Raw genomic sequence first — 72,089 nt, 5'->3', positions numbered from 1 at the left:
GTTTGGCGTCGCGGCGCCCACTTAATGCCCGCGGCGCGGTCTTTAAAAAAAATTGATCTTCTGCAAAAACTAGCAAACACGTGAAACAACCAAATCGAAAAAATAAAAATTAAAACTCAAAATAAGAACTATTGCAATGCGTGCAATATTGACACCAATCCCCGGCAACGGCGCCAATTTGTTGAAAGTATTTTTGGGTAACTATTTTCGGTAATATATCGTATCCACAGGGATTAGTTAATATCACTGCCGTTCTATAGTTAATTATTTTGAGTTAGAAAAAGTAATTGAGTTTGTTTTATGATTATGATACTATCACATTTAAACAATAATTTAAATGCAAATAATGAACTTTTGTTAACGATTAAGGAAATATGTTGAGCTTTTAGGGTTCATCAACCTATTCCTATACAACTTATGGATTAATTCACAATTGAACAATCATTTGAACTATTATCTTCACTTATCCTCAAATATGATTCCATGTCTGCAAACCAAATTAGATAACTTTTACCGGTATGAGATTCGATCTCTCCAAATATCAATAACGATAATAGTAATTAGGAACGATAATTATGAAAACCCAATCACAATTCCATCTCTGCCAATTGCAATTGAATCAATATAGTAACCTAGGGCAAAAGTAAAAATCCTCTCTTTCGATCAAGGATTCAACAATGATGTAAATTAAAAGCAAGGTTTCTTATTGATAATAAAATTCAAACAATTGTTCATAGGAAAGAATCAATGGTATTGTATATTCATAGGTTAACTACTACCTTAAACTCAACAAGAGGAATTTAGCTCTCCATAGACATGAAGAACACACAAGAATTAATGGAGGGATTCATCTTCATCAATGGAATGTCTTCGATTGGTAAAGAATTGGCCTTCAATTGTTGTTCTTGACTGCAAACTTAGAATGCTCTCCTAATTTCGCTCACAAAAGATCCCCCTTTCACTTGGAAGCTAGGGCTTTTATTTATAAGTTTTGGGCTTTTAACGCCGCGGCCGCGGCGCGGCAACGGATGCGCGCGGCGCGATCAAAAACAGAAACTTTGGCGCGGCGCTGGCTAGAACTCCCGCGGCGCGCCCTTGTCAAACTTCATCTTTTTGTTTTGCCTTTGAGACTTCCAGCTTTCTTTCCTCTTCATGTTTTCCTAAAGCTCCAGTTCAACTCTAAACCTGCATCAATACTACCCACAAGTGATTCGATTTGCTTTACACATGAACTAAACCTGTTCAGTTCAATTTCTCACTAAAAACCTATGGATCTATCACAATTTGCATTAGTTTAGAGAAGAAATTACTTATTTTAACACATGAATTTACCATTAATTCACTCCTAACAGCTGGCACGAGGAGACGTCCTCTTTCCACTTGCCGACTGGGGAGATGACGATCACCTTGCATGACGTGCAGTGTCTTCTCCACCTGCCGATTAGGGGGCCGCTGTTGACCCACTCCAAGATCCAGAGGGTCGAGGCCATTGAGTGGATGACGCTCTATTTGGGCATGGAGCACGAGGTTGCTCACTTTGAGTGCGCCACGACATCTGGGCCTCATGTCCGGTTCACCACACTGAGCACTTATTTTGAGCACCACCTGGACGCGGCTGCCGAGGCTGAGGATGAGGGTGACGAGCTATTCACACAGTATCACCGCGGCTGCGCTCTCCGGTGCTGGTACATGCATGTGGTAGGCGCTGCATGCTTTGTGGACAAGAGTGCCAGGTACGTCGATGTGACCTACCTCCGCTACTTCATGGACCTGGATACCGTTCACTAGTGGAACTGGGGGGCAGCTACTCTGGCATACCTCTACCAGAAGCTGAATGAGGCCTCCAACTGGAGGACGAGGCAGTTGGTCGGATCCTGCACACTACTTACGGTACGTTTTATTTTAACACATTATCGTATTTATTTATTTATTTACGTTTCGTATTTATTTTTAATACATTATCGTGTTTGTGTTTCAGAGCTAGATCATCTCCTACTTCTCCCGCATCCACGGCTTCCGCTAAGATCCTACATACGTGGACGCCATGCCCAGGGCCGCCAGATACGCTCTCTAGAGGGGGAACGATGCGGTGGGACCATACCGTTTGTACTTGGACCGCATGATGCACGACGATGTCACTTGGAGGCCGTTCGTCGACTACGCTCAGATTGTCCCCTTTGACGGCATTGCTTTATATTCAGGCTGGTTGGCATGCGGGACCGGCATCATGGTCCGGTATCTCCCTGAGCGGTGCATGCGTCAGTTCGGATTCGTGCAGTGGATACCCAGGTCACCCTTTGAGGCTGCTCCCGACAGAGTGACCCGAGTGCAGCTCACTGCCATATGGGCGGAGTGGCAGCAGCATGTGGTACCGCAGGAGTACCGTCTCACTCGGGTCACACAGGACTGGCACAGTGAGGAGGGGTACGTCACATGGTTCTACCGGGTGTCCCATCCTCTGCTGAGACTCGATGTTCCCGGCGCTCCTAGGCCAGCACACGAGGAGATCCTGGAGAACCAGCAGGCCGAGGATGACCACGCCATTGATCTCATGCCGATCTGCCAGCGGATAGAGATGCTTGGGCGGGACGCGTTGGATCGAGATGTCGTTCATCAGGGCGGTCCAGATGCAGTCGCCGTGATGGAGATGATCGTCATTGATGCGGGCCGTGCGGCGGGGTACAGGCGGCAGAGGAGGGCCCAGGGTGAGAGGGTTAGGCACACCCAGTAGTGGTCGGGTTTATTTATTTTTTGATTTTGGATTGTATCTTTCGCACAGTATTATTATTATTTTCGGTTTGTATATATTATTTTCATCGGATTTATCATATTAGTATTTTCAGTTTATCTGTTGCTTATTTTATTTGGCGTTTACGTTTAATTAAAATGCGAGACTGTTTAAGAAAAAAAAACACTCTCTTCTGCATAATTCGGAAGTTCATTTCCGAATTCACCCCCCATGTGTTTTCGGAAGTTCATCTCCGAAGTCACCCCTCATGAGGTGTTTTCGGAGATGCACTTCCGTATTGTGGAAATTTTTTTAAAAAAAAAGCGCTTCGGAAGTTCATTTCCGAAGCAGGGGTATTTTGGGATTTTCGCTGGGGGTGACCCCCATAGGGAGGTGGCTAAAGAAATTTTCTACAATATTCAGAGCGACGCTTGGAATCTAAAACAACAAACAAAAACCACATGGGCGAAAAAGGCCACTAATGCCCTCCTCAAAGATCTAGACAATCACCCGTTAAAGCTTCTTGGTTCCTACTTGAGTATTTGCATCACAAGGATCAAGACCACACAGAAATAAATAGGGAGTGAAAATACATTCATATAAATTAATGTCGCATAGACATTGAGAATAGTACAATCAAACATGAATATTCACTCATAATATTCATCCACAACTACATCATACACAAGAAATTATCACTCACAAATCATATAAATTCACATATGCAAGAATGAAGGCAACTGTACTTGTCACCTCTACTTTACTATGCATGTGTTGAAGTGGTAAAGCGGCAAGCAACAAAAGTTTTGAAAATATTTATCCGGGAATTCATCGTCTCCACAGGGGCTAGTGCATTGAACTGTAGTTCAACAGTTTCCAAAGTTATGTGTTTGGATTGAATTTGTTAAAGATAAAAACGGAAAAGTAAATATTAACACAAAAAGAGTTCATTCTTTAGAGAGAAGAAATTTATCAAGCATGCATATAATCTACTTATCACAAACTTAAACCTATCGACCAGTTGCACTCAACCTACAATACTCGTCAAAATCATCAAGCATCGCTCACACCCTAAGTCATTTCTACCCTAAGGTAGAGAGAACTACTATATCATCTCGGTGACGATATCTCAACCAACCAAAACAACACAACAAACATCCATATCAATCATATCGACGATCTCTCAACTGACGCAACCAACACAGAAGCATTAAGCTTCGACACCCATAAAGATTATTAGCTCTAAATATATCTCTAGAATCTAGAAACTAATAGATATCCATCCCTAATCAAGATTTGTGAGGTATATGTCTATAACAATCCAAATCCAAACATAAATGCAAAAAGATTAAGGAAGACATCAATAATGATTTGTAAAGCAAATATATTATACAACACCATGATCAATACATATACATATACATATGTTCAAAGTAAATAGACAAACATACCCAACAAAATAGAGTATAAAAAGAGAATAGAAGAAGAGGAACCAAACATTTTTTGTTTTGTCAACGCCAATCGATGAGAAATTCGACTCCGATCATCAAGATGCAACCCCATTTGATGTTTCTAAGCCTCTCTCTACCAAAAAATGAAGGTTGATGGAGTTGGGAACAAATACCCCAAAACCATAACCTAAAAATGTGTATTTTGCCCCTTTTAACGCATTTTTGACCAGCAAGATTCGCCAGGAAAGCCTGTCATTTGCCGGGCGAATGACACCAGTAGCGACCTGTAGAATTTTCACCCTGTTTAGGCCATAACTTGAGAACCGTAACTTCGATTTGCGCCCGGTTCGAAGAGTTGGAAATCTTATTCAATTTCCTATCTAACAATGTATAAATATCAACCAAATTGATGATTTATTATTCTTTGATTTTGGTTCTCATTCGTTAATGAGTTGCTCTAAATCGCACGTTTGAAGTGGTGTCTTCGACACTTTATTGCTCATGCTCCAAACACGCATCAATACCTACAAAATGAATAAAACTATCAAAAGGTACATAAATGAATCAAAAACTCGACTAAACACAAAGTATACGTATTTATGTAATATATACTAAAACGCGTAAATTGAGGAAAAAGAGAAGATAAGTATCGTAAAACTATATACAAAAATAATTACAATTTAGCACTTATCAATGTGGTACCAAATTTCTTGAAAGTCAAAGATATGTTATTGAATTGCCTATTCGTCATTGGACCGAAGTCTTACTCATCCCTGAACCGAAGTCCTACCTATCTCCACTCTACATGATGTATGAGTTCAAGACAAAACACACAATATACATCTCTACATGCATCAACATTACTCGTCACTGGTTCCTCTTGAACCTAAAACTCAGCATAATAGTCGCCTATGTAAGGTCACACATATGGTTCACCGAACCAAATAAATCTCAGCATAACTCGACACAATAATTATAATCATACAGTTTCTCAACAATACTCATCATTATAACATTCATATAACCATTCGGAGCATCCCAACATCTCAACTCAACACATAGCAACCATCAATTCATGATTACATAATTATTCAATAAATATCTCACAAGACTTATCACAAATAGCATGTGTCATACCCCAAATTTGTCCTACCCCTTTACTTCTAACTGGCTTAGGCTTTGCATTCATGTACATACATCACCTAGGTCATAATCCATACCCATGCATGCATATTATTGGTGATATTCAAAGGCTAGCAAGAAAAAGCTCTATTGCAAAGAAGTTTGATCAGAGAACAAGAAAACTGAGGTATAATCATGTGGCTCTATGTTCATTGAAGTCCTCCTGGATTGGGTGTCTCTCTGCTTCAAATCAGGGCATTGATTAGAGGGTACAAGCTTGCAAATCATTTGGTTCTTTAAATCAGGGTTTCTTTGACCAAAGTCAACCAGTTGACTTTCTGGTCAACATTTAATCAGAAGTGGCTTCTATGTGTGGAAAACTTCTCATAATGACTGTGTGGACGTGTTTGTTTGACTGGATGTGAGTGGAAGAGATTTAATCGGGAATTTCATCAATAGTCGGAAAAATCAGAACAGTTGACTTTTGGGTCAAAATCGGGAAAATTATTCAAATATTGACTTTTTGTGGAAAATTAATCAAGAAAAGTCGAAGAACGGATAAAATCGGGAGTTCGGCAAAAAGTTGGGAAAAATAGAAAAAAGGACATTCCAACACTTAGAAAAATTTTTGATGTCTTAAATCTTGTTGAGCAGTCCACTTCAGCACCAGATTACACGTGGCAAACGACATTTTCCGGAAAAGTTTCTAACATCAAAGTTGTTCCTCTCATGGAGGAGAACAACTTTGTAGTTTGACACTTTTTCATTTGAAGCTTGTATAAAGAGTTAGAGTGGTGTGAAGTTGCTGGAAACTCATTTGAATCAAGTCACATTCCAGGTCACCAGTCAGGTCATGATCTGGCATTTTCACAAACACATGGCATGCCAAATCTCCAGTCATTTTTAGAGCTGTACAGAAGTGATATGAACGCAAACTTGGTATCATTCTCTTCCTTGCCATCTCCTCTATCCATTGAAACAAGAATGGGTACAATTGGACAAATATTGAGTGAGATACAAGTCTTCAAAGTGGTGCCCCAACCCTGACCAAATTCTGCAGGCAGCCATGACACAGAATTCTGGGCACGCAACGCATTTCAGCAAACACATGGTGGACCAAATGTCAAAGCCTATTTCTTCCTCCACAAGTCTCTATCTTAAACAAGCCCAGTTCTAAGCTATTCCTTGCCATGTCCTCTATCCAATGAGACCAGTATCACTGATTTTGGACATGTATTGATCGAGATAGAGAGGCTCAAAGTACCACCCTCGCAGAGTCACGTTCTGGCCATACGCATGTGACAGCAAGCTGCTGGGCGTGTGCAGTGGTATTCGCATGAATTCAAGGCCATTTTTCTCATGCTTTTAGGCTTTATTTTGAGATATTTTCAACACCAATCTTGTTCTATCCCATGCCCTCTTTGATATGACACCATTCTTGCATCATTTAACAACCCATGGCTTGAGATATAAGTGTCCAAAGTAAGCACCACAGCATGAAAAAAAAAAAAAAAACACACAATTGCACTACACACACATTAAAGTCCCACATTGGAAAGATGAAAAAGTTGTGCTACAAGTCCCACATTGGAAAAATGAGAAAGAGGTATTGCAAACTATTCCAAGTCCCACATTCAAGGATTGAGAATCACAAACTAATGGTTGGCAATATAAATAGAAACTCATACATCAACCATTTCTCACCTCCACTCTTCACCATATCACTATACCTCTCTCTCTCTCTCCTCTCTCTCTCTCTCTCTCTCTCTCTCTCTCTCCTCTCTCTCTCTCTCCTCTCTCTCTCTCTCTCCTCTCTCTCTCCCCCTCCCTCTCTCTCTCTCTCCTCTCTCTCTCCCCCTCCCTCTCTCTCTCTCTCTCTCTCTCTCTACAACTCAATCCAAGATTCTCCCATAGGTAAATCTCACAAACCTCTTTGCATATCATGTAGCAAGTTTATGCATATTTTGTCCGACATTAGAAATCTTTTATTAAAAACAAATAAAAATAATTTTCTCCTTTATCTTTTTCTTTGCAATTTATTAATTGTTTCTTCTTAAATAAAAAACAACAAAAAAGATTTTCCACTAATTAGATTGTTAGTTTTTTTTTACTCTCTAGACTTTAATTGTTTTTTTAGAATTTAATAGACTTTTTACATAAAACCATAAAACAAAAATAATGGTTTTTATTTTATTTTATATATTTCAAATTAGTATCTCTTGCATGAAATAAAAATGAGATAGTTCATGAATATATTTTCACAAATAGTTTAGATTTAATTCTTTCTTTCTTTGTGAATATTTTCCATATATGTGAAATGTCTAAAATGCCCTTGATCCTTAGTATTGTCTTTTCCATTTAATTGCTTTTTCCTCCCTTATTTTCTTGTAGAATTAGAACAACATAGAATATAGAAAATAGGCTAGTCTCCCCCTTTTTGCATTCTTTTTTCTTTTACAACCATAAAACATTAATAAATACTTGAATAAAATCCCCTTAAAAAACACCAACCAAAAACACTTCAAAAAACCTAATAAATGTTCAGACTTAAAACAAAAGTGAGGAAGTGATGCGAGACCTTGTAGTAGGTTCTCGTCATCATGGAATTACCCTAAAAGACACAAACCAATCATTTCTTTTTCTTTCGCCTGCTTGGCACCTAAGGGCACCGTTATCTCCGCTCCATTGCATCCTAGGTCGATCCCTTATGCAAGAGCGTGAGCGTTAACTCCGCCCAACTAAAAAACACAAAAACAAACGGAAAATCGTTAGCCGAGCTACGGTAACTCTGATTCCTGAAAAGGATACGTAGGCAGCGGGGTAGGGCCCGTGCGAGTACAATTCTTTATTTTCCCTACATTTTGCATTCATTTCGCATTTAGACATAGACATAGTTATACACCCTTTAGATAGAAACAAACATAGGTGGATACCATCGAGTACGATGGGCGCGAGGGGTGCTAATACCTTCCCCTTGCGTAACCGACTCCCGTACCCTATTCTCTGGTCGCAAGACCCTGTTCCTTCCTTTGCTAGGTTTTCTGATATTCCTTTCCCTTATGGGATAAATATATTGGTGGCGACTCTGTTCATTTTTCGCGAGCGTGCGACAGCTGGCGACTCTGCTGGGGATGTTGCTAGACCTATTGCGGGTCCATTCTTAGCGAGTCGATCCTAGCCTGCGTTTGTTTGTTTATTTACTGGGTGTTTACTTGCTTTATGTATATATCTTGTATATATGTTTGCATGCTTATTCTTTGCCTGCATATCATGTTTATTTCTGTTTGCACATCATGCATATGGATTATATTCTGTGTTCCTTGGGGTCTTCTGTTCTGTTTTGCAGGTGGGGGGTTTTCGAGGTAAAAGGCCCACTACCCAGGCCAAGTGACACCTAGGATTAGCGTGGATGCTCATGTTGGCTCCCGTAGCTCTTGCTACGATCGAGTTGATGTGGGGTACCACAACTGGGCGAGGTTCTTTCATGGAACACTGTGTCTGGCACTCTTGTTGCCTCAAACACTTTGTACCCCATGGGAACTATAGACCCCAGTGACCATTAGGGACCACCTGTCCGTGTCTAGAATTCATACCCGTGAGTTTTGGGGAGGGACAGGATACCAGCCTTCATCATACCCGGATTTCCGTTTTGCAATCTGAAGTCAAAATTTTGAACCTGTTACAATCAGTATTACTCAGACGTTCAGAGCCGCGAGGGACATTCAGTCTCTCACTACATCACGCACATGACACATCATGCTATTGCATCCACCTCACTTCATTTGTGGGGGATCCTAAAGTCTATTTCCAAAAAAAAAAAAGAGAAGAAGAAAAAGGAAATAGAAAACCAGAAAAAGAAAGGAAAAGATATTCTATACAAAAAATGCTTTGATTTCAAAAAAAAAGGGAAAATAAAAGAAAAAAGAAAAAGTATGGAAAGACTTTAGGATTCTCCATAAACGAAAACATTGCATTCATACTATCATGCATTTTCTGGTTCTCTCATAAGCTTGTGGGGCCCTTTCTACTCAAGTTCTGACTTCAACAACTGATTTGACTTCTCACCGCCACAAGCTCTGAGATCAACTATGGAACAACTCCGTGAGGTTTTTGACTGAGATGAGACTAGAAATGGAGATTAACATGAATCAATCTATGGAGGATCTTCAAGTTTTTCTTTTAGACACGAAGAGTTAAGACAAGTTCCTCAAAGGCCAAATGCAAACGTTGATCTCACCCATGAGAAGGTCTTATGTATCAGAATGTTTGAATTGATGTTGAGATTCTTGTTCTTGGTAAGGAGAATTCGCATCATTGAAGTCTCCAAGTTTCCGAGTATTGAAATTGACAAAAGGTTCCACCTCTTGGAGAAAAGATTGAAATCCATAAAAGGTCGTGACTCCTTCAAGTTAGACATTATGTATTTGTGCCTATTGACTGGTATCAAGAGCTATAAAGGTCATTTACTCTCACTCTGATTGGTTTGGATATTGAAGCTAAAAAGGTAATCATCTCCTGTACGTGTGTGGAAGTTGCTTGGGGCTCCCGCACGAGGGATAAGCAAGACGCACTCTTATCTTGAGCATTGCATCATTCGCATTGCTCGAATCCCTAAAGCATTACAAATTCTTGGGTGACTTCGTCAGAATCTTCTTCCGTGTGATAATCAAGAGTGTTCTTCACAATACTTCTCATTCTCAAGGTTCTACTTCATATATCAATCGCCTTTTCTCAGGATCTCCTTCTCAGTGGCCTTGCTAGTTAACAGAGACAAGAAGAACATGAGAAACAGATTGATGTGATTCTATTGCCTTGTGCTCATTCGTTTCCTTGTTTGTTGGAATCACAATTGGTTAAGATTCTAGTATTGGGTCTTCCTCACCACAAGTAGCTCTCTTGAGTTGATGATCATACAAGATTCTTCCCATTTACGATGGCGATTACTACTCTAGCAACTATGCTTGGGGCTCCCGCACGAGGGATAAGCAAGACGTACTCTTATCTTGAGCATTGTATCACTCGCATTGCTCGAATCCCTAAAGCAAGGCAAAAGTTTACGACTCATGGGTGACTTCGTTGGAGTTCTCTTTTGGAGTAATCTGGAGTATTTGGAAAGAACTGCAAAAAGTATTCAAGATCAATAAGTCCAGACGGAGTCAAGTCTCCTCAACAATGGCAGTCATTTAGTTTCTTACTGCATTCTCATTGTAATTTTTCATTGTTTGTTTAAGCATTGCTAGCATGTAAAAACTTGTTAATTTCTGAATGAAAATAAAATACATTGTTTATGTTTGTCTTGAAGAAACCCATTCGTTTTCACTCATAAAATGTTTTTGGCATTACGATACCAACTTTACTTATCTCTTGCTTAGGCAAAAAGCGAGGGAGAATGATGAAAAATAAAAATGCAAAATCTCCAATTGTATGCTTTTGAATAAAATCCTACTGAGGATGTACAGGCATTGTTTCAAATCCCCAAACACCGGAGATATAAGGGAGATAGACCCTCGTTAACCCCTTTGAGCCTGGAAGTAGGAGTTTCTTTTATAATCATAAAAAACCCTTATTTTAACCTTGGGGCAGGGTAGTGTTCATTTAACTTGATCGAGCTTTCAAAACTCACCAAAAGGGTGTGCATCTAAGGATACAACAATGGTTATCCTTCCAGAGGTTGAGGAATGTCAAAACCGCAACGATTATCCTTATTCCATCAAGAGATCGAGAGATGACGATACCACAATGGTGATCCTTCATCAAATCAAAAAGTGAGGCGGTCGCAATCACCTCAAACGAATCAAAGACTATGCGAGGTCACACGACTTGTTCAAAAAAAAAAGAGCAAAAAAAAAAAAAATAAAGGCAAAAAAACAACGAAAATAAAAAAGGATGAAAAGAAAATGACAAAAGAAACAAAAGAAAAAAGACGATGAAATTGTCAAGCAAGAACAAAGTCGTGTGATAACGAATCAGAAGAAGAAAAGGTGAGCGACCGCCATGTCCGAAAAACCTCATTGATTCTTCAACCATTTCAAAACTCCTTGAGGGATGAACACTCGTGTCGAGTTAACTGAACATAGGAATGGAGAACATCACGAAGGGGGTGGGTACAAATAATTTTGAGCCTAAAAATCCTTTGTTTCTTTAAACCGTGAACCCGGCCAAATTACAACCCTTAAAAGTCCTAATTGAAGTAGGGTTTATTTCAAGAACGCACTCCAAAGAGATAACATTTAACTGACTCCCAGTGAAGCGTGACTCATATCCATGTTGGTATCGTACGTTTTCTTTATCTTCCATATGCAAAAATCGAGGTTGTGTCAACTAGTGATCCATTCACAAGAGGTCGCAACCTCATTTCAATAAAAAGTTTCTTTAAACTTCAAGACTAACATAGGCTTTGCATTAGAATCATCATTCTTAGAATTAACATTCTTTTGCATGCAAAATATGTGCTTAACATCAAGGAAATTTTCAAGGATGAGAATCAGTGAGCAATTTGATCATGTCAAAATACAAGAGACTTGAGAGCTCCGAGGAGTAAAAGCCAATCATTTCAAATTTTGACCATCAAGGGGAAGATCCTCTAAAAACTCCGTTGGGCATGAACAGTTAATGCCTTCTTCGATTACCTTGAGGGGAAGAGTTTGAAGACTCCGTTGAGCGTGGTAAAGTTGTTTCCACGGTTGTTTGACTTCAAAACAAAGAAAGCTTGAGGATTCTAAGTAAGATGTACCTAATCAGGGGCAATTGAATCGAGGTTGGACCTCTCAAATTCAGTATATCTGGGGCAATCATGTCGACAAATCTCTTCAAGCTTTGATCAATCTGGGGCAATCATGTCAAGGAATCTCTCTCAAATTCAACCAATCTGGGGCAGTTACGTCGAGATTTGACAAATCTCTCCAAGGATCCACTGGGGGCAATTTCCTTCATGGGTCATGAAACTTGGGGCAAGATCTTCAGAGTTTTATTGTCCTCTCCCTAATCATAGGAGTTTATTTCTCCTGGAACCTTGGTCTCTCCCCATGCATGGAGTTTATTTCTCCCGAGAGTTTGTTCCATTCCTCAAGCATAGAAGTTTGTTTCCTCCTAGGAGTTGTCCTACTCCCCCATCTGGGTTTCTTATCTGGATTTCTCATCCCCAACATGGTGAATCAAGGGAATCTCCTCAAGCTGAAAATCCTCCAAGCAGTGGAACATGGTGAGAAGTCAGAAGTTATTCTACACTCTACAAGCCAACAACCCGAAGGGGCATCTTGCAAATCAAAGTCCAATATCTATTGGCATCTCTACATGGTCCTTAACACCAAGGGGATTCTCCCTGGTGTTTACCTCACTAATGCCTTTATTTGGGACTCTGCATATAGTATTCACTGCATATAACATTGCATCCTCAAAAGCGTAGCATATCCGTCAAAGCGGATCATTACGCCATAGAAAAACTCAAACATGCATACAAAGCATAAGCCAGATAATACAAATCAGCACTTATTCAAGAGAACGATACTTTCCCACATAAAAAGTTGTCCTCACAAACTCCGCTTGATATCTGCTACTCCATTACAAATCTCCTCCAGCCATGGTGCCGATACTTGGTTTTCTCAATCCCCAAAAGAAATCTCCCCAATATGGATCGGATGCAATGTATTTCTTCGTCAGAATCGTTGTCTCCGAGGTTATTTCCCGTGTGCCGTGCGAAGTTAGAGTGCGAATGAGGATGAGCATTCAACCCATCTCATTTTTCAATCGTTTGAATAATCATACTTGGTGTGTGGCGATTCGAACGATTGCCACTCTTGAAGAGTTACACCCCGCCTTTGGCCTGAGGGATTAATGTAATTCTTATGCTTCGTAAGCATCAACATCCCCGTAATCCCCCGTGGTTACTGTCATCTTATTGCCGAGCCTAGTCGTCCCTAGTCTCGGTGATTCCTTCCCTCGTACGGGAAATTTTTTCAGATCCAACCCCCGTGTTGCCTATCCTTTGCCTTCCGTCCTGGCAAATCATTCCAAGTCTAAATCCCAATCCCCAGTAAGTCCATCTACCAAGTTTCTCAAACACTCGTCTGTGTCATTCTTTCAATACTCGTCTGTATCTCCTTTTGATGCTCGTATGTGTCATTCCTTTGATACTCGTCTGTATCTTATTTTGATGCTCGTCTGTGTCATTCTTTCGATACTCGTCTGTATCTCCTTTTGATGCTCGTATGTGTCATTCCTTTGGTACTCGTCTGTATCTCCTTTTGATGCTCGTTTGTGTCATTCTTTCGATACTCGTGTGTATCTCCTTTTGATGCTCGTATGTGTCATTCTTTCGATACTCGTCTGTATCTCCTTTTGATGCTCGTATGTGTCATTCCTTTGGTACTCGTATGTATCTGCTTTCGATGCTCGTCTGTGTCGTTCCTTCGATACTCGTCTGTATCTTCTTTTGATGCTCGTATGTGTCATTCTTTCGATACTCGTCTGTATCTCCTTTTGATGCTCGTATGTGTCATTCTTTCGATACTCGTCTGTATCTTCTTTTGATGCTCGTATGTGTCGTTCTTTTGATACTCGTCTGTATCTTCTTTTGATGCTCGTATGTGTCATTCCTTCGATACTCGTCTGTATCTCCTTTTGATGCTCGTATGTGTCAGTCTTTCGATACTCGTCTGTATCTCCTTTTGATGCTCGTCTGTGTCATTCTTTCGATACTCTTCTGTATGTCCTTTTGATGCTCGTATGTGTCATTCTTTCGATACTCGTCTGTATCTCCTTTTGATGCTCGTCTGTGTCATTCCTTTGGTACTCGCCTGTATCTTCTTTCGATGCTCGTATGTGTCATTCTTTTGGTACTCGTATGTATCTTCTTTCGGCACTCGTCTGTGTCATTCTTCCGATACTCGTCTGTATCTTCTTTCGATGCTCGTCTGTGTCATTCTTCCGATACTCGTCTGTATCTTCTTTCGATGCTCGTATGTGTCATTCCTTTGGTACTCGTCTGTATCTTCTTTTGATGCTCGTATGTGTCGTTCTTTCGATACTCGTCTGTATCTCTTCTTTTGATGCTCGTATGTGTCGTTCCATTGGTACTCATTTGTATTTTCCTTCGATACTCGTCTGTATCTCTCTTCAAACATTCGTCTATGTTACTTTATCTTTCTATCAAATCCATTTTTTTCCAATCATTGTCACATACATCAATCACCTCCTTTAAGAACCTTGTGTTGGCACCTTGGTTACGTTACAAGCTATCACCATCCAACTATTGCTTACCGTAAATCCATCCACCAGAAAAAAATTCTCTTTCCCCAGCAGATATCAAAACAAAAACAAAAACAAAAAAAATGAGGATAACATTTACACCAGCTTCTCCTTAGGACAAATTTCTGGTACTTTGATATTTAATCTTCTTCTACCTCGAATGTTCGAAAGGCTAATGTCAATCTCACCTTCAGGTTTAAGACGATTAAATAGGGGCAGCTGTCATACCCCAAATTTGTCCTACCCCTTTACTTCTAACTGGCTTAGGCTTTGCATTCATGTACATACATCACCTAGGTCATAATCCATACCCATGCATGCATATTATTGGTGATATTCAAAGGCTAGCAAGAAAAAGCTCTATTGCAAAGAAGTTTGATCAGAGAACAAGAAAACTGAGGTATAATCATGTGGCTCTATGTTCATTGAAGTCCTCCTGGATTGGGGTGTCTCTCTGCTTCAAATCAGGGCATTGATTAGAGGGTACAAGCTTGCAAATCATCTGGTTCTTTAAATCAGGGTTTCTTTGACCAAAGTCAACCAGTTGACTTTCTGGTCAACATTTAATCAGAAGTGGCTTCTATGTGTGGAAAACTTCTCATAATGACTGTGTGGACGTGTTTGTTTGACTGGATGTGAGTGGAAGAGATTTAATCGGGAATTTCATCAATAGTCGGAAAAATCAGAACAGTTGACTTTTGGGTCAAAATCGGGAAAATTATTCAAATATTGACTTTTGGTGGAAAATTAATCAAGAAAAGTCGAAGAACGGATAAAATCGGGAGTTCGGCAAAAAGTTGGGAAAAATAGAAAAAAGGACATTCCAACACTTAGAAAAATTTTTGATGTCTTAAATCTTGTTGAGCAGTCCACTTCAGCACCAGATTACACGTGGCAAACGACATTTTCCGGAAAAGTTTCTAAAATCAAAGTTGTTCCTCTCATGGAGGAGAACAACTTTGTAGTTTGACACTTTTTCATTTGAAGCTTGTATAAAGAGTTAGAGTGGTGTGAAGTTGCTGGAAACTCATTTGAATCAAGTCACATTCCAGGTCACCAGTCAGGTCATGATCTGGCATTTTCACAAACACATGGCATGCCAAATCTCCAGTCATTTTTAGAGCTGTACAGAAGTGATATGAACGCAAACTTGGTATCATTCTCTTCCTTGCCATCTCCTCTATCCATTGAAACAAGAATGGGTACAATTGGACAAATATTGAGTGAGATACAAGTCTTCAAAGTGGTGCCCCAACCCTGACCAAATTCTGCAGGCAGCCATGACACAGAATTCTGGGCACGCAACGCATTTCAGCAAACACATGGTGGACCAAATGTCAAAGCCTATTTCTTCCTCCACAAGTCTCTATCTTAAACAAGCCCAGTTCTAAGCTATTCCTTGCCATGTCCTCTATCCAATGAGACCAGTATCACTGATTTTGGACATGTATTGATCGAGATAGAGAGGCTCAAAGTACCACCCTCGCAGAGTCACGTTCTGGCCATACGCATGTGACAGCAAGCTGCTGGGCGTGTGCTGTGGTATTCGCATGAATTCAAGGCCATTTTTCTCATGCTTTTAGGCTTTATTTTGAGATATTTTCAACACCAATCTTGTTCTATCCCATGCCCTCTTTGATATGACACCATTCTTGCATCATTTAACAACCCATGGCTTGAGATATAAGTGTCCAAAGTAAGCACCACAGCATGAAAAAAAAAAAAACACACAATTGCACTACACACACATTAAAGTCCCACATTGGAAAGATGAAAAAGTTGTGCTACAAGTCCCACATTGGAAAAATGAGAAAGAGGTATTGCAAACTATTCCAAGTCCCACATTCAAGGATTGAGAATCACAAACTAATGGTTGGCAATATAAATAGAAACTCATACATCAACCATTTCTCACCTCCACTCTTCACCATATCACTATACCTCTCTCTCTCTCTCTCCTCTCTCTCTCTCTCTCTCTCTCTCTCTCTCTCTCTCTCTCTCTCTCCTCTCTCTCTCTCTCCTCTCTCTCTCTCTCTCTCCCCCTCCCTCTCTCTCTCTCTCTCCTCTCTCTCTCCCCCTCCCTCTCTCTCTCTCTCTCTCTCTCTCTCTCTCTACAACTCAATCCAAGATTCTCCCATAGGTAAATCTCACAAACCTCTTTGCATATCATGTAGCAAGTTTATGCATATTTTGTCCGACATTAGAAATCTTTTATTAAAAACAAATAAAAATAATTTTCTCCTTTATCTTTTTCTTTGCAATTTATTAATTGTTTCTTCTTAAATAAAAAACAACAAAAAAGATTTTCCACTAATTAGATTGTTAGTTTTTTTTGACTCTCTAGACTTTAATTGTTTTTTTAGAATTTAATAGACTTTTTACATAAAACCATAAAACAAAAATAATGGTTTTTATTTTATTTTATATATTTCAAATTAGTATCTCTTGCATGAAATAAAAATGAGATAGTTCATGAATATATTTTCACAAATAGTTTAGATTTAATTCTTTCTTTCTTTGTGAATATTTTCCATATATGTGAAATGTCTAAAATGCCCTTGATCCTTAGTATTGTCTTTTCCATTTAATTGCTTTTTCCTCCCTTATTTTCTTGTAGAATTAGAACAACATAGAATATAGAAAATAGGCTAGTCTCCCCCTTTTTGCATTCTTTTTTCTTTTACAACCATAAAACATTAATAAATACTTGAATAAAATCCCCTTAAAAAACACCAACCAAAAACACTTCAAAAAACCTAATAAATGTTCAGACTTAAAACAAAAGTGAGGAAGTGATGCGAGACCTTGTAGTAGGTTCTCGTCATCATGGAATTACCCTAAAAGACACAAACCAATCATTTCTTTTTCTTTCGCCTGCTTGGCACCTAAGGGCACCGTTATCTCCGCTCCATTGCATCCTAGGTCGATCCCTTATGCAAGAGCGTGAGCGTTAACTCCGCCCAACTAAAAAACACAAAAACAAACGGAAAATCGTTAGCCGAGCTACGGTAACTCTGATTCCTGAAAAGGATACGTAGGCAGCGGGGTAGGGCCCGTGCGAGTACAATTCTTTATTTTCCCTACATTTTGCATTCATTTCGCATTTAGACATAGACATAGTTATACACCCTTTAGATAGAAACAAACATAGGTGGATACCATCGAGTACGATGGGCGCGAGGGGTGCTAATACCTTCCCCTTGCGTAACCGACTCCCGTACCCTATTCTCTGGTCGCAAGACCCTGTTCCTTCCTTTGCTAGGTTTTCTGATATTCCTTTCCCTTATGGGATAAATATATTGGTGGCGACTCTGTTCATTTTTCGCGAGCGTGCGACAGCATGTACTCTTCATATTTTCATGTACACGTTCTAACCTCTAAATTATTATTATAAGGTAGTATTACACGTCAGTTGCCCAATGCTGCAAACCGTGCATCAAACGGAGCCACGAAACTCAAGTTACGCACGAAACAACACGCTTGGTACAAAATGTGAAGTCAAGTCTCTCCAAATATATGTTTTGATGAAGACAACTAAAATTCATTTGTATCAAGAAAGGATGAGCAAAAGGAACAAATGACTATGGATCAAGATAGCAATTTTCATGAAGATTAAGCTTTGATTGTCTGGTCTTCAAACTCAAAATTGGTACAAGTTAAACTTCAAGCATTGATAAACTTTAGTGCTAAAAAATCAACTACATAGTCATATAAATGCATGTCCATTCTAAATATTCATGCCACTTGATCTACACTTCTTAAACCATGTTTTTCCACCCTTTTGTTCAATGTAACCGATTATATGGTAGTTACCTATACCATATAACCAGTTACATCGTTGGCAGTAGCAAACACCTTTTCTCACTGAACTTTTTATACATGATGTAATCGGTAACCTCATATCACGTAACTGGTTACATGCTCGTGATTTTGAATTTCTGGGTTGTAGCGTTACCATGTAACCGGTTACATCTGAAGTAATGGCTCTTTTTCATGCATTTTCTGATCCAAACGAAATTCATTTTCAAACCATTAACTATTGAATTGATCGATCATTATACACCCTTTCTAAATAGCATGATACTCTTATAAATATCATACATTTCTGAATTCAATGCTACACCTCTTTCATGGAAATTTAACATTATTTAGTCTCTCATTTTCAAACATAGTGTTTTGATACTTGAACTTTCATTGAGATTTTTCTGCATAATGTTTCATATCAATTCAAAAACATTCTCATTCATTCATAAACACTTGAGCACTATTATATCATTGTAAATTGCTTGTTTGAAAGAGAAGGTCAATCTTAGTGATTGATAAATATTCATCTACTTTCTTTACTTAAATAATTTTCAGAATTGATTGTAATACATTGTTGTCCAAGATTGTTGGAAACAAGAGAGTGGATAATAAAGGATTATTTTCTTTTTCTACTTGATTGGTTTGTATACCTTATTGTCCAGGATTGGAAGCAAGAGAGTTGAGTTTGAGAGGATTGTTCTCATTTCAACTTGGTTGATCACAAGAGGATTGTTATTGGTGATTGTGTTGGTCTTGTATAAGTCCTAACAATAGTAAAATCTCTTTCGTGTTAAAAGGGGACTGAAGTACTCTCGGATTGTGAGGGGAACCAGGATACATCTTTGTGTTCTTTATTATTTTTTTACACTTTATCATTTTCATAAACACCTTCAAACCAGAAAAATAAAGTAACATACCACTAAAATCAAAAATTGACCATAACACCTATTTCACCCCCTCATAGACGCACTCTTAAACTTACACACAAACCAGAGAGCTACTTCGATCGCCCGTGTTGGCTAACATGACTTGTAGCACCCCCAAGCAAAATCCCCTTGGCAATGGCATGCCTTTGGTACAACCAGAGGGCTGCTACAGTCACCCGTAGAAGCTGTTACGACCCGTAGTAGTGCCCAAAATCCGAATTTTCTTTTACAATTTTCTGCGATCTCTCTTGTTTTCCAACCTTACAATATACCCAAACCTTAATTTTTGGCATCTAATAGCCCCAAAACATATCATACATCTAGGTACATGAAACCTATGAAATCCATCCCTTTCCAACATCAAAACAACATTATCTCATCAATTGGCCATCCTTTTCATCAACACATACATCAAGAATATTAACATCAACATCATCGAATCTCTCATGAAAATTTATCATGCAATTTTTCATCAAAGTAACACATAGCATGTTTTCACACCATAAAAATTAACAACCCATCAATAAATTATGGCGGTTCTGCACAAACTTCACATAATTCACAAAACCCTCGTCAATAGAGGACAAGGGAGAAAAGGAAAAAGATAAGATTTCACTTTGACTTTCATTTCACTTTTCTTTTCTTTCACTTTCATTTCTAATCCAAACAAAGCATTAGCGAAGAATGAGACTACAGAAGAAGAAGAAGAAGAAACAGGGTTTCTGCGCTGGAAATATCATTCAGGTATTTCTTTCAATTCCACTTTACAGCTTAATTAGTTTGCTTAAAATTGTATTCAGTAAACAAATCATGCTTGTATCAATATTTGTTGAGTTCTGAGTTTCGTTCTTCATGTTCGCTCATTTTACATTAACTATGAAATTCAACCTTTATGAATTATTTTAGGATTAACAATATCTTGCATTATAATCACACATTCTATTCATTCTAAGATATGGATTTTCGATATCATGGCATGTTTATTTTTCCACTATTTTGTGATCATTTTGAGGATAATATGTAACTGAATTGTGACAGACTAACTACTCACCAAAGAGATGTTCGTCATCAATTTTCAATTTCAAGTTCTTCGAATTTAATAACATACAAAAATTTCTTTAACTTGCGCAATGCGCGCGTCTCATTCTAGTTTTAATTAAATTATTACCTCGCTAGAGAGCTCTCACCACTAATTCTATCAAAGGAAACATAATCTAAGGTGCTGCTGGGTAAGCTCTCATGAGTGTAAGTAGATTCAGACGGAGGAGTAATCTTGTTTTCCAAACATTGTTTCAGTTCCATAACTACATGCTTCATGCTTGGTCTATTGATGGAAGTTGGTGCTACACAAGCCATTGCAGTATCCAAAGCTTTCGTTGCAGAGGAAATATCAAATTCTCCTTGTAATCTAGGATCTACAATATCCTTTATCTCTCTTTCCACCAGCGTGGAACCAACCCACTGAATAATATGGATTTTTTCTTCAGTTTTGGTTATCGCAGGTTGCCCTGTAATTATCTCAAGCAAAACTACCCCGAAACTGAAAACATCACTTTTTTCTCTCAGCTTGCTTAGTCTATTGTACCTGCACAATATATACTTTTAACTTAAAATGAAGCTTATATTTAAAGATAGAGATGATAAGAACTTACTCTGGATCAAGGTATCCTGGTGTGCCAGCAACAACCGTGAAGACATGAGTGTCTCCTTCATTAGGAAAGATCTTTGACAACCCAAAATCAGCTAATTTACCCTGGAGTTTTTCATTTAGTAAGATGTTTTTGGATTTAACATCTCTGTGAACAATTGGTGGATTACAGCCATGATGCAGATACTCCAATCCTACAGTTGAGTGTTGAAATTAAGTAAAGCTTTGTTTCATAAGATGTAAGTCTTTATGAGCTATATTTTGATTGATGAAAATCCTGAAACTAATGACCAAAGGGAATTATATTCACCTTCTGCAGCATCTACTGCAATTTGAAGTCTCTGATTCCAACTTAATATATTTTCGTTTTTATCTGCATTCATCAAACAAGATTAACCAAGAAAGAAAATGACATCAATGCTGCATTTGGTTTAGAGTGACACAGAAATGTTGTTTTCCAATTCAAACAAGTTGTTTGAATTGGAAACAAGTAGAGAAAAATCATTGACTCAGTTTTTTGGCTGACATGATCATATAAACAATACCTGACAAGTGGTTGGCTAAATCTCCATTAGCCATATACTCATAGATTAGAGCCATGTTGGTGCCATCATCACAATACCCTATAAGACCAGTCAAGTATTTATGATGAACTATGGCAAAAAGTTTAGCCTGTGAATCACATAGGATAAAATTGGTTAACTATATTTACACACACACACACACAAAGGCATGATGAAATTTGCAAGTTAGTTAATCATACTACCTCTGCTTGAAATTGTAGAGATCCTTGAGCTGATGAGGAAGATAGCATTTTGACAGCTACCTCAGTATCATCATCAATCCACCCATGGTAGACTGTTCCAGATGCTCCTTTCCCCACAACCTTTTCAAAGTTTTTGGTAATGCTTAATACTTCTTCATAGGTGAATTCTTGTTTCTTTGACTCTAGTTCCTGCTTTATTCTTGAGTAAGCACCCACCTTGCTCAGCTGATGGGAAGCTGGGACGAAGCAAACACATTCATTATCAAAATGGAAGAAAAAGTACAGTTTTTCGTTGCAGTATTTACATTTGAGTTTAATTTTGATACACAGTGAGCGTAGTCAATAGAATAAAAACAACATGTACCTTGGTGTCTCTTGTAGTATATGCGAAAAGAAACCATTGCTACCGCTAGTATCACGACAGCTCCTCCGAGTGATGCTACTAATGGAACCACAACCTTATTTCCATTCCCCTTGTTGCATGAACCTGAGGAGCAAAGATTTGGATTTCCACCAAAACTTGCATTTACAGTAAGAAATAAATAATGTTATGTATTTGACATTTGTCTGACAAAATACACTTTGTAATATAAAAATGATATAAATCAATAGCTCGTTGTGGCATGGAAAATGAATCATAAAAGAAAAAGAGTATTACTTAAAAGTAAAAATTGAAGTGAAACATACTTGAATTTGAGCACACTATTCTTAGGATGCACAAGAAGTTCTTTTGGAATTGCTCCTGATAGCTTATTTCCTTCCAGGTTTCTTCAATAAATAAATCACTAAAATTACGATTTATACACACGTTCTTACCATGATATTTAAACAACTGAATCATTAAAGTTAATTGAAAAATCAAGTTCATTTAGTTGAACCTAGCCTCATTAAAGCTGTCACTACTCTAGAGAATTTACCGAAGTGAAGACAGTTGACTTACAAAACTTTCAAAAAGCGCAGCTGAGATAGGAAATCAGGCACTGCCCCAGTCAAGCTGTTATTTGACAAATCCCTAAAATTGGAACAAAATGTTTTTACTCAACTTTAGGAACTGACTTCATTTTTGTGATAATTTATATAGCTTGCTACTTGAATATCATAGATTGAAGGACTTACAAATATTCTATTGACTTTAGATTGGATATGCTTGGAGCTATAGTTCCAAATAAACCGCAAGAAGTTAAGTTCCTAAAAACATGATTATGAAGTTCGTTAATATCATTGAAGACTAGACTATAAAGGTGAAGTTATGTATTTCATTTCATGCTTCTTAACTTACAAGTATATGATCTTTGGTGAATTAGATCCAACATAGCTGCAGTTTAGACCATCCCACAAATATGACATAGGAGTACAAGGATCTCCCTGCCAGTTTCTCTTGATCCCATAAATTGACTTCACATTTTGGATAGCATCAACTATTATATATTCATAAATTAAACCATGTCAAGAAAAAATTGAACATATTCCTATGAATAATAATAAGATTATAAACATAACGCATGTAAATAATGATGTGCAGGATCTTGAAAATCAGTGTATCTAACTATGTTACATACCGTCTGTTTGATATGTTTCTGATTGTAACAAGTCCTTTGTCATGTATATCTCGATCGCACTAAAGAGTGGTGGGAGAGTTGATTTACTAGTCTTATTAAGCCAAAGTTCCAACTTATTTTCACTTATAACTGATACATAATACAGGCTCTGCAGGTACAAAGGGTTGACTGTATTTAAAAGCTTCCCATTTACAAAAATGTTGAACTCTCTAATTTGATTTGGCTCGAGTTTCTGGATTTCAGCAAAGTACAAATACATGTAATATCTGGAGGCATTATACTTGGGAAGGAAGTAAAACTTTATATTGTCACTGTCTTTTTCTGGAATTGATGTTGTTTGCATGACAGCGGAGGGTGGTAGCGGTAAGAAATTGAATGAAGGTGCTCCTTGGTCTATGATGAGTGAAGTATCTGTCTTTTTCCAGTCTTTTGAGTTATATGGTGTCCATATTCTGTCATAAATATCATCTGGATACCTTTGAAAAAGGAAATAGTGTTACGCATTAGCGAGCATTATATTAACAATAGTAGTATAGAAAAAATCGTGCATCATTTTGACACGACTTAAATACGGTTTTAGTCCATAAGTAAGATGACTCACCTGATATTTGTACCACCCTGTGAGCCTACATCAAACCTTGCCAAAAGTTCCAAAGAGTTAACAAGATAAGCATCACTGTTAAGAACTCTAACCTCTAAAACTGAAATAAAAGGTGTGCCCTTTCCAATATTGAACAAACAAACATGAACATAATCTGAGGAAGCGGCATAAATTATTTCCTTAGTTATTAAACTCGATGAATCCTCAAACACCACAGATTCCCACTGTTTGGCTCCAAGGTAAATATCAAATTCAGGAAGAGAGTCTTTTCCATCATAATTACCATACACAAAACTGGCCCTGACTAAGTATTTTTTGCTACTTCCTTGGGAAACATAAAGGGTGTAGCAATTCCTTGTTCCTTTTGGGAAACTTCTTACATTCCAGAGCTGTCTTTCAAGGGAAGGCTTGTGTTTAGACGATATGCTGCGGCTTACACCAGTATCTGTGAAATTAACATCCCAAGTGTAATAGATGGAAGTAGTTTCATCTGTGTAGCTTGGTTCATCCACTAGTCCACAGTCAATACTAATGAATCCTACAAAAGGGTAAAACAAAGTTCTAAGAACATGAAACGTAATTATCAGTATCTCACGATACATGCAAGTCATATCTCGATTTCATACTAATGTTATGAGATGAAACTGCCAAACCTGATTGGTTGTTCTGAGCACGAACAACGAAAGGAAAAATCAAAGAAAGTAGAAATACTAAAAGTAGCAAGTACCCTGCCATATGTGAACTTGAAAACTTGTTACACACTTAATCTGATATAAGATGTTATTACTACAATAAAAGTATTAGATGATTTTATTCATTTTAATCTTCATATAGTTTCTGTTCTTAGTCAAATTCTTCTGCATATTAAATTCTCTCACCATTTATTTATTTTTACTATCAGAAGCTTCCCAATTGAGCTATCTGTATTGTGTTTGTACTTTTCTTTGCCATATTTTATTACTGGACATGCAAACACGATTTGATATTTGTCAATGACTAATTTTTGCAGTATTTGGTGGACAAAAAAGGTTACAAATATTCATATAACATGCATATCAATTCTTAATTTTTAATTTCTCACTTTTTGGTTGCTATCTGCTTGTCAAAATTGATAAACCAAAGTAAAGACAGCAGGGTACATGACCAAAATTTTGAAAATGTTGGCATTAGGCCTATTTTTAATCACTATACTTATCAAGGAAGCTTGTTGATGTTGATTAAGTCAGAAGTATTTTCAATATGTTAAATTAAAAATCAATTTTGTTTAAAACCAACTTATTCAACTTTGGACCAGCATATGACAATTGGCAACTCCAAATAAGTCGTCTATTAACTATGCATTCAATCAGATTTGTTGAAAAGAGTGTTCTTATTAATTTTTTTGTATATATATATATATATATATATATATATTTATTTGGAATTCAACCATCAACTATTCAAACCTTACGGCAACTAAAATAACTACAATTATCTAATTTTATATCCACTAGTCCTTAGTCTTTGCCAAACTAACATTTATTTATATTATATATATATATATATATATATATATATATATATATATATATATATATATATATATATATATATATATACATATTCACTGCATTCTTATCTGCATTCATATCTGATCATTCCAATAACAAGAACCTATCTCACATTCATATTTCTCTCTTGTATTGTTTGTAGCAATGGCAACCAATTCTCTGAAGTTTACTTTGTTGACAATTTTCATCTTTGCCATGGCTCTTTCTCCAACTTTACCATGTGATGCTGCACGCGATTTTGTAGCAGGTTCTGGCTTGAAACTTTGAATTGATCATGGCCTCATCAAGTGGTTTTTTCTATGATAAATAACTATCTCTTGAATTTTATTTTGGTGTGCAGTTAATAAGGTGATATGTATTCAGTGTGTGTGTTGCACTCCACCACCACCAGGAACTTGCTGCAAGAAGTGCTGTGCTTCTTCTTCTCCACCTCAAACTGAGACAATTGGGCAATCGCCATAGTAAAGAAATCACATGCCTTACTATAATATTTGTGTAAGAATCATTCTCATAGTCATAATGTTACTATAATTATCAAGGACTGGATTTCATATAAGAAATTAGATCTTTAAAGTTATAAATTGGTTTGTGACTTACAAATTAAAAATTAAATACCGCAGAATGTGCTGTACAAATTAAAAACCGAAAACAAAATTAAAATAAGATAATAAGAAGAATACTTAGATACAATTATTTAGGTGTGATTTGAATTATTTTTCAATGATAATATGATAAGTGTATAATTTCTTCTTACACATATATAATTTTCTTCTATTTTCACTCCTTAAATGATGTTAAAATACACTTGCCATATTTTCATTGACAAATAGTATAAACTACACTTTAGGAATTGTAGGTAAGTTTTTTCAATTAATAAACACTAAAATTTTGCAACCCCTGCCAAATGGATGTAAAATGAAAATAATAAAAAAAAAAGGAATAATTCTGCTTGCGTACGGTGACACTTTAGACAACATCATACCAACTTTAGACAACGCCATATCAATTTTTACCTAAAGTCATTCTACCTTTCACACAAAAAAGATAGAGAATCTTTAGGTAGAAAATCTTTACCGATGTTTCAACCATTCTCCTTATGTCTTTTCTAATTGTGATTTAATATTTGCAAATTATTTCAATGTGATAAAAAATACAAAATCCATTTTATTTTCTAATATTAACATAACTTAATTCGTAAAACTTTTTTTTTTCATATTTTTTAACTTCATGTAAAAATGAAAATAAGATCTTTAGAATATGTTTGGATTGATGGAACAAAATGGAATGAGATGCAATGAAATGGAATGAGATAAAATAGAATGGTATAAACTTAAGTTTCATTGTTTGGATTGATGGAACAAAATGGAATGAGATGCAATGAAATGGAATGAGATAAAATAGAATGGTATAAACTTAAGTTTCATTGTTTGGATTAAATAAAAAAGGATGGAATGGAGCGGAACCGAATGAAAAACATTCCATCTCATTCCATCACTTTTCATCATTTTTTACCCTCTGATTTAGACGGAGTGACAAAACCTATTTATTCCGTCATGAGATACTCAAATGGAATGACATCTTTATTCTATTATGTTCTGCTCCGTTTTATTCCGCTCAGTTCGTTTTACAACATTCATAGTCTTAGTTTAAGAATATAAAGGGGAGAAAGAAGAGTTGCAAGATGGAGAAAAGTGGGAGAATGAGAGTTGCACGAGTTCAAGATGAATAGTCAACAACAAATTCACAAAACCACAACTGAAAATAGGGAGGGTGAGAGTTCCAAATGATTCACTTAAAATGAAAATAGGATCTTTAATTTAAGAATATGAAGGAAAATAAAAGAGAAGTTGCAAGATGAAGAAAAGTGGAAGAATGAGACTTGTAGGATTTAAAGATGAATAGTCAACAACCACAAATCACAAATGAAAATAGGGAGAACGAGAGTTGCACGTGACTCACTTAAAGATCTATTGCATGAATGATGAGAGTACAACACAATAAATGAATTTGGAGATTGTTCTTTCTACTCTTAGAAGTGAAGAACCACTCGTAGGAAACTCGAAAATGCCCTTGGAAAAAATACATAACTTAACACTTCGTACACTCCTTACACACACCAAAACACTTCGTAAGTGAGCCATCGTCCCCATTTTGCCAAAAAATAATTCATATGTTAACTTCCGTATTGATTAAAGGGTGAGTCCGTAGGTTAAGTTCTAGACTAACTCTTGGACACATTTTTAACCCATAGTGTGTGTTTATTAGGTCAACTCAATGGATATTATGGAAGTTAATTTCATTATTAACCCTCAAGATAACAAATTTTTTTCTTAGGTAGAATTTTTGTTTAAAAAATTGACATATTTTAATAAACCTTATATAATTCAATCAAACTATACATTGATCACCAAATACAATCAAAATGCTATATATAATTCGGTCAAACCATACATTTATGTAAGTAAATCAAACTACCATATATTCAGTTAAAATGCAAACCATACATTATTCACAAAATACAAATAAAAATAAAAATGATCAAAATACAAAGAAAAGTTAACTATTGTGTATATTTGATTCTCTAGTTCCTCTGTTGCCTCTTGTACTATAAGACATTACATGTCTCGTCTATCACGGCCTCTACAATGGCCTTCCTAGGAGTGCTTTCTGAAACTCTTCTCTCTCTGTCTGTCTATACGCGCTAGCTCAACAGCTACAATACACCGACATGCATGCAATACATGATTTTCCCTAGCTTGCTCTTCCTCTAATATCTCTTAATGAGCTGCTTAGGTGGCTCTCCCTTTTTATTCGGTGTCATATAAGGATGTAACACTCTAAAAAACCATTGGATGTAGCCAAATGCAGAACTCCATGAACATTGAGCTAATAAACTTCGTACATCCTCTAAGACTAGATGATGAAGGTACTCCGCAAATATCTCGTCAACATCTTTGCGGTAAAATGTGGGAGAAGCATCATCGTTGAGGGCTCTATAAATTCCCTATAGAATCGAAGTGGCATGTGACTCGCTCAAGTAGATGCATATACATCAGATGTAACCCACAAGTCAACCATATGAAGTAGAATGATGTCTCATTGAAGGAGCGTGTCTCTCGGTGATCGTTACACGGTGTGAAGTTTATATCCTTTGTCACAATGCAATTAAGATAAACTCTAAACAACTTGGTCACTTGATTGCCCCTGGGTGGGATGAAGGAGAAAGCGCATTGGAAAGCCTCGTCGTATGCACTCATATATGCAGGGTCGGTCCTGGGTTTCTAGAGACCCGGGACAAATAATAAAATGGACCCTAACAAAAAATTGAACAATTAATCAAATGAGAATCGTCTCATACAATTATTTTTCATTATTTTTTGTGTAAAATTTATTTATTTATCGAGCTTTTATCATATTATTGGATAATCATATATGTCTGTTCACACAGATAAAAAAATTTAAGTGTATTAAAAATGTACAAATATTTTTAATATCAAATATATTAATACATATTTTTTTAAGTATATAACTCTGTAAAAGAAAACTTAAAATTTGCTATAATTATATAGTAGTATAAATAAAATTGAAAATAAAAAAAATTTAATATTAATTTAAGAGCTGTGAAATGGTGGATACTGTAGGTATCATTTATTTCTATAGTTTTTTAATGAATTGATGGTTTGAAATAATTAATTCAAAAAAGTGTCACAAGGATTCGAACACACTACCCACTAACTTTTGGTATCTGGATTAATTCATTTCCGTTAATACATTTCCTCTAGGCAACTTTAAATTATTATTAAAATAGTCTGAACAATAAATATATACAGCTTTAATACAATTTATATTTTTGAACACCCAATCTATAATTTGAGGCCCCTAAATTTGTGAGGCTCTGGGCTGTGGGCCTGCTTGCCCTGACCCAGGGCCGACCTTGCATGTATGCCCAGCCAGAGAGGCGTGGAAAGTATTGGAGGATCCATGCCTAAAAATGGTATATATGAAATATTAGTAACAGCGAAGCACGGTCTTATGAAATATTAGTAACAGTAAATATGCAAATATATTATCGTAAATAGGGTGTTACTTGTTGTCATATGTCTAGTTTTCCATAAACAAGCTTCATTTAACTTGGAGTACGGGTAAACCTAACAAGAGGCCCCTCGATTGTACTCATTAATGCTCTCCAAGTCAATGAAGTATCTCAAATAGAGGACATCAACATAATATGAAATTTTGTACACATATATGGATGTGCAACCCAGATATAAGAGCTATGACTTCATTTCACATATTCTATGATGTGCTACCTATGCATCATCACCTCAATTGTCGCATCCAGGTGGTATCTATACGTCCTCTCCATAAATCCAACTCTAGCATGACATCCTCTGGTGTCATCCATCTCTTGTTGGACATCACTAAATCCAGCTTCCAAATATTGCACCATCATATCTAGTGAGTCTGAAGTAGTTTAAAAATATACCCCTGATCGAAAGATGTAGAAGGGATGGCACATCATCAAGTGTGATGGACTTGTCACTGATCAAAAGATGGAATGAACAAGTTTCTGAGTGCCATCTCTCGATAAAAATATATAGCAAACCATGGTTAATAAAATATACACAATCCAGGATAAATCTTGTCGCCCAGATAGCTACATGACATCCATAAACCATGATTCATTAGGTTGTGGCAACTTCATAATCTTGCTACTGTGGTTGATACATTTCAACGACTACGGTGTTGTAAAAAAAATACATTAACGTTAGAATGTTCAAATCTTATAACGTCAGAATATTTAAAAGAATAAATACAGATTTATTTTACATCTTCACCCCATATGTGCTTACCAACATGGTCTGCATTTAGAGAAAGCAATGAAGTGTTTGAAGGGTCTTCTAGATAAACATCAGGAACGACAATAATATGTTGGGCTTGTGGGATATCAGGGGTAACAACAGGGGACTCATGTCTCCGGGAGGATGATGACAAAGATGAATGAACTTCACAAGACGGTGCTTCAATATCAAATGAAGTGGCACAAACGGCTAGAGAAAGGGGTCTAGCTCTTTCTATCTGAACAGAAGCATACAGAGCCACTCTACCATGCCTCAATTTGTTTATGTTGTCAGACATTTTACCTGTAATTACTCCAGAAAAATATACCATAATTAGAGAAGTCAAACCCAAGGGACATAACATGAAAAATTTAAAAGCAATGCAAAACAACAAAATTCGAAAGTTAACTTCTACATTTGTAGAACAACAAAATGCGGAAGTTAACTTCTATATCCTCCTGAAACTAGAAAATAAAAGAAAATAGCATGCCCAAATACTCTAACTTCAAACATAAAAGAATCTACATGCATGTCTTACTAAACAACCTATTATGCGTCATAATATACCATAAACAACCTGTAATGCGTCATAATGTACCATAAACAATCCATAATACGTTTAACTTCAAAATAATACATCAAAAACCAAAAAAAAATGAAAAACTTACCGAATGTGAAAAGTCGATGATTTTCAATTGAATGAAACGGGTTAGAGATTGATTGATATCTTAAACTTTAATACAATGCAATATAAATAGCAAGAAAGGTTGAAAATCATGAACATTATTAATACAGTGTTATCATAAACACGAATATCATGAACATTAAAAAAGGACAAATATCTTGAATATATTTATCTAGATCACTTGAATCGGATGTTATCATCATATCATGATAATGATAAAAATAAAATAAGAGTGAGCCAAATTAGTTCCCCTTTAAAAAAGTCATATGTGCACCAATAATATATTATACATCATCTCCAAAATTAAGCTACTTTATACCTTCTTAAATTATGTTACATCATTATAGTCATAGAATGGAGACAATGTTATCAATAAAATAAAAAGAAATCACCATAATGTTATAGTTAAGATAAAAATATAATTCAGTTAAACATTAGAATATGTAATTGTAGATAATAGAACATAAAAATATCATAAAATGAAACAATACAATATATTCTAAAATTGGTTGCCTGTCCCTATTAAATCGTAAAATTACAAAACCATTAAAAAAATACATAAAATTAAACAAATTAACATATCTTTCAAATTACTTCCATATTCCATAATTTAATTGTATCAAAACTTAGATTTTGGAATTGGATGGTAATTTTAAAGATGTGTTTGTTTGTTAATAATGTGTAATTTTTATATGGTATTGTGAATTTTTTGATAATATAATAGTAGTCAATCAATTTTATATTGTGTTTCATTTTTATGATTTTTTTCCCTCTATTTTTTGTACTAGTATCATCAACAATGGTATATTTTAATATTTAATTGCATTGTGAATTTCTCTTAACTGTAACACTTTGATGATTTCTTTTTATTTTATTGAAACATCATCTCTATTATATGATTATAATGATGAAACAAATCTTGATGTATAAATATGGCTTAAGATTCTTTAGAAGACATATATATTCATAATTCACTAGTGCATATTATAACACTCTTTCACATGGAGAATTAATTTGGATCACTCATATTTTATATTCATTTTACTAAATTTATTTTTATCATAATGTTAAAAGTCATTTCAAATACGTACATATGTTCATATGAATATAATAAAGAATTAGATAGAGACTAAATAAAATGATTGAAAAGATCATGCAAACAATTAACTAATGAGTCATCCTTATATATACATGATATTTTTCATGGTATATCTATTTTTTTAAAATATAATACTTAGTTTTTAGAAAATGACGAGAATATCATGGATTAAAAATTGTATATACCATTCATCTAAATTTGCTTATAAAAGTTGTTTCTACATTTTAAGTTTTCTAAGAAAAAAAGAAAATAATTCATATTCATTTATAAATTAAATAAGGTCGAAAGAAAATAATTATATTAACTTTTCAAATTAAAACAAAACAATCTTAAGTATTTAAGAATAAAAAACACATTAAAATAACAATTCACTTTTTTACTCAATTCAATTCAATGCTTCGTAGGAGGTAAATCTTACTTATCAAAATCTAGCATTTTTTAAGGTTTTGAAGTTGACATTTCTTCATCAATATCATCTCTTTCTCTAGCTTTTTCATCCACCTCCTTTTTATCATCGTGTAGCATTCCACCTACATCAATTTCATATATAACACGAGTCATAAGTCAATTAAGTTAATTAGAAAAAAGGAAATATTAACATTGAAGCAATAGTGAGATTACAAGGGGTTTAACTTTACCATAAACCTATACACGAGTTATTAATTTTATGAAAATATCAATTCAAAACACCATCACATTCTAAATTGTAAGATCGTGATCTAAATCATAAGATCTCGTAATCTTAGGCTATTACCATGCTTAAACGAGTTGAACGTACCTAGAATCGTGCAATCACTTGAGATTCCAAAAATAATTGATTTCCAGGTCAGATTTTGTGATATCGATCTCGTAAAACCATGAAGAAGAATTCTTCAATCCTTATACTCGCATTTAACCTACAAAATCCACTATTTGTCACTCCATTTTAATAGATCACATTTTCAAGAAAAAAAGAATGATATACACAACATCGGTTTTCCCGAGCAAGCCGCCGCGACAAGAAACTATGATTTATTTTTATACCTATATATATGGTTAATTAGGGTAGACATAGGTTATTGGGCCAACATTTTGTTTTGGCCCATGTGTTCAATCATCGAATCAAGATCTTTTATTTGAAAATGAATTAACATGTTGGAAAAGTATTGAAATGGACTCATCACCAATTTAATTAGGATAAGATAATGTATAATTAAAAATAAAATTATTTGAGAAATATGAAAATAAAAAAATAATAAGTGAAAAAAATCCTTAATAAGGATAATTAATTAAATATCACAAACCATATATCGAAACATTAGAATATAACCAAAACATAAAAATCACAAAGTCCAAATTTTACATGCATGACTATATTTACAGGCTTATAGTGAAATATAAAATTACCCTTCATCATAATAAAATACGAAACAATCCATTGTGAAAAAAATAATGAGATTGTACTTGTTAAAAAAGTACAGGAGTGTGTAGTATCTCTATGCGAATAGAGAATACTTAGAGGCCTTTATAGTTAAGGATGGTTAGGGCTTGACTCATGATGATGAGAGTCCTATTTGGTGGTGTTTACGATGGTAAGAGAGAGGCATTTTATGTGAGGTAGGAGGCTTTATGCTTTATGCATTATGCATTACGATAAGGGTATAATGATCTATCTTCCCAACCTTAGGGTTAGTTACTTATATAAGCCCTTAGGCCTAAAGCTTTCTAGGAACTGATAGCCACCCACTCAGTCAATAATGGACTTTTGAATCCCTATATCCTAGGAAGACGTGGATGAGTCTGTTGACCCTGACTTTCCTATAGCCGAGGAATGTCGTTTCCCATGTTTCCCATCACTAGGCGATTAGGGGGTACTTAGGGCGAGACGAATCCTAAAGGCATGCGACGTATATGACAAATCTACTGTTGATGATAGGCTAATCCAAGGTACGTGTTTTATTATTGTTACCCCTTTGATTGCTATTATTGATATCGGTGCAACACATTCTTTCATTTCTTTGGATTGTGCTAAGAGATTGAATCTTGTGTTGTCTGATATGCTTAAAAGTATGGTTATTGATACCCCTTCTATGGATTCTGTGTCTATGTGAATTGTCCATTGAGTATCTTTGGTAAAGATTTCGGAATTGATTTAGTTTGTCTTCCGTTAGAACAACTTGATTTAATTTTGGGTATGAACTGGTTGGAGTTTAATTGTGTGTATATCCACTGTTTTGATAAGACGGGTTATCTTTCCTGAAATTGGTGTAACGGAAGATGTGTTTTTGTATGCTAAGCAAGCAGATGAATCAATGCAAGATGGTGCGACGGTGTTTATGTTGTTGGCAACCTTAGACGTCATGAGAAGAGAACAATTGAAAAATTTCCAATAGTTCGTGATTTTGCGGAGATATTTCCTGAAGATGCAAGTGATTTACCGTCGAAACGTGAAATCGAGTTTTCGATTGATTTAGCTCTTGGAACTAGTCCTGTATCGATGGCTCAGTATCGGATGTCAGCTCCTGAGTTAAATGAGTTGAAAAGTTAAAAGAGTTGAAGTGATTTTACGAAGAATTTTCCAACATAACAATTCAACGAACTTCCTTGGAATCTTAAAATGATTAATACCCATTTATCAGATAAATAGCAATTTATAACATTAATTTAAAAGAATTACTTTTAACATTGTAATTACAACTTTCATTGTATCAAAATATCTATTTACCATCGATAAATATTTATAAAAAAATAAGACAAATTTTATCAAGACATTAATTAATTTGGTTGAAATATATCATTTCAGCTATACTTTTAAATGTTATTTAATCATTTAACTTGACACCAATATTTCATATGTTCAATATAGATGACAAAAACAATTCATTTCTGCTGATATGTCTCATAAAAGAGGTGGCAAACAATATTTCATTTTCAACAACTGAGTGACATTATTGTGGAAATTCAAAACAGCTGAGTGGCTTATATAGCTAAAGATTTGCCACACTAGCTCACTATGGTTAAAGATTTAAATGGAAAATTCATCTACAAATGTGTCCAACCAATGTCATGACATTTTTTTAATAATCTTTTCTATAATTCATCATGAGATTTCCCCTCTACTACTGGTACCTCCTGATGAAGTTTGGCGAGATACTTCGCAGCTAATGAGGCGTGAAGCGCAGCACCATAAGGAAGCACATCTTCGTTGACTTTGAAATAGGGCGAGTGTCCCGACGGAAGATGTTCAATTGAGACATCCTCCATTCCGAGGAGGAAGATGTAACCCGGCACAGCCTCTTGATAGAAGGCAAAGTCTTCTGATCCCATCATTGGTTCCATGCCTTTAACTTTATCGGCGCCGAGTAAACTCTTGGCGACACTTTGAAAATAGTCATGCAGGTCACCATTGTTTACAGTTGGAGGGACGAGAGGCTTCTCTTCTTCCAAGAAGCTGACTGTTGCATTGCATCTCTGCACAGCAGCTTGTCCAGTAATAACCTACATCAACGAAACGGCTTTAGCGCCTAAACAGGATAGCAGTGATAACTATAAGAAAGAGTACATTCTACATATTTCTGTAATCCATGGTTTTGAGCCCTCCCAAACAAGTTTTTAAATCACATGAAAAGAGACGTATAAAATGAAATGAATTCATTCTTATTCATAACAGACCTGCTCAATGCGGTGTCTCATTTGTGCGAAGCTTTCCCTCGAAAAAGATCGAAAGGTGCCACCAATTGTGACAGAGTCTGGAATAACATTGAATGCACCACCTCCTTGAAATTTTGCTACAGTCAAAACCTGTGAGGATATTATTCATGTCAGGAAGATATAGGGGACACGCCGTTTTCATCAAATTCAAAAATCTTTGCAAACAAATAATGCTGTGATATGGTTCTCAACACTTTTCCCTTCAAACAGCTACAATATTTCACAAAGACTGTGTGCCTCCGAGAAGAAGTCCCAGAAGAATACAAAGCTTTTAATACTTCAAACAATGATGAGTTGGTAACAAAGACACAGTCTCAAGTTAAGTAAAGTACCAAATTCAGAAAGCAGCTTTTATTTATAGACATGAAAACTCTAAGCAGAAAAAAAGAGTCTATTCTTTTTCGCAGGTATCACCGCGTGGCTTAAGCCAAAAGAAATTGCTTTGGCAGGTTGGTTGTATTGGCAAAGAAGAATTCAAAGAACGGCGCAAACTAAGTTCAAATGGGCGGTTGGAAGCGAAAACAATAAAGGAAATAAGAAGTTAACCTGAGAGTCGAGGGGATCAGCTTCGCGAGAAATGATATGTTGTAAGCTAACAATGACATTGGAAGCTGCCAATATGGGATCTATAGAAAGTTGAGGAATGGCTGCATGTCCACCCCTGCCACTTATTATTGCTTCAAAGAAGCCACTTCCTGCAAACTGAGGACCAGACCTAGACGCCACTTCGCCTAGAGGCAAGTTATTTAGGACATGCAATCCAAATATGGCAGAGACATTTTCCAAGACCCCAGCATCCACAATTTTCTTAGCCCCACCACATCCTTCTTCTGCAGGTTGAAAAACAAGAAAAACAGTTCCCTATACCAAAAAAAAAAAACAAGAATCATATTACAGACCCCCACAGTAGGATGAAATCAGAAGAACAAGATAATTCAAAAAATCAAGAAGCATACTTGTAAATCTTTTTCATGTTGTTTTAGGATGTTTGCAGCACCAAGAAGCATAGCAACATGAGCATCATGACCACATGCATGCATCTTTCCACCTACTTTACTCTTATGCTCCCACTCCACCAGTTCCTAATGTTAACAACAACATCAACAACAAAAATCATCAATAAAATATATGTGAAATAGTATCCAAAAATAGCAAAATAGGAAAAATTCAATTTTTTTTTTCATTTTTCATCAAACCCAGATAAAATCCATGATAAAAAATTGAAAAGCAAAACATTGAGAACATAATAAAAATTATAAACCTGCATAGGAAGAGCATCCATGTCAGCTCTGAGAGCAACAAAAGGAGGGAGACCAGTTCCTATGTAACCAACAACACCTGTTACTGCAACTGGATGTTTATGTGGAACACCCAATTCATCCAATTTTGCTCTTATAAGCTTACTGGTTTCAAATTCCTCATAACACAGTTCTGGATTCTGGTGAATTTTCCTCCTAATATCCACAATCCAATCAAAGACTTGAGGCTCCTTGGCTAAATCTATAAAGTTTGGGATTGTAATTGGCTTGGAGAAGACGGGTGATACAGTTAGAAAGCAATTGGAAATGATGATGAACAAGTTTACCCATATGAAGAAAGCCATGAGTGGATTCAAATTCTTGAGTTGAGAAATGGAAAAGCTATATGACTGAAGTAAAATTGATTTGAAATTGTTGGAAATTAAATAAGAAGCTTTATATATATGGAAAGGGATTAAAATCTCCTTGTACAGTTATGAGAATCTTTAGAAAATAATGCAGATATTAAGAAACTTATGGATACCAAAAATCTATCTAGATTAAATTAAGTGTATAACAAGTAGTAACTAGTTAACTGGGTTTATTTAGTTTTTATAATAAGGTGATAAAATAAAGGTGGTGAATATGTCACTTGTCTTCTAAATATCTCAAATTTTAATTTTAATCTTTATAAAAAAATTTATAATGGTTCTCCTAAAATTTTTGTCCAAACTTTTAGCTCATGTTGTCTACTTCTTTTAATGGAAGCTGATGTGATATCACACATCATTTAGAGTTTGTTTGGATTGATGAAAAGGGATTCTAATTAGATTTTCAATTATAGAAATCTAATCGGAAGTCTCCTATATTTAATAGCTACACGGTCTGACAAAATGTATGCTACAAGTCTTCTATTAAGATTCATGCAGAGCTCAAGTCAAATACACTTTGGAGTAGGAAAAAGAATATTAAGGTATCTACAAGGAACAAAAGAGCTCGGTATATGGTACACTGCCGAAACCAACTCAGGATTACTTGGCTACACCAACTGTGATTGGACAAGTTCGGTAGATGACATAAAAAGCACCTTTGACTTTGCTTTCTAGGAATTTTCTCCTGGGCTTCGAAGAAGCAAGCTACGGTTGCACAATCCACAATAGAGGCCGAGTACGTAGCAGTTGCTGAAGCATCGAGTCAAGCTATATGGCTTCGTAGGATACTTGAACACATGGGAGAAAAACAAGATGAGCCTACTAAAATCAACTGCAACAACAAATCAGCAATTGCAATGGCAAAGAATCTAGTGCATCACAGCAGAACAAAACACATAGCAATCAAGTATTACTTTATCAGAGAAGCTGAAGCAACTAAAGAGATCAAACTCGACTACTGCAGGACAGAAGATCAAATTATAGACATATTCACGAAGGCGTGGCCGAGACCAAGATTTGAAGAGCTACGAGCTATGTTTGGAATCACAGATATTTGCATTAAGGAGGAGTGTTGAAATTGCTACAAATTTCTATAATATTGTTAAATATAATATGTATGAAAATGTTAGAAGATCCAAGAATTATAATGTGTATGAATATGGTAGAACAATCTAGAATTATAAGTGTACAAAAAAATAGAAGAATATAAAAATATCATGATACTAATCTATCATGAAAATTCTAGAAAGAACTAAAATAATATAGAAACATTCATCACCAGGTCGGTGACTTGAGCAAATAAATAACCAATTGATATTTTGTAATTGATTATCCTAAAAATCAATGATATAGTTTTCTGTCTAAACACTTCTCTAAAACTATCTTTTATCACCTATCAACTAATCAACTACCAACACTTCTGAAACTTTTTGCATAGTCGAAGGATTCAAATTGATTGGCTTTTATGGTCTTTCTCAAAAGTAGTAGAGACATAAAATTCTCTTTGATATTGTTAATAGTGTTTGTAAAAGAATCTCTTCTCAGGAGGACATTAAAGATGACGATGCCCATAATATTCCACAACAGGATCCCTTTAGGATGAGAATCCTTGGATATTGAAAAATAGTTGGTCTAACTGTTTAATCCTCATTAGATATGAATTTCATTGTTTCTCATAATATTTAGTCACTTTTAAAATTGAATAACCATTAAATTCAAAAAAAATTAAAACTCATTATATTTTACTAATAATTTTTATCAAATTCTACCTTATACAGAACTCAAATAAATATTCATGCAAGTTTCGGCTACTTCCATTTTCCAGAATGTTAAGCATCTTATACTCCTGGTTATCTCTAAAAGGCTAACTTTAGAAGATTTTATTTCTGCCGGTTTATTCTATTTCATCGTACACTATATCACTCCTGTTATGAAGATAACTTTGAGGCTAAGAGAAATAGAGAGAAACTATACTAAAAAGTGCTAACAAATCTAAAACTAACTTTTTCATTCATTTCATTGATAATCTATTACATTCAAAAGACACCAATTTATAACATTGCAATTCATTAATTAATTAGTATCTAGATCCTTCTAAATAATAGTGACTTGTCACTAACTAATGGGCTTATGGAACTTGGACCTAAATCATTCATTACAACTCCAGTTAAACATTCTAACACCAAGAGCTACGATTTATTTTAATAATCTTTTCTATAATTCATCATGATATTTCTCCTCTACTCTAGCTACCTCTTGATGAAGTTTGGCAAGATAATTCACAGCTAATGAGGCGTGAAGCGCAGCGCCATAAGGAAGTGAATCCTCGTTAACTTTGTAATAGGGTGAGTGTGCCATTGCAAGATGTTCAACTGAGACATCCTCCATTCCAAGTAAGAAGAAGTATCCAGGCAGAACCTCTTGATAGAGTGCAAAGTCTTCTGATCCCATTATTAGTTCTATGCCTTTAACTTTATCGGCGCCGAGTAAACTCTTGGCGACACTTTGAAAATAGTCATGCAGGTCACCATTGTTAACAGTTGGAGGGATGAGAGGCTTCTCTTCTTCCAAGAAGCTGACTGTTGCATTGCATCTATACACAGCAGCTTGAGCAATGATAACCTGCTCAATGCGGTGTCTCATTTGCAAGAAGCTTTTCCTTGAAAAAACTCGAAAGGTGCCACCGATTATGACAGAGTCTGGAATAACATTCAATGCAGCACCTCCTTGAAACTTTGCTACAGACAAAACCTGTGAAGATATTATTCATGTTAAGAAGATATAATATAAGTCCTAATGCGCGGTTGGAATCAATCGAAAACAATAAATGAAATAAGAAATTTACCTGAGGGTCGAGGGGATCAGACTCGCGGGAAACGATATGTTGTAAGCTAAGAATCACATTGGAAGCTGCCAATGTGGGATCTATAGAATGCTGAGGAAGAGCTGCATGGCCTCCTTTGCCGCTTATTATTGCTTCAAAATTTCCACTTCCTGCAAAGAGAGGACCAGACCTAGATGCCACTTCTCCTAAAGGTAGGTTTGGATGCATATGCAATCCAAATATGGCAGACACATTTTCTAACACTCCAGAATCTAAAACTTTCTTAGCCCCAGCAGATCCTTCTTCTGCCGGTTGAAAAACAAGAACAAAAGTACCCTATACCAAAAACAAAGAGAAACCCTATCACAGATCCACAAACTGATGAAAACAGAAGACGCGATAATTCAAAAAAATCAAGAAGCATACATTAAAATCTTTTTCATGGTCCTTAAGAATCTTTGCAGCACCAAGAAGCATGGCAACATGAGCATCGTGACCACATGCATGCATTTTTCCAGCTACTTTACTCTTATGCTCCCATTCAACCAATTCCTACAACAACAATGATAACAAAAATCATCAGTATAATATATATGATAAAAACAAAAAACCAAAATAATGAGAAAACAATAATAATGTAGACCTGCATGAGAAGAGCATCCATGTCAGCTCTGAGTGCAACAAAAGGAGGAAGACCAGTTCCTATGTAACCAACAACACCTGTTACTGCAACTGGATGTTTATATGGAATACCCAATTCATCCAACTTTTCTCTTATAAGCTTACTGGTTTCAAATTCTTCATAAGCCACTTCTGGATTCTCATGAATCTTCCTCCTGATATCCACCATCCAATCAAAAACTTGAGGTTCTTTGGCTAAATCCAAAAAGTTTGGGATTGCATTTGAATTTGAGAAGATAGGTGTTATAGTTAAAAAGCAATTGAAAATGAAGATGAACAGGTTCACCCATCTGAAGAAATCCATGAATGGATGGTTTCAAATTCTTGAGTTGAGAAATAGAAAGGCGGTACAATGGAAGTGAAAAATATTGTCACAGAATTGATTTAAATAAACTTATTTTAAAAAAAATATTCTCTTTGAGTATTAAATATATTTGACTTAAATTTAAACCAAATACATTTTACTGTTGAGTATACATTTCTACTATATTTTATTTTACGAGAGTATACATTGAATAGTTACAAAATACCCACTATTCTATGAATAATACTCCTATTTAAGTTTTGGTCAAAAATTAAAATTTTCTAGAATGTTTATGATAGATATTAAATTTAAAAATAATTAACTTTAATTTTTTTCCACTAACTATTTAAAAAATGCTTACTTCTTTCTTATTAATTATTTAAACCCACATGTTTTATAAAAAAAATTATGTAAATATTTTTAATAATAGCTTTTTTCTTATTTCTTAATTATAACTTTTAATTAAGAAAAAAATTATATAATTTCTTTTAAAAATGAACCCACATTTATAGTTTTTTCTATTTTTAAGCAACAACTCCAAAACGAAAAAAAAAATAAATAATAAATTTCAGTCAAAATTAAATAAATATATAATCTAAAACCATAAATAATTCTGTAAAAAAAAAAACCATTTTTTCTCCATTTTATGGATTTATTTTACTTTTTTTCCTTAACAATGAATTTTTATTAGTACAGAATTATATTGAAGTTTCTAACAAAATGATATTCACGTTTTTTTTTATATTTTATTTGTCGTCTTAACAAAATGAAACTTCTACCCTTTATTAGTCTTTTTTAATTTTGCTTAAAATATATTTTATTTATTTTTATTAAAAAATGATATTAATTAGAATACAGTATAAAACAACTTTACACTTTCATCGACAGGGTAGGTGGGAATCCTGTGACTGAAAGAGAATATGTGGACTTGATTAAAATGATGGACAGAATAGGCCTGTTTGAGAAGGATACAATTGGTGATCACTTTACATGGTCTAATAGGCATAGCCAAGATGTGATATATTCAAGGATAGACAGAGCAATTGATAATATACAATGGCATCAGAGATATCTTGACACCACTCTGCAGGTTATGGACCCGAGCATATCTGATCATGCCCTCTTGTATATTCAAAGGAATGACTGTATTCAGAAACATAGAAGAACTTTCAAATTTCCAAACATTGTCACTGAATGCCCATATTTCTTACAGACGGTAGCTGCAAATTGGAATCAGGAAGTGGTAGGAAAGCCAATGTATACCATATGGACCAAACTGAAGAGACTCCAACCAGCTATTAATCAATTGGCCAAACCGTTTCATGGTATAGGGAAGCAACTTAGCCAGGCTAGGGATGATTTGAGTAAAGCTCAACAAAACCTGGTGGTGGATAGACTGGATGTTGAGAAGATAGAACAGGTAAAGCAATTGTCAATCAAGGTGATTCATCTAGCTAATGCTGAAGAGAACTTGCTGAGACAAAGATCAAAAATAAAGTGGATTAGATTGGGAGATAATAATAATGCCTATTTCTTTGCTGCTTTGAAGAACAGATTCAATTGTAACCAGATACATATGCTGAAAGATAAAGATGGCATCAAGTTAATGAATCAAAAGGACATAGCATCTGAAGTTTACAAATTCTATGAGAATCTGGTTGGGAAGAGAGCCAGTAGTATGAGAAAAATTGATCTTGTGGCAATGAGGAAGGGAAGCCAGCTGAGTTTGGAACAGTCCCAATATTTGACAAGTAAAGTTACTGAAAAAGAGATCCATGAGGCTCTTTGGAGTATTTGTGACACCACTGCTCCAGGAATAGATGGCTATGGAGCAAGGTTTTTCAAGGCAGCTTGGGAGATTATAAAAAAGGACTTGATAGCAACAGTGGTGGACTTCTTTGATAGAGGAAGATTAAGTACTGCCATTAATACTACTTTGGTTACTATTATCCCAAAGCTGCAGACTGCTTGTATGGTTAGAGAATATAGGCCTATCTCTTGCTGTACAATCCTCTACAAAATAATCTCTAAAGTTATGGCTAAGAGACTTGGTAAGGTGTTAAGTAGCATTGTTCACATGAGCCAGGCAGCGTTTGTTCCTGGGCAACATCTTCAGGATCATGTTCTCTTGGCATATGAACTCATTAGAGGGTATAGTGCTAAAGGAGGGGTCCCTAGGTGTATGTTGCAAATGGACATCCAGAAGGCGTATGATAGTGTGGAATGGCAGGCTATCGAAGATATTTTGACTGAACTGAGTGTGCCTAATAAGTTTATAAACTGGGTGATGCTGGTTGTGAAATCTGTTTCCTACAGGTACAAAGTGAATGATGAGATGACCGAGTCCCTAAAGGCAAAAAGAGGGTTACGACAAGGTGATCCCTTGTCACCTCTCTTATTTGTTATTGTCATAGAATACCTGTATAGGATCATGCAGAAACTGAAGAAAAACCCTGACTTTAAATTCCACTCTAAGTGTGAAAAACAAAACATTATCAACATCAGTTTTGCTGATGATTTGCTTATATTCACTAGGGGAGACTTGAGATCAGTCCAACTTGCAATGCAGCAGTTTAAGGAGTTCTCTGAGGCAACTGGACTTGAAGTAAATCATGGCAAGTGTAAGGCATACTTTGGTAATGTGGAGGGGACAGTGAAAGATCAAATACTGGTTACAACTAGTTTTAAAGAAGGCCCTCTCCCTTTTAGATATTTAGGGATCCCTTTAACCAGTAGGAAACTTTCAGTTAATAGCTGTATTGGCCTAGTGGAGAAGATAGTCTGCAGGATTAAACACTGGTCTGCGCGACTTCTGAGTTTTGCTGGTCGTGTCCAATTAATCAAAAGTGTCTTATTTGCGATAAGTAACTTCTGGGTGCAGTGTCTACCTCTGCCTAAGCAAGTTATTCATCGTGTTGAAGCGATTTGCAGGTCATTTTTGTGGACTGGCAGTGATGTAGTAACTAGAAAGAGTCCGGTTGCGTGGAAGACGATTTGTAAGCCAAAGAGCAAGGGAGGTCTGAACATCATAGGTCTACTGCATTTGAACACAGCGTGCATTGCAAAAAACTTGTGGAACCTTAGTGGTAAGGCGGATAGTCTATGGGTTCGATGGATCCATAGCTACTATACAAAACACCAATCTATTTTGGATACCCCTCTAAAGAACTCTAGCTCGTGGATCTTGAAGAAAATTCTGAAAGTTAGAGATACAGTTTGTAATGTACAAGCATGGCAACAAATGCTAACCAAGGAGAAATTCTATACTAAAGGATTGTACTTGGCTTTAATTGAAGAAGAACAGAATGTGGAATGGAGAACCATGATGTATGGGAATATAGCTAGGCCTAAGGCAATTCATACTTTGTGGATGGCATGTCACTATAAACTGGCCACGAAAGAAAGACTGATGCGTTTCGGTATGTATGGTAACAATGATTGTTGTTTCTGCCAGGAGGTAGATACACAGGATCACCTTCTCTTCAAGTGTCCCCAGCTGGAGGTTATATGGCAGAAAATTCTAAACTGGAGTGGGGTTCACCATACACCCAAGAATTGGAAAGAAGAGTTGCCTTGGATAATTCAACAATGTAAAAAGAAGGGATGGCGGAGTAAGCTCTTGAAATGTGCGTTTACGGAAACGGTGCATGAGTGTTGGCTCTATAGAAATACTATATCGTTTGGTAATCATGTTGATTCTCTGGTTATCATTAACAGAATCATAGATGCAATAGTTTTTAAATGTTGGCAACACCCTTCTCTTAGAAAGCATGTAGGTACCTTGCTTTTACCTTGAAGGAGTTCTGGTTGTGTTTTTGTTGAGTTGATAGTTGGATCCTTTGGATCACTTGTTTGTATGGTTTTTGAATCTATCAATAAAAGTTTATTTTGATTCAAAAAACTTTACACTTTCATCTAATTAAAAAGAATGATTTTGACACATAAATATGAAATTAAGAATAAAAATAAATAAATTATAATTGGTGAATTCTTATCTACCTAACTCAAAAAGTTGGGTAAACTTACCTTCAATGTAAACTGTCTTGGAAACAACAAATAAATATACTATTGTATAATTAATTAAATGTGTTAAAATTAAATGGAATCTTATGATTGGTTGAAGGTACACTACCCAACATTTTGTGATGGGTAGAAAAGTTGTCCCTATTATAATTAAATCATTTTAATAACTACCTCTTCCATAATTCTCTCATGTCAAAATCACTCATTCAATCATTCTAATTGAATAATGGTATAAAATTATTTTATACTGACACTGTATTCCAATTAATCTCTTAAAAAATTATGCAAAAGTTTTTAATAAAATAAAACCAATATTTTTTTCTTATTTTGTATTGGTTCCTTTTACTCCCTCAAAATAAAGGTAGTTGTAACTCTACTTTGAGCAAATAAGGATGGAATGCAATAGTTGACATCATATTTTTTAAATTAATTAATGGTTGAGATAGTGCTTTTGAATTAAGAGATTAAATCTTCACGATTAAGAAAAAAAATTTATAAACTAAAACAGAATATGTGCCTTACAAGGGTAAGGTCGTGGGTAACTACTGCAACAACTCGAATACGGTATGTTTTTTTTCTTGAAATCTTGGTATTCGGTCTTGCGATCGACTAATTCGAGAAGATCAATCTCATCGTCCACTAGCAGGGACCCCATTTAAAGCCATAGCAGAGCTCTGTATGGACTGGTCCACTACAATAATTGTTAGCATCTAGTAGGATTCGAACTCAGGATCTTGAGAGGAGCATGCTCCCAAGATGTGTTTATAATTACCATATCTAAAATTGTTATACATTGGTGCTAATACATCCAACACTACATAAGTGACATAAATACATGAAACGCATGTATTCTACAACATAGTGCATAGTTACATTACATGTCAGATACCAAATGCTAAGATAAAAACACACAGCAGTACAAAATACACAAAGACACAAAGGAAGGTCTTCAAGCACTTCAAGATATCTTATCTTTCCCTTTTCCTTAATACATGTTCATTTAATATATCAACAACATGGGGTGACATATTGATATCTTAGTAGAGCTCCACTAAACCATAAGTCCTCTCAATCAAATGTTTATGATACTATTATAGTTCTACTACGGTTAACACTCACGTATCAGATAAATAAGAAAGAAAGGGGATCGAGACCTAATCGATCTCATACAATTTGTGAATATTAATAGACTCACTGAATTTGATCCATGTCGACCTTAGGAGACAGATAGCCTAACAGAACGTTCCACTACCTACTAGCAGACCTCAAGCTTAAATATATGGACTCAGAACTTCCTACTCAACCTTTCCATCAAGGAAGGTTTTATAGTGTGATCTACATATGTGACTTGATTACCTTCCTTTCATTGGCAACGCGTACAAGCATATGTAGGAAGTTTTGATATTCCACACATTATATACTCGATTTCTTTCGAAACTAATGTTCTCGATACTTACCAAATTGGAGTACGACTACTTATCCAAGAATTTCGTACTAGTGTACTCCTAAACTATTTTAGGGTTTATCACATCAGTGTTTAATTATTTTTAGATCAACAAGCAAGCACCATATTAACCACTAGATCATTTGATAAGTTAATACTAGCAATTACCCTAGATAGATTACATACTAATTCAATTTCTTTAGACATCCAAACATAACTAGCAAGCATGGAAAATGACACACAATTCAAGTGAACTAACTAGGGTTAAGAGGTATGGAGAAACAAAGAGGTTAGGGGTGATCGCGGCATGTCTATAATGGGAGTTACGACCTGTAATCCCCCCAGGAAACCCTCCCTATACAAAATATCATAGACCATTATAGACAACCCGTAATGGGCATTACTGGTCGTAATGGCTCCATGTCTTGGAGGTTATGCATATTTATCATAAAACAGACTGTAGTGTTATATTTGGTAAAATTCTAGACCAGGGCGCCCTCCCAACAATTGTTCTGCCCAGATGGGATCTAAGGAACTCAATCAAGGGGCTCTTCGAATGTGGAAGGCAGGTAAGAAAGAGTCATCACTGACCCCTAGAAGATGGGAGGTTAATAACCTCATCTAATAAGAAGGGAGTGATTAAGACCACGTAAAATAGGGAAAAACCCTAGATGCTGAAAGCCCTATATATACATTATACCTCAAAAGGTAAAAGGGAAAGACTCTAAGTCAAACACGTTATCCCCTACCCAAAAGAGCTTCACGCTTTCTATAACTATAACACTTGATTAACCTAATCGCTCGCTTGCAATCAAGCAGCGCCGGTCACTAACTAGGCCTCTCACCTCAAGTGAGATTGTCCCTTAAATAGCCTAAAAACCCACTGTACATGGCTTCTCGTCGCCGTGAGTAAGACCTCACAACCTAAACATCTTATACACCTACTAAGGCCTATGAATCTCCCTGCCCTTGCAAGGGAACATGCACACCCTTATCCTTCCAGCAATACCTTTAACTCATACACCTAGCCATTGTCGGCCATGTTGAAAAGAAGACCTTCATCCTCCACGCCTGAGGGTACTAGCGGCACAGGCAACGTCGATGCCATGGTAAAGATATACATCGTAATAGATGGACTACGAAACCATAATCGCATGTTGGAAGATGACGTCCAAAGCATCAAACAGTGCCAATAGGAGGTCAACCCCTGGGAAGAGATGGAATTACTGGATCCCCAGCCACTCTCAGACGAAATATGGGGAGCCCTTATCCCAAAGGTTTCAAACCTTCATCCTTGGCCAAGTTTGATGGACACGGTGATTCCTACGAACGCGCAGTCTCCATCAACACACAGATGGCCATCATAAAAGCACCACACTCTCTAAAATGTAAGCTATTATTGAAAACCTTCAAGGAAGCCGCCCTCAGATGGTATACATGCCTTCCTCGTTCCTTTATCAGCAGCTATCAAGAGCTGGTAAGGAAGCGGGTACACCAGTTTAGTGCTAGTCGCCAAACAAAGATGCCCACTACCATCATGTTTAACATTCTACATGGTATGTCAAAATCGCGAAGGGATTACCTCGCCCTCTTCAACGAAGTTATCATCAAGGTCGTCCCTCCGAACCAGGGAGTATTATTGGAAGCGTTCCAAAATGGACTTAAGGCGGGACACTTTAATGAATCCTTTGCCCAAAAGTCGGCACTCACACTAGCCGAGGTAGTTGCCAAGGCAGAATGCTACATCAAAGGTGAGGAAATAAATATTGAAAGGGATCATTGATCAGACTTTTTAGGAGAGCATGTGCAAGTGAAAGGGTACCTCACCTCAAGGATCACATTCGTAGAACAGGACCATGCCAAAGAAATAAAGGTTAAGTATCTATTCATTGGCGTCGCCCGCTCTTTGTATAATATAATTATTAGATGACCTACCTTTAACCGACTAGGAGCCGCTTTATCTACCTTGTATTTATGCATGAAATACCCGCTCCCCAATGGGTGAGTGGGTGTTATCTGATGGGACCATGAGATCGCCAGAAAATGATACACGGAGAGACTCAAGTAAAAAAGGGCACTCTCCACTATGGACTAATCACTTTGGTTTCGGATGAATTTCAAAATGCTTATAACCAGATGATAAGAGAGGGAAAGGGAGGGGCAAGATTGGGGTATAACACTCGGTCCAGGTGGAGAATTAAAAATGTGAAACATTTCAAGTGCAAAGTAAGCATTTAATGTGTGGATTCCCAAGGTCACCATCTCTCACTCCACACGTCACCAACTCCATCTCCAAAATTGGAACTGACTAGTATGTATCAATACGACGAAAAATATTAGTCTAGAGGCCGTTCTTAAAGCTTTAATCACAATCCTACCTTCCTACATGGTAGCATAGACTTATAGGGGCAACTATTATGGGTCAACTAAACGGCGCTATGCGACCGACCCAACAAGATCGGCCCAACGCCAAAGGCAATCTCCATAATATCCTTGTAAGATAGTGGCGAACTGATAGACATTTTCTAGAGGACCGCACACTAGATCTGGACTACTCGCTCATCGTCAACCTTTAGATACAAACTACCAGTCTCCTGCATTCTGCATCGAGTTAACCGATGGTTGTTTTAACTGTTCTTCATTTATAAGCTCGGTTACGCGCTATAGCCGATTCTTTTTCTTTCATTCTTGCAAATTACACGTCTTCGACTTTTCTGACTTAAGTGCTAGAATGTTAACTTTACAGACACACATCTGCTCCATCGTACCAAAGACCTTCACTACCGCGCTAGAAGAATTTATCATCATACACGTTATCAGTCTTCTGTTTCACACAAAAATACAAAACATAGTTAATTAGACCTAAATTATTAATTTATAAAATAAAAAAAAATTATCAATCTATTAAAAAGTAAACTTTCTACCTAACACATGCTATTGATCTACTATTATGCATTATAATATTTTCCTAAACCCAAAAACACGCCCCTTTTGCTCTAGAAAAAGTATCCGTGTAAGTTTCAAATAGTTGTTAGTAGCAATATCTTATCACCTTATGTACCGACCAACAAAAAAGGAATTTGAAAAATGATGAACATGTGTATTTGAAAAAGTGGTTGATTGTGTTGTGTCAAATCAAGAAGTACTGATATCAACACATTATCAGCAACACGTGAAAAATAACTATATTCTCTATAAAGGGTAACATTATACTTGAAATCAAAAAGAAAATAATAAATTAATGACCACGTGCGAATTAATTGTGCAAAATATCTTCAATTTAACAATTGAGAATAATTTACAAAGTTCACATATACAAAATATCTTCAATTTCTCAAATATGTTGGAAAGCATTTCTTGCACATAGTATTTTTATATTAGACTAATTTAAAATATGTTTACTGAGAATATGGAAAACATGATATAAATGATGGCATTTAGTATGGATCAATATTTTTTTCCACTAAAGTCATTGATATATTAGTATTATTTAATTTGAATGGTTGTAATGAAAGATCGATTTCCTAATAATAATTTATTAACATGTTTTAATTCATAAATATAAATGACTTTTATATTTATCAACATATTTCATTTCATTTTATATTCATCATTTTCTTCAAACATTCATCGTCTTCATTTTTAAAAACTCATTTTTTTTATCTTCATCTTCAAACATCCATTTTATTCATCTTTTTCAAACATCCATTTTATTCATCTTTAAACATTTATCTTCCTCTTCTAAATTTTATTTAAACTCAAATTTTAATATTATTCTTTCATATTAGAGTTTGACCTAATTCATCCTTACAAAATCGATTTTGTAAGGATGAGTTATGTCAAACTCTAATATGTATCAGAGCCTATTGATCAGACCATGGACCGCCTACCGTTAATATTCACGCACCAAGGCCAAATTGGGTATGAGGGGTGTATTAAGAAGATTTTAAAGTCTCACATTGGTTAGAGATAGAGCATTAAAAAAGTATATATAGAGGGACACTCCTCACCTTACCAACCGGTTCTGTAAGGATGAGTTAGGTCAAACGGACGTGAGGGGTGTGAGAGGGTGTATTAGGAAGATCCTAAAAATCCCGCATTGATTGAAGATAGAGCATGAAAAGAGTTTATAGTTTTGTAAGAATGAATTAGGTCAAACTCTAATATTTTAAAACCCAAATTTTAAACTCAAATTTCTTAAATCTTTTATGTTTTTAAATCGACAATCAATCTGATTTTAACAAGTTGCAGAACTTTATGTTAGAGAAAACTTACTAAATTTAAATAATTTTATATCATTACTTGTAGATTCTTGTAGAACTTTTTCCTATTTTTCGTAAATAAACTTTTCTATTCTTTATATTGTAACATTACTTCAAAAACAAAACAAAAATAATCTGAAATTTAAACATTCATTATCTTCATCTCCATTCCTTCAATTGAAGAATAGGAGAAATTACAAATCTCATATTTAAAACTTTATTTCTTCAAATAATTAAAAAGAATACAAAAATTACAACTCAAAGATTATAATTTCAAAATTATAATTAAAAAATTATAGATATGAGATTTAGAAATTTCAATCTTAACTAATATAATAATTTCAATCAATAGACGCAAGATCTTCCAAACATCTCAAAGAAAGGCTAGGGGTGTTCAAAAATATGGTTAACTGAATTGTATACTAGAACTGAATTGTTTTGAACCATTAACAAATTGAACCACTTAAATGGTTAATGAACTAAACCATTTAATTTAAACAATTCAATTTCAGTTTATAACTGGTTTAGAACCAGTTTCGTTTTATAAACTGGTTTGAAAATATTTGTTTTTTCTTTAAACCAAAAATAATAATTTAGCACAAAAAAAATTTTAAAACATATTTATTTTCCTGAAAATTAAAAAAATCTAAAAATAATTTTTTCCTAAAAAATAAAAAAAAAAATCCGTAAAAATGTATTCACTATATGTAATATTTTTATGATTCAATAAATTATATCGACTTAAAACTTTAAATCCATTTAAATATTTTTAAAAAATAGTTTTGAAAAAATCGAGTTTTTTCGGAAAAAAAAAATCGATTTTTTCGAAAATGCGAAAATATCAATTTTTTCTGAAATACAAAAAGTTAAGATTTTTGAAAAGAATGAAAAATTGAGTTTTCGAAAAAGATCAAATTTTTAGAAATACAAAAAAATTAATTTTTTTAAAATACAAAAAATTTGAGTAATTTTAGAAAAACAAAAGAGTCACTACACGGACTGAAATCAATGACAACAAAATTTGAAGTTCCATTTGCATCTTATAATTAACATACACATGTGGTAGATAAGATAAAAAAAATATTAACGGCAGCAGTAAATTTTTTTACATATAATTTATATACTAGTTGAAATTTATATACTAGTAGAGCCACTGGAGCGCATACAATATAACAAAGCATATGGCAACACAGATAAAAACCAAATTATTTATACCGTAAAATCAATTTTATATATATATATATATATATATATATATATATATATATATATATATATATATATATATATATATATATATATATATATATAGGGGACGATTCAAGTGAGAACACATGGTTATTATGAGAAATGAGAACAATGAATCACGACCATTAAATTTGATTTTAATGGGCTGGATTGGTTTCTCTTTCAATGTTAATTTAAAATAAATATTAAGGATCATAGAAATAGAAACCAATCCAGCCCATTAAAATCAAATTTAATGGTCGTGATTCATTGTTCTCATTTCTCATAATAACCAAGTGTTCTCACTTGAGTCGTCCCCTATATATATATATATATATATATATATATATATATATATATATATATATATATATATATATATATATATATATGAGGGCATATCATATGAGAATGTCATATTTATATGAGAATGTGAGAATGAATCTGAACCGTTGGATTTTAAAATAAATGGTGGAGATTATGAGTGAATCTTTTTTTTCTCTCTCCTGCATCTTGAAATCAATGAAGTAGGAGAGAGAAAAAAAAGATTCACTCATAATCTCCACCATTTATTTTAAAATCCAACGGTTCAGATTCATTCTCATATAAATATGGCATTCTCATATGATATACCCTCTATATATATATATATATATATATATATATATATATATATATATATATATATATATATATATATATATATATATATATATATATATATAGAGAGAGAGAGAGAGAGATAAAAAAGAGAGGGAGATAAATTAAAAAAAAAAGTTTAAAAACAATTTATAAAATAAATTTGACTTTTAAATATAAACTGATTTTAAACCAGTTTATAACTAAAAATTGATTGTAAACCAGTTTATAGATACAATCTGGTTCAAAACCAATTTAAAACTGAATTGAAATTGCTTTAGCAGTTAATTGGTTTTTTATTAAAGTGGTTTTTAAAAACTGAACTGAACCACTAATTTGGTTCAGTTCAGTGCAGTTCTTGAACCACGAACACCCCTAAAAGAAACTTTGTTCAAGTCAAGATTTTAGATTTGAATAGTGTATTCATCAATGAGGTAAACCAAAATCATTACTAGATAAACCAAAATCGAGTAAAAAAATATTACAACTCAAATTATAAATAAAAAAATCACAACTCAAATTATAAGTAAAAAATAACAGATCTAAGATTTAAAAATTTCAATATTCACTTAAAATTGTATTACCTGGATTTACTTCACATTTGAACCAAATTTTTGACTTTTCTGCAAATAAGATTGATAGATGTGTTGGAGCACAGCGGAACAAGATGAAGATGGAAGAAAAGAAAGAAAATTGTAACTAACTTTTACTCAATTGAAAAAAGGTTATGAGAATGATTATACATTGTTACCAATTACAAAGCAAAATTGTAATATATACTAAACCCATATTAGGCTAAACTAATTAAAGTCCAACTCAAGCCCAAAACAAACTAATTAGCTAACACACTCTGAATGTGTAGTTACACCTTAACACCATCCCTTAATTCACATTAAGAGTAAAAATCAACAACACCAATTACATTCCTCAAATTGATGAAGTGTTCAGTTTTGAAAGCTTTTGTCAGAACATCTGCAAGTTTCTTCTGGGTGCTATAGTGCTCAACTTCTAGCACTTCATCTTGGACTTGATTCCTCAGAAAATGTAACTTTGTGTGAATATGCGTGCTTCTCTTTATACAAAACTGGGTTCTTGGCAAGGCTTATGGCAGATTTGTTGTTAATCATCAACTTCATAGGCTTGCTCACCTTGATCTTCAGATCCTACAATAAATTCATCAGCCAAACAGCTTGACACACAGACAAAGCACTTGCAATGTAATTATCTTCACAAGTTGACAATGCAACCACAGGTTGCTTCTTGGAGCACCGAAAAATGATACGTCCTAGATATTTGAAAAAAATATCCAGAAGTAGTTCTCTTGTCAACTCTATCACCACACCAGTCAGAGTATGAGTAGCACATAATTTTTTACTCACATTCAGCTATAAAAGGGAACAAAACTCGAAACTTCAGAGTCCCCTTAATATTCATCAGAATCCTAATAGCAACTTAGTAATGTGACCACTTTGGTTTGTTCATAAACATACTCATCATTCCAACTGCATAGCAAATGTCAGGTCTGGTATTACAGATATATCTCAGCGATCCTGCCAACTATTTGAAAGTTGTAGCATCTACATCATCACTTACATAATTAGAATCCAGCTTGTGATTCCTCTTAGCAGGCGTGACTGCAGGCTTGCAATTTGTCAGCTCGAATCTCTTCAGAAGCTCAAGTTCATACTTCAGCTAATGCAAAATGATACCCTTGTCAGAGTATAAAATTTCCATCCCTAGAGAATATACCAATTGTTAGGGTTTGGTTTGTTGGTTTCATTTTGGTAAAATAATAAGTACAGCAAGATGCTGGACAAGATGTCGTAACATGTTACTACAACATTGCAGCCTATGATTATTTCTATTTTTGGAAGATCAGTTACTATTGTTCCAGAAGATTTGTTTTGTTATGGATTAATACATCCTTTGGTCCTTTAACTTAATTTAAGGTTTCATTTTAGTCCCTTATTTAATAAACGTTCATTTTAAGTCCCCTAAATATAATTTCGTTAAACATATTGGTCCCGTTCGTTAAATTTTGTCAAATTCCGTTAAGTTATGTATGTGTGGCACTCCAGCTGTACAAAATTAGATGACTTGGAATTGTTTTATTTTATATTGATTTAAAATTTAAAAAGTGACAAATAAAAGAAACTGAAACGTATAAGCTTTCTTCTTCTCTCTTTCTCAAACCCTAGCCACCACCTCTCTCACTTCTTCCCCTTTCTCTTTCTTTCACTTGATTTTGTTGATTTTTTCAATAGATCTATTCATCGTTTCTTCTTCTCTCTTTCTCAAACCCTAGCCACCACCTCTCTCACTTCTTCCCATTTCTCTTTCTTTCACTTGATTTTCATCGTTTCACACGTTCGATCCAAAATTTGGTTTCACAAGAGGAGAAAAATTAACCCCATCTCACCATTCTCTTAACTCTGTTTCACTAGTTTCAATTCCAATTTTCGTTAGTACGTTGTTTAATCTGCCGAATTTGTACAGTCATATTTATTTTCCAATTTTCTTTGCTGGATTTGTGAATTTTGTATAGTTAAGGTTTGTGAAATTGTGATAGTGTTAGGGTTTGAAGGTGTTTTCGCTGATTAAGGGCGAGGGATTTAGAGCTTTATATGGTTTGATACTTTGTCGATGGGTATGATTCCTGCTGGGCTTTATACATGGCTGCACTTGAGGTTACTAAGAGTGATGTAGGGACTGCTACTGTTGGTACTTTTTGAATCTCAGATCCAACATTTTTTTAGATTTATTGATTAAAATGTAATTGGTGTTATAGATCTTGAATGGTACTTTCTGAATCTGAGAAAAAAATATTTTTGGTTTTTTGGTTTTGACTTTTAACTCATCCTTTTAACTCATCCTTTTTCCTGGTATAAATTTTTGTATTTGTTGTGTAATTTTTTAACATTAAGTGTGAATTGATCTTTGTAGGTATCATAATGGTTTTTAGGATATTGCCTTCTTTACATGATAAAAGTAAAGAAGTTGGTGCAGTGGATGATTTATTTTATTAACACTTTTCTAGAAATTAGGCCATTGTTGTTCATTATTCATTCAATGAGGAAGAGCATGTATAGTAATCAGCTTGATTACTCTATTTTAAGAGTATTTGTTGATTATTGTGATATCAATACCGTGTGATATTTTTTTTCACATTACTAACGATTTGCGGTGGTTTTTAACCTTTGAAAATAAAATCTCTCAAGTGTAAATAAAATAATAATTTTTAATACATATGCTGAGTCAGCTTGTTAACAAATACCTTGTTGTCATGCCACGTAAGTGAAGTTAACGTTTTTTCAGAAAATTTAACGGTAAGGACCAATTTGACTAACGGAACCGTTTTTAAGGGACTAATATGTAACCTTTATTAAATAAGGGACTAAAGTGAAACCTGAAATTAAGTTAAAGGACTTGAGAACTAATTAAGCCTTTTGTTATTTGTGAATCAAGCAGCACATTGAAGATTGAATTCTCTGAAGATTTGTTTCAAAGCTGAAGAGATAACAGAATATTTGATTTGCTTGATTGGATGTCAAAACCTTTTGCCATACATTTGAAGATTTGATTAGATTTGATATGATCTGATTTGATTTGCATAAGGTTATAGCCAGATTGAATATCCAAGCCCAATGGTTGTATTGGCTTATAAAATGAGGAGATTTAACCTAAGAAAACAACAAAGAAAAATAAGGAAAAAGGTTATTACCATTTTTACCCTCTGCCATATAAGAAAAAAAATTGTTGTAAAACTAACATTGCCAAATGAAGATTCTGTCGTTTTAGACCTCGCCAGAAAATGACACATGTCATTTGCTTATGTGGCGCGGTGATTGTGTATTTTTTTTATTATTTTATTTTTTTAATTTCAAATATCCTGACGTGTAATTATATTTTTTATTTTTAATTCCACGTAATATTTATTTTATTATTTATTTATTTTATTAATTTATTGTTAAATTTTTTATGAAAGATATCTTCAGTTTAATATATTTATATATTACTAAAATTACAAACATGTTTAAATCATTTACAATTTTAAAGAAGGGGTATTTGAATAAAATAACTCATTAATAACTAAGTGATAATAATATATACATTGTGTGGAAACTTGACAAGTAAATTCATATGACCTAGTTGTATGTGCATTGGTGGTAAGGAGTTAAAAGACATGAGTTCAAGTCCTACTTAAGACAAAGTTTTTAGATTTTTCAGAAAATTTGAATTTTAACAATAAATTATTAAAATAAATAAATAAAAATAAAAAAATTTTGAATTTTAACAATAAATTAATAAAATAAATAAATTAAAATAAATATTACATGGAATTAAAAATAAAAAAATATAATTACACGTCAGCATATTTGAATTTTAAAAATAAAATAAAAAATAAAAATACACAATTAGCGCGCCACTTTAGCAAATGGCATGTGCCGAAATTTTTTTACTGGGGTAAACCAAAAGTCACCTATATGGCAGGGAACAAAAATGGTAATAACCCTAAGGAAAATTATTGTTGCAAGAGTCTTAGGGTTTTAGGAGCCTTTTTAGAGTATTGTTTTTGTGTATATCACTCATGTATCATGTTGATGTACAGAGTTAAATTGATTATCCATTGTTCATTGTCAATCACTCATGAGCTTTTAAGCAAAGAGTGTATTGTGTGTAATTGGAAGTATATGTTCTATCATTTATTATTGTTGTTGACAATCACAGGGGTGTGATTGAGGAAAGTAAGAGGGGGTTCTCATATCTAAAGGGTGTCCTAGGTAGAAGTTGCATAAGGTAGTGAATAGGTGATAAGTTGTAAACTAGGGTTGTTTAGCTTTAAACTAATACTATCATAATGAATTTCCTTCCTGACTTGGTACCCGTAGAGTAGGTGAGTTGCACCGAACTAGGTTAACAATTAATTGTGTCTTTTACCTTTTGTTATTCAATTATGCAGAATTTATTGTTTTGGTAAAAGTATTTTGTCAGCAGATAATGTCTTAACATCAGTCTTGACATTATGGTGTGGTGTTAGGACATCAGTCTTGGCATCTATTTTAAATGCTAGAATTTCAATTGGCATTAGAGCGGGTACCCTGTTCTGTTTTTAGGTGAGCTCCATGGAAGATACTTCTTAGTACTATGGACAAGGAAGGAGGACACAATAATATATCACCTTTGTTAGACGGTACAAACTATGACTATTGGAAGGTTCATATGATAGCTTTTCTAAAATCCATGGACAAAAAATATTGGAAGGGTGTTTTGAAGGGATGGAATCATTCTGTTGTGAAGGACAAAGATGGGAATAAGTCTTTATAGCCATAAGAAGACTGGTCCAAATAGGAAGATGAATTAGCTCTTGGAAATTCCACGGCCTTGAATGCTATATTCAATGGAGTAGACAAGATTATTTTCAGGTTAATTAATATATGTACTGTTACTAAAAATGGTTGGGAAATCCTCAGGACAACTCATGAAGGCACATCTAAAGTGAAGATGTCAAGACTTCAACTTATCACTACCAGATTTGAGAATTTAAAGATGAAAGATGATGAGAGCATTCAAGACTTTCACATGAATGTTCTTGAATAACAAATGCATCTAGTGCCTTGGGGGAGAATATGTTAGAAGAAAAGCTTGTTAGGAAGATTCTTAGGTCTCTACCTAGAAAATTTGACATGAAGGTAACAACTATGGAGAAGCTCAAGACATCGGCAGGATGAGAGTTGATGAACTTGTTGGGTCACTTCAAACATTTGAATTGGCTATTAATGCTAAATCTGAAAATAAGAACAAGACCATAACTTTTGTTTCCAATTTTAAATATGAAGAGGGCTAGGCTGATCTAGATACCGAGGAAGGATTGTCAAATACCATTGTGTTACTTGGGAAGCAATTCAATAGAGTTCTAAAGAGAATGGATAGGAGGAGAATACCAAATGTCAAGAACATCTCATCTAACATCAAGAATAACTATGATTCTCAAAAAGATACCAGAATTGAAGGGAAGTCCATGACCCAACATCTCATTTTATACGTGATTACTGATTCTAAGAAAATTCAACCATAGTTAGCTACTAAAACCAAATGTGTTTGTTACTTTTCTCATTTATAACAACATCTAAAAAAATTGTGCTAGTGGGGTAATTAAACACATGATAGATTGAAGAAGGAATGGTTCTTGGCTGCCCTATAAAAAACTTATCACAAAGATCTTGATGTATGTTGAAGTTAGTTTAGAAGGAGAGGAATGTGTCACAACCTCCTCAAAGATTGGTTCAACAATTCAGAATCAAATGACGGCATTAAAAAGATGGGACAAATGAGTATATATTCCAAATGTTTCTTTTGATCAAACTTCTCTAACAAACTAGAGCAAATAAATTTAGAAGAGTTTAATTTTGAGATGCCTTCAACAGTTTGATTTTGAGATGCCTTCAACACCTCGAACTGGCTATCTTGTTCAAACCAGTTTTTGAAAGTACTTAAAACAACAACAAGATGATTCTTTGGTTAACTGCCATAGTTAACTTCATCATAAAACACTTAGATGATATGGGAGTTTCTATTCCTTCTAAGTTTTGTGGCGATGATAATGATAATTGTGCCTATTAATAGTTGTCTGTAGCTTGTGTTTCCTTGTCTTTTTTACTTAGCTTACCTACTAAATTAAAATCATAAACATCATCAAACAAAGTTGAAATGTGAATCAAATAAAAAATAAGAGATTTTTTGTGATATGTTCAAGTCATTTGTCTCATCGTCAAGAAAAAATTTGTTAGACACTATGCAAACAACCACCTATAATTAAAATGTTACACGATAGTATTTTTGTAGCGAGGTTAGTAACTTAAAAGACTAAATTAAAAAGGAGAAAACAAAAACAAGCAGCAGGGCCGGCCCTGGCCCAGGGCAAGCAGGCCCACAGCCTCGGGCCTCAAAAAAATGAGGGCCTCATTTTGGGAGGTGTAGTAAAAAAATTATGTTACTGCAATATTACAATATATATTAATGACCGAAGTTTATTAACAATTAATTGATTCTGGCTCAATGGTTAAGGCTTTGCTTGTATTATACTGTCATCAGTTCGATACTTGCCTTTTGAATAATTTTAATTATCATTCTTTTACATAAGCATTAGTTCGCTTACATAAGATTAGTTCGATGTTCACCGCTCATCTACTTAATATAAATGTAAAGAAGTCATGATGGCAACCCTAGCCACATGTCTTCTTGAAAATAATCCTAGCCACATGTCATTTTGAAAACAATCCTAGCCACATGTCAACTTGGTAAGTATTCTAATTACAAACTCTATATTAAAATAAATAATAATAATATAATAATATTAAACCACCACTATTATTAAAAATAATATAATATTTAGTTAATAATAATAATAATCTACTTCTACTTAATATAAAATAATAATAATAATAATAATAATAGTAATATTAATAATATAATATTCAATTACCACTATTAAAAATATCCAAATAAAAGTCATTATTAAAAAAATCTTTCAAACTTATAAAATCTTGAAATCTAGCCTATATTTCAAGTTTAAAAAATATAAAACTAAATTTTAAATATATTTTAGATAATCAATTTTTACGATAAAATAGATAATCTTAAATTAGTTCATGCTAAATTCTAATTTTATTTTTCTATTTTTCTTCTTTTATTTTTCATTTATTTAAAAAAAATTATGTTTAAAAAATAACTTACTTCTCAAAATAAAGATGAAATAAAAGTATCGTTTTAAAAAAAATGTGTTTTCTAAATGAGTTACACAAATTTTTATTATAATAAAAAATTAATAAAAAAATTTACAATATTTAAATATAAAAATTATCAGGTATAATAATTATTGAGTTTGATTGTACTAAAATTTTAATAGTCATTATGAAAATAAAAAGAAAATTTTGTAAATCATTATTTATTCTCATATTGATTATAATTACTTTAGATATATACTAAATTTGTTTAAATTAAAATATTTTATATTATTTTTCAATTTAACTTTAACCACTCATTTTCTAAATAAAATTAAACCTTTAACTCATCAATTATATTAATAAAAACGTTTATATATATATTAAAATTATCCGTTACAACATTTATGAAGTGTTATTATACAAAAATTTTAATAAATCATTATGATAATCAAAATTAATTAAAAATAAAAATCCTATCAATTATTATTTTTCCCTTACTTTGGAATATTAATTTTTATATAGAAATAAAATATATTCTACAAATATTCACTATTTGTAACATTAAAAAATTATTATAGTTACAAAATTATTTTTTAAATATAATCATTTAAGACAAATATCAATTTTATATGAATAATAATTTTTATTCTTTATTGCACCAGCTTTTAAATATTTTTTTTCATATTTATCATTCTTTTTTTTTTCATCTATTTTACAAATTTCTATGTTTAAAAATTAAATTACTCACTTACAATAATATTAATTAATGATAAATTATAATATTTTTCATTCTTTATCACTCACTTATAATATCTAAAGTAGTTAAACGGTAAGTTACAGTTTTTAATCTCAATTAAAATAATATTAATGAATAATAAGTTTTAATTAGTAAAATTTGGAGTTACAGTTTTTAATAAGATTTATTTTGTTTTTAGTAATCATTATTGTATGTTATATATATGAATGCGTATTTGGTGAATGAATTTGACATATTTATACTATATATTTTGGCTAAGTCTTCATCATTCTCTTCAAACAATTGATATTTTCGATTATTTTTCTTATTCTCACTAAGTTTTAACTATGATTTGTTTTATATTGTAGGTGACTCCACTTACTTTATTATAACAATTATCTATATTTTAACTCTACTTTATTTTGTATTTTTTATTGTAGATCTTTATCCTTTTATTCAAACAAAGTTCACAAGGTACCTAATTTTTTATTTTGTATCTATATTTTTATTTTTTTTTGTTATTTTTGAACATATATATTCTAATTGTTCTTTGATTTATGTGACAGGTTTAAGACTCAACTTTACTCTGTTATATTAGTTATGTAAATACTTTAGTTATATTATTTTGCAATAACTTTCTTGAGAACAAATATATTATTATGCTATTTATTTCTGCATTTTTCTCTTCTTTACATTGATTAATTTGAATGTAACAATTTTTTAGTGAATGAAAAGAAGAAATAAAATTTATATTGTTGCTACATATTTATTTTTACTATTTGAAAATTATGTGAAAAATGAAAACCCATGTAAATATATGTCTTTAACCAAAATATTTTAGAGAAATATATGTTTGATTTAATTTATTTACTTAATTTTTTACGATCTTCAAAGGACTTCAAAAATAATATATGCATAAAAAATGTGTCTCATTTGTCAATATATTTTATTGTGTAATAAAATAGAATGATAATAATGATATATTTTGATATAGTTATGATACATGTTGTACTAAATGTATTACAGAGTGTTTCAAAAAAAAAAGTGTATTATAGTAATTACATTATTATTATTATTAAATTATTATAATTATTGTTATTAATATCATAATAATTACTAGCTATATCTCTATATATTCTTTTAAAATGCATAATTATTTATGGAAAATAAAATTGCAAAATAAATTGTAGTGGTAAGTTATAATCGATTTAGTTGTCACTTACTAAACTCTGAATATTACTTTCAAAATTATGTAATGATAAAGTATTTGATTTATCATTATATACGTATATAAATAATATGTATTATGAATAATTACTTTATTTTTTTTAACGAATGAGAAATATGAGGACTAATCTACATTTTTTTTATCATAAAAGTATATTTAAGAATCAAAATATCACTATTTAATAAAAAAACTAAGAAAACTTCACTAAAAAATTAATAACTGAAATTAATAAGTTTTAAAATCATTAATGCCTATAAAATTTAAAAAAACTCTTTAAAATTTTATTTTAATTTACAAAATTATTTTTCTTTAATTTTAATATTAAAGTGAAAATAATTAATTTATTCAGATGGTTAACCTATAATAAATAATAGTATTAATAAACAATCCATTAACCAAGTAAGAACATATCTCTTCCACTATAATAAACAAACAAAAAAATCATAAAAATATGGATGAAGTTACTTGATTAATATAGGAACACCAAATAAAAATCAATATGATAAGATATAATATGATTTATTTTTAAAAAATATGTATAGAATATACTATTTAAAACTTTTTTTGGACATGACATTGAATAAAAAAATCTTAGGTTTTATAAGTTATAGAATAATACTAAAAGAATAACTGAAATTTAGATTGATATACTCTTATATGTATTATGAATTTAATGATTAATCATAAATATTTATCTACAAATAATTTAATATAACACTTTTTATAATATTGCATTATTCACGTAAATATGTGAAATTTTTCAAATTTATAGAACATAATTGAAATGAGTTTAAAGGTAGTGCACTGACAGTGTAAACAAACTTTACACATACATCCAATCAAAATTCTTACACTTGCCATGTTATATTAATTTTTTTTTAATTAAAATTATGCTTTAATTGGATACATGGTTGTGATTGGTTGACAGTGTAAAAATATTTTACACTGTCAGTGTATATCCCCTTTTCTCAATTGAAATTATATATATATATATATATATATATATATATATATATATATATAAATTATTAGAAATTCTCATATATTTTAAATTTTGTTTATATTTAATATAATTTAAAAATACGTTTAACTATATGATATAATTTATATATATAAATTATTAAGATCAAAATTCTAATCAAACCCGGGCAACGCACGGGCCATAGAACTAGTTTCATTAAGAGGTAATGTCTAAATACATGTGACCAATAACTTTTCTCAAATTTTAATTATAAACTTTTTTTTTATACAATCAATAAAAGTTGAGATTTTTAATTAAATTTTATTTTTAATAGTTACTTATTAAAGCTTTTATAATTTTAATTTATTTTAATATAAAATTTAGATATTATTTAGATATTATAATTTAATATTTAAAAATTTATGATATAATTAACTTATTTATTATCAAATTTTTATGAGAAAAACAAATTCATTATCATTTGTGTTTTAATTTATTATTTTTTATCATAAAAATAAATTTTCTATTTGTCCTGGACCTTTAAATAGTCGGGACCGGCCCTGACAAGCAGCAAAACGTTATAAATATTCAAAATAAAAATAAAAAAACATAAGAATGCATTTAATCTATATTATATTTTATTGAAAAATAGAAGCTAAATATAAAAAATTTATTGTAAAATTGTGTATTGATTTTTACAAAAATTTTGAATTTGTTAACAAATTTTTTTTATTTTTATATATATATATATATATATATATATATATATATATATATATATATATATATAGGTTCAAAGTTATAGAGGTTCAAAGTCACCCAAACTTGGTCCATATATACACACACACACATCTACTGAGCTGTGATAATTTGCAGTTCCATTTAACTTCTTTTCTTTCCTTTCCATTAACTTCACCATTTATTCATGGGTTCCATCAAATGGATCAACTTGTTCATCACAATATTCAGTTGCCTTTTATATGTAAAACCCATCTCCTCCACTTCAAATGCAATCCCAAACTTTCTGGATTTAGCTAAGGAACCTCAAGTTTTTGATTGGATGGTGGACATCAGGAGGAAGCTTCATGAGAATCCTGAACTAGGTTATGAGGAATTTGAAACCAGTAAGCTTATAAGAGCAAAGTTGGATGAATTGGGTATTTCATATAAACATCCAGTAGCAGTAACAGGTGTTGTTGGTTACATAGGAACTGGTCTCCCTCCTTTTGTTGCTCTCAGAGCTGACATGGATGCTCTTCTTATGCAGGTCTACATTTTTTTATTCTTTTCTCAATTTTTTGCTTTTCAATTTTTTATCATGGATTTTATCTGGGTTTGATGACAAATGAAAAAAAAAAAAAAATTTTCCCATGTTCAATCCTATTTTTCTATTTTTGGAAACTGTTACATATATATTTTATTGATGTTTTTTTTTTTTTTGTTGTTGTTGTTGTTAACATTAGGAATTGGTTGAATGGGAGCACAAGAGTAAAGTAGGTGGAAAGATGCATGCATGTGGTCATGATGCTCATGTTGCTATGCTTCTTGGCGCTGCAAAGATCCTAAAACAGCATGAAAAAGATTTACAAGTATGGTTTCAGGATAAAATTTTCTATCTTCATTTTCAGTTTACATTAGCAATTAGAAAAAATTTATCTTGTTTTTATTTTCTATTTTCAGTTACTTTGCAGTTTACAAGTATAGAAAAAATGAAAATAGAAAGTAAAGTACAAAATGGATTTCCAAATTAAGTAAAAATAAATTGAAAATCCAAATTTCTGAGCTTGAACTTGGGACCATCCGATCTTGATCTGACAACAACCAAATGTATTTTATGGACATCCGGACTGTAGCGAAACTTGATCCTTTAAAACACTCCAATATGTAGGTTATGCGCTTTTTCTATTTAAGATGTTTGTGTTCTTAATTCGATCATGCATATAGTCACACATGAATTCTGTTTCTGACATTTGCATATTGGCAAACTGATGCCAAATTTTGAGTGTCCATTATGCCAACTGTATATGTTGCAGTCATCTTAGCTATCATATATGGTATGCCACTTAAATCTTTGAAACATAACTTAATGCATCAATTATTGTTGTAGTTGTAGCAAATACATAATCAAGATGACTTGGCCATTGTATATTATCTTGTTCTGCTGTTTTCGTCCGTTTATAGAATTGTGATATTATTCCTTATTTTGTACAGGGAACTGTTGTTCTTGTTTTTCAACCAGCAGAAGAAGGTGGTGCTGGGGCTAAGAAAATTGTAGATGCTGGAGTCTTACAAAATGTCTCTGCCATATTTGGATTGCATATCGTTCCAGGCATACCTCTAGGTGAAGTAGCTTCTAAGTCTGGTCCTATGTCAGCAGGATGTGGCCTATTTGAAGCAATAATAAGCGGCAGGGGAGGCCATGCAGCCCTTCCTCAACATTCTATAGATCCCATATTGGCAGCTTCCAATGTGATTGTTAGTTTACAGCATATCGTTTCCCGAGAGGTTGATCCCCTCGACTCCCAGGTAAACTTCTTATTTCATTTACTGCTCTCGCTTGGAACCGCTAATTAGAAATTTGTTTACTTCGTTCTTTTGCGACTTCTACTTTGACCACGTCAAACTTTGACGTGGTCTAACATTATTGGTTTACAATGATTTTTGAATATGATGAAAACCTGAGGCATCTATGACTGTGCATTCCTAACATAAAGGTTATCCTCACAGGTTGTGACAGTAGGAATGTTTCAAGGAGGTGGTGCATTCAATGTTATTCCAGATTCTGTCACAATTGGTGGTACTTTCCGAGCTTTTTCAAGAGAAAGCTTCACGCAACTGAAACACCGCATTGAACAGGTCTATTACGAATATCAATAGATTCATTTTGTGCTTTAAATAAAAACACTGATGCGATCCTATTAGGTGCTAAGGTTGTTTTGTTTATGTAGGTTATCAGCGGACAAGCTGCTGTGCAGAGATGCAATGCAACAGTCAGCTTCTTGGAAGAAAAGAAGCCTCTCATCCCTCCAACTGTAAACAATGGCGACTTGCATGACTATTTTCAAAGTGTCGCTGGGAGTCTGATTGGCATGAATAAAGTTAAAGGCATGGAACAGATGACGGGATCAGAAGACTTTGCATTCTATCAAGAGGCCTTGCCTGGATACTTCTTCCTCCTCGGAATGGAAGATGTCTCAGCTGAACGTCTCCCGGGGGTACACTCACCCTATTACAAAGTCAACGAAGACGCACTTCCTTATGGCGCTGCGCTTCATGCCTCATTAGCTGCGAAATATCTCGACAAACTTCATCATGAGATGCTAGTAGTAGAGGGGAAATATCACGACGAGTTATAGAAAAATGTATTAAAAAGATCGTATAATGGTTGGACACATTTGTTGTAAATGAATCTGCCATTTATATCATGATAAAAACTCCATAGCCCTCTGTGTTAGAATCTTGATTAGTTTGTCTGTTAATAAAATTGATCCTGCAATTGTCATTTAAACCAAATTCTATTGTCATTATGCCTTTGACAACTTGCAAAATAATCTGTCTCTATTTTCACATAGGTAATATTTGATTGATGAAATCACGAGAATTAAGAAAGTTTATTGACTACTATTTGTATAACTTTAAAGTTTAATTTTTCTATTTTCAATCTTCAGGTGCTATGAACATAATCAAACATGGTCTAGGAAAACAGAACCATTTATACACTGCCTATTCTTGTAGTCCAACTTTATTTTGACATGTTTTCATTGATCCACCTTTACAACAAGCTTACCTTAATTCACCCTGCACACAATGCTACCTACTTTAATAGGAATAGTTTTTACGATTTAAAACATTTATCTTTTTGGTAACACAGGTCATATGTTATTGTCCATTACTAAAAAGTAAAAACATTATCTCTCCAGAATATTTTCGTCCTTGTAGGGGGTATTCGGCAAGGAAATCTCATCTCTCCCTATATTTTAGGGCGATTGAAAGAAAATTAAAGCTGGTAAACAAGGGCCTGTAGTGTCTCACCTCATGTTTGCGGACGATCTCCTACTATTCGGTGAGACAGTGACAAGGCAAATGAGTTGTGTGACGAACATTCTAAAAAAGTTAAGTTTTGTAGCATGTCAGGACAACAAGTCAGTCAAGAGAAAACTAGAATATATTTTTCTAAGAATGTGAGTCGTTGTAAGCGAAATAAGCTTGTGCAACTGTCGGGATTTGGAGAAACATCTTCCCTAGGGAAATATTTAGGAGTTCCATTAATTGGAAAGGCGCCTAAGAAAGAGGACTATCAGTACATCATTGAACAAGTGAACATAAAGCTTGTGACGTGGAAAGGGAAGTCAACTTGCTTTTGCAGGAAGAGTCACCCTTGCCAAGATTGTTATAGAAGCTCTTCCCGTCTACTCAATGATGACAACCATAATTCCTAAGGCTTGCATAGATGAAATCCTCAAGCTTCAAAAGAGATTTATTTGGGGAAAAAAATGAAAATAACAGGAAATATCATGCAGTCAAATTGAGCACTATCACTAGTCCTAAAGAAGAAGGTGGATTAGGATTGAGGAAGTTTGAGATCATGAATAAAGCTTGTCTTTCAAAGCTTGGATAGAAACTTCAGAATGGCAATGGCGATTTGTGGTCTGAAGTGGTGTGAGGAAAATATGGTCGCAATAATGACAGGCAAAGCATAGGCATGAAACCAACTGATTCAAAATCTGGCCTAATATTGAAGATAATTGTTTCTGGTATGTGGGTGATGGAGAAGCTGTGGATGCTTGGAATGATAGATGGATCGATCTGGGCATTAGAATAGTTTGTCTGAATCTCAACATTCTCATACCAATATTTAACGTGTCTCAATAAAAAAACTATACCCATTTTTTTTTTTTAAATACACTATCAATTTTTTGTGTTTTACTATTTCATGATTTTTTTTAAGCCAAATATCAAATTAAGATAGAATAAATAATGAGAGAGACATTTTAATTGGGAGAATTTCTCATTACATCCATATAGTATAAAAAATATTTCTTTAAAAATCCAAAAATATCATTCGGATATTCATATCAAAAGACACCATTTTCACATTTTAAGATGTTTCAGATATGCATATCCGAAAACACCTCTTTAAATGTTTTTTTTATTTAGATGTTATATTTAAAATGTGAGAGGTTTTTTCGAATATTCATATCCGAAAAAACTATATATCTGAAAAAACTTAAAAGAAATTAAGAAATAAAGAAATTAAATAAAATTTTAATTTTGTAATAATTTTTTTGTCACAATTTTTTTAAATTATAAAAGTAATTACTTTTTAAATGATTACAACATTATAATTAATGAAATTATCATGTGAAAAATATTCTCCTATTATATTATAATTTTTATTTTATATAAAAATAATGTATTGATTTAAATATTTAATAGGTTAATATTATTATTATATCTTGATTATAATAATATATATTTTGATTAATACAATTAATTATACTATTAATTGTATTGATTCACCTTGATTTTAATTTTTTTAATAAATATTGAGTTATTTTGGATATGCATATTCGAAAACACCAAAAATTATAAATTTGGTGCATTCGAAGATGCATCTCCGAATTCTGGGGGCAAAATAGGAATTTCGCCAAAGGTTCTTAAGAACGTATATGATTGGAATGAGAATTTCTCTTTAATTGAAAGTGAATTTCTCATTGCACCCATATAGGATAAAAAACACCCCTAAAAATCCTAAAATGTTATTCGGATATGTATATTCGAAGAAACCCTTCTTACACTTTTAAATATTTCGGATATGCATATCCGAAAATACCATGCACCAGTTTCGGATATGCATATCTGAAATGTGCTTTGAGTCCTTCATTTTTTAAAAACAACAAAATTACATTGTCACAATCGGAGCAACTAAAATTAATATCTCTTATTATCCGACAAAATATAATGGAAATAAAAAATACGTAGACTAGAATAAAATATCGATATCATAATATAGAAATAGTTGTTCGAATAAGTGCAAAATGTCGAAATATTACAACACCGGAAAAAAGTCATAAATAAAACATAGGCTACTACTACTATTGAGTATGCTTAATGCGAACTCCCGACGACCTCCTATGCCGCCTATATGTCACTGCACCAGACGCCTCACTAACCATCCTCTGCACTATAGAAATCGCCTCTAGACCGCCCTCCTTAATGATCCCTCTGTCCAATGCCTCCTACCCAATCAACTGTATCAGCTGACATATCTGCAGGAGATCAGTGGCATGGTCGTCCTCGGCCCGCTGGTTCTCTAAGACCTCCTCGTGCGATGGCCTAGGTGGACGCTCAGGAGCATCGGGTGTCATGATAGGATGTGACACCTGGAAAAACCATGTCACATACAAATTTACACAGTGTCAACTCTGGGTGGCCCGCATCTCCGATACTCCTCTAAGACTAAATGATGTGCCCAATCCTCAAAGATAGAAGTGAGCTCTCGACGGGTAACGGTGTCGGAAGCAACCTCAAATGGCGATCTCGATATCATCTACACACATCCAAACTGTCGCATGCACCGCTCCGACGGATATCTGACCATGGTGTTAGTCCCACATACCAACCATCCGGAATTTTATGAGATGCGGTCGAATGGGACAACATCACCATAATCACTGAAGGGCGTCTAGTTGATGTCATCGTGAGCAGTGCGGTTGAGGTATTCTCGATATGGCACCACTTTCTGATCCCCCATTTGGAGGACGTATCGTGCAGCCCTGGGTGTGGCGTCAGTGTATAAGGGATCAGGATCATAGCCATGAATGTGGTGGAAGTAAGAGATGATCCAGCTCTGAAACACAAATATGATAATATGTTAGCACACGTTAACAAATAATAGTTTAAATGTGATATAATTAAAAAGAAATGTACTGTGAGGAGTGTACAAGAGTCAATCAATTGTCTGGTCCTCCATTGGTATGTTTCATACAACTTCTGGTAGAGGTATACCAGAATGTTGGCCCCCTAGTTCCACTCATGAATCATAGACAAATCAATAAATTACTGGAGGTATGTCACGTCCGCGTAGGTTGAACTTTTGTCCACAAAGAGGGACGTGCCAACCAAGAACATGAAACAACACTACAACGCATATGCTTGATGGTACTCAACAAAAACCACATCCTCCTCATCCTCGGCCCCAACTGCCGCCACCAAGTGGTGCTCGTTAACCTCCTTCAGGGTAGAGAACCGAACATGTGCCCTATTCGTCGTCCTACACTCATAATCGAACATGTACGGATTCATACCCAGATAATCCACCATCCACTTGATGGCCTTAACCCCCTGTATTCGGAAATGGTCCAATAACCTCCCTCTGATGGGCTAGTGGAGTAGGCAAGCCACATCGTGCAATGTGATCCTCAACTCCCCAACAGGAAAGTGGAAAGACGGCGTCTCCTTGTGCCACCTTTCGAAAAATGTCCCCTGCATGCCTTGGCTTATGGTAACATATTTGGTACAACATAACCCGCCAAGTCCGGATCCAGTAACAACATCATCAAACCACTCATCCTGTGGTTTAAATAGTTCAAATATTTTCTGCAAATGGTTCATGGATTTTATGGGCAACCGTTCCTGTCAGAACAAAAAAGAAAACAAGAATGTTAGTTGTTGTTGATCCTAGATAAATCGTTTAAATTCAACTATTTGTAAGTAAACTGTTTAAATTAAAAAACAATCTCACTGTCCCAAATATGTCGAGCGACATGGTCATGATAGTATATCAATACGGACGTGTCTGAAGGCCCTTTCGGGTATCTGCCATCCTGTGCGTCCTGAGCATCGTTCTGGGCATCATCGGCGTGCTCAGGGTGAACCTCAGTTACCTCTTCCTCCTCCCGACTAACCTCACGAGAGGAAGACGCCCGAGACAACTGACTCCTCGGTGCAGATGAGGATCCTGTAGGCGCCTCATCCAATTGTACTTGGACTCGAACTCGACCCCGTCCTCGAGTCACGACTTGTTGTGCGGCTCTCTTGCGTCGAGCTGAGGTTGTATGGGTTGGCCTTTCCTGTCTAAGTCGATTGTTCGGTGCCTGGTTGTCAACCATTTACCTAAAAACAAAGCCATTGGTAAGAGTATGAAACTGATTTGAAAATTTAAAAAAAAAAAAAACAACTCTAAGGATATTTTGGAAGTGCATATCCAAAACTGGTTTAGGGGGATTTCAGATATGCATTTCTAAAATAACATGCGAACAACCATTGATGTTCAACTTCAATTTCTTGCCCTGACTCATCCAAAATCCATTTTTTTTAATCTAAACACTAACATTGAACATCACCAACATCAACCTACACATTAATATAAATTCTAAGAACCCTAAACAACTAGAGCTATCAAAATGGGCTACCCGGCCCTAAACGGGCCGGCCCATGCGGGCCTCGGGCTTTTCAGGGCCGGGCTCGAAAAGCCCATTTTTAAATGGGCTCCATTTTTACTACCCAGGCCCAGCCCTGTCTGGACTGCGGGCTACCCGGCCCTAAATGGGCCTCGGCCCTAAATGGGCCTATTTCTAAAAAATCAAATTTTCTCCTTATTTTTCTAATAACCATACAATTGCATGCAATAATACTTATATATAAGTTAC

At 34.1% G+C, this 72,089-nt stretch overlaps 4 protein-coding genes and 2 long non-coding RNA genes across 12 annotated transcripts; 2 read left to right on the top strand and 4 right to left on the bottom strand.

Moving 5' to 3' along the window:
• The first annotated feature begins 19,882 nt into the window (after positions 1 to 19,882).
• On the top strand, positions 19,883 to 30,002 carry LOC131654185 (uncharacterized). 7 transcript variants are annotated; one of them, XR_009299253.1, is made up of 6 exons: positions 19,884 to 20,021; positions 20,574 to 21,164; positions 21,710 to 22,222; positions 22,828 to 22,932; positions 23,396 to 25,648; positions 25,742 to 30,002. It is a non-coding gene; the product is annotated as an uncharacterized LOC131654185 (long non-coding RNA). The 7 variants fall into 7 exon arrangements; XR_009299251.1 differs by having other exon boundaries at positions 21,710 to 21,970; positions 22,073 to 25,648; XR_009299250.1 differs by having other exon boundaries at positions 22,828 to 25,648.
• LOC131654181 (putative leucine-rich repeat receptor-like protein kinase At2g19210) lies at positions 20,015 to 24,638 on the bottom strand. The gene is made up of 13 exons (XM_058924604.1): positions 24,505 to 24,638; positions 23,852 to 24,389; positions 23,251 to 23,726; positions 22,971 to 23,109; positions 22,808 to 22,879; positions 22,632 to 22,703; positions 22,379 to 22,459; positions 22,056 to 22,210; positions 21,692 to 21,927; positions 21,471 to 21,597; positions 21,236 to 21,298; positions 20,930 to 21,119; positions 20,015 to 20,862 (listed from the first exon to the last, which is right to left on the bottom strand). Exons 1-13 carry the CDS (start codon positions 24,584 to 24,586, stop codon positions 20,442 to 20,444), a joined length of 2,652 nt encoding a protein of 883 aa, XP_058780587.1. The 5' UTR covers positions 24,587 to 24,638; the 3' UTR covers positions 20,015 to 20,441.
• Positions 30,003 to 30,147: 145 nt separating the features above from the next.
• Positions 30,148 to 33,038, bottom strand: LOC131654184 (uncharacterized). Its single transcript, XR_009299246.1, has 3 exons — positions 32,805 to 33,038; positions 32,445 to 32,556; positions 30,148 to 30,545 (listed from the first exon to the last, which is right to left on the bottom strand). It is a non-coding gene; the product is annotated as an uncharacterized LOC131654184 (long non-coding RNA).
• Positions 33,039 to 34,868: 1,830 nt separating this feature from the next.
• On the bottom strand, positions 34,869 to 37,484 carry LOC131654182 (IAA-amino acid hydrolase ILR1-like 4). The gene is made up of 5 exons (XM_058924605.1): positions 36,978 to 37,484; positions 36,673 to 36,798; positions 36,263 to 36,577; positions 35,678 to 35,806; positions 34,869 to 35,503 (listed from the first exon to the last, which is right to left on the bottom strand). The coding sequence occupies exons 1-5, from the start codon at positions 37,317 to 37,319 to the stop codon at positions 35,096 to 35,098; spliced, it is 1,320 nt and encodes a 439-aa protein (XP_058780588.1). The 5' UTR covers positions 37,320 to 37,484; the 3' UTR covers positions 34,869 to 35,095.
• A 1,951-nt stretch (positions 37,485 to 39,435) lies between these two features.
• LOC131654183 (IAA-amino acid hydrolase ILR1-like 4) lies at positions 39,436 to 41,194 on the bottom strand. The gene is made up of 4 exons (XM_058924607.1): positions 40,853 to 41,194; positions 40,636 to 40,761; positions 40,231 to 40,545; positions 39,436 to 40,136 (listed from the first exon to the last, which is right to left on the bottom strand). The coding sequence occupies exons 1-4, from the start codon at positions 41,192 to 41,194 to the stop codon at positions 39,600 to 39,602; spliced, it is 1,320 nt and encodes a 439-aa protein (XP_058780590.1). The 3' UTR covers positions 39,436 to 39,599.
• Positions 41,195 to 64,251: 23,057 nt separating this feature from the next.
• On the top strand, positions 64,252 to 66,904 carry LOC131654180 (IAA-amino acid hydrolase ILR1-like 4). Its single transcript, XM_058924603.1, has 5 exons — positions 64,252 to 64,705; positions 64,902 to 65,027; positions 65,650 to 65,964; positions 66,166 to 66,294; positions 66,387 to 66,904. Exons 1-5 carry the CDS (start codon positions 64,364 to 64,366, stop codon positions 66,792 to 66,794), a joined length of 1,320 nt encoding a protein of 439 aa, XP_058780586.1. The 5' UTR covers positions 64,252 to 64,363; the 3' UTR covers positions 66,795 to 66,904.
• The last annotated feature ends 5,185 nt before the right edge of the window (positions 66,905 to 72,089 follow it).

This window comes from Vicia villosa, linkage group LG2 (assembly GCF_029867415.1).
Source record: "Vicia villosa cultivar HV-30 ecotype Madison, WI linkage group LG2, Vvil1.0, whole genome shotgun sequence".
Taxonomy (NCBI): domain Eukaryota; kingdom Viridiplantae; phylum Streptophyta; class Magnoliopsida; order Fabales; family Fabaceae; genus Vicia; species Vicia villosa.
Note: the sequence above shows the minus strand (reverse complement) of the source record. Positions and strands in the feature narration are given on the sequence as shown.

Bases quoted from the DNA above. Each gene is read 5' to 3' on its own strand.
- LOC131654183 (XM_058924607.1), bottom strand. From the start codon at position 41,194: ATGGATTTCTTCAGATGGGTGAACCTGTTCATCTTCATTTTCAATTGC. The intron at 40,762-40,852 runs GTCTACATTATT...TTGTTGTTGTAG, and splicing joins TGGATGCTCTTCTCATGCAG to GAATTGGTTGAATGGGAGCA. The intron at 40,137-40,230 runs GTAAATTTCTTA...ATATCTTCACAG, and splicing joins CTGATCCCCTCGACCCTCAG to GTTTTGTCTGTAGCAAAGTT.
- LOC131654182 (XM_058924605.1), bottom strand. From the start codon at position 37,319: ATGGCTTTCTTCATATGGGTAAACTTGTTCATCATCATTTCCAATTGC. The intron at 36,578-36,672 runs GTATGCTTCTTG...TTTTTGGTATAG, and splicing joins AACATGAAAAAGATTTACAA to GGAACTGTTTTTCTTGTTTT. The intron at 35,504-35,677 runs GTCTGTTATGAA...TCGTTGATGTAG, and splicing joins TGAGACACCGCATTGAGCAG to GTTATTACTGGACAAGCTGC.
- LOC131654180 (XM_058924603.1), top strand. From the start codon at position 64,364: ATGGGTTCCATCAAATGGATCAACTTGTTCATCACAATATTCAGTTGC. The intron at 65,028-65,649 runs GTATGGTTTCAG...TATTTTGTACAG, and splicing joins AGCATGAAAAAGATTTACAA to GGAACTGTTGTTCTTGTTTT. The intron at 65,965-66,165 runs GTAAACTTCTTA...TTATCCTCACAG, and splicing joins TTGATCCCCTCGACTCCCAG to GTTGTGACAGTAGGAATGTT.
- LOC131654181 (XM_058924604.1), bottom strand. From the start codon at position 24,586: ATGGCAGGGTACTTGCTACTTTTAGTATTTCTACTTTCTTTGATTTTT. The intron at 23,110-23,250 runs GTATGTAACATA...AATATATAATAG, and splicing joins AGAAACATATCAAACAGACG to TTGATGCTATCCAAAATGTG. The intron at 20,863-20,929 runs GTAAGTTCTTAT...TATATTGTGCAG, and splicing joins CCAGGATACCTTGATCCAGA to GTACAATAGACTAAGCAAGC.